At 39.4% G+C, this 52,971-nt stretch overlaps 2 protein-coding genes across 3 annotated transcripts; both read right to left on the bottom strand.

Annotated features, from left to right (window-relative positions):
• Positions 1-888: 888 nt before the first annotated feature.
• On the bottom strand, positions 889-8,635 carry LMOD2 (leiomodin 2). Its single transcript, XM_036905602.2, has 3 exons — positions 8,237-8,635; positions 1,741-3,093; positions 889-1,254 (listed from the first exon to the last, which is right to left on the bottom strand). Exons 1-3 carry the CDS (start codon positions 8,507-8,509, stop codon positions 1,228-1,230), a joined length of 1,653 nt encoding a protein of 550 aa, XP_036761497.2. The 5' UTR covers positions 8,510-8,635; the 3' UTR covers positions 889-1,227.
• Positions 8,636-20,410: 11,775 nt separating this feature from the next.
• Positions 20,411-52,583, bottom strand: ASB15 (ankyrin repeat and SOCS box containing 15). Of its 2 annotated transcripts, XM_057504733.1 has the most exons (12): positions 52,478-52,583; positions 47,525-47,597; positions 41,856-41,964; positions 40,243-40,295; positions 40,024-40,155; positions 38,794-38,952; positions 37,948-37,971; positions 33,280-33,525; positions 31,404-31,575; positions 29,251-29,821; positions 28,569-28,722; positions 20,411-22,823 (listed from the first exon to the last, which is right to left on the bottom strand). In XM_057504733.1, exons 3-12 carry the CDS (start codon positions 41,960-41,962, stop codon positions 22,651-22,653), a joined length of 1,791 nt encoding a protein of 596 aa, XP_057360716.1. In that variant the 5' UTR covers positions 41,963-41,964; positions 47,525-47,597; positions 52,478-52,583; the 3' UTR covers positions 20,411-22,650. The 2 variants fall into 2 exon arrangements, with proteins under 2 accessions (XP_057360716.1, XP_036761498.2); XM_036905603.2 differs by lacking the exon at positions 37,948-37,971.
• Between the last annotated feature and the right edge of the window lie 388 nt (positions 52,584-52,971).

Raw genomic sequence — 52,971 nt, 5'->3', positions numbered from 1 at the left:
GTGTGGAGTCAGGACACTGACTTAGCTTGTGGGCCACAGGAGCCCTCAGGAGGGTTCTTCTTGAGTAAACATTGCTAATCATCGTTAATACAAAGGACTTTAGAGGAGATGATAGCTTTCATAAACTGGAGCGGGGCAGCGGCATGGAATGAAGGTAACCTCTGATATGCCTTTCTCTTACGTGATTTCAGATCTTCCTGGAGTGAGAGGGGGTGGGGTAAAATGATAGCTGGGGATTGCAAATGCATGTGCCCTTGACCCTGGAAGTGTGTTGAGGATGTGGACATCACCATTGGTGCAGGGCACAGGAAAAGCTGAGTCCCACTGGGCGAAGGCTCATCCAAGGAGAATTCAAAAGGACACTTGAAGGGTGAATCTTTAGTATCGGCCATGAGATAGCTGTGAATTCAGGTGGCTTATCTTCCAGGCATTCTGATAAGCACTACCTCCTCTCCCCAAGAGACTTTCTTGCATTTTTGCTTTCTTCCCTAAGTAGTTGTAGTTCACTTTAATTATAATGGACTGAATTGACTTGTGGGCACCTATCAGCCTTATGGGAATGTGAGAGGGCTGGTCTCACATTGGGTCTAACATCCATGCATCTAGAATGATAATGACCACTTTCCGGGCTTTTGCATGGTTTTTATCTCACTATCAAAAAGACTTTTAAGAAAGTTTTTGATTCCAGACCTTTAGAAAGAGATTTGATCATATTTTCTTGGATGTGAGAAAATGAAGAAAGGAAAATGCTAAGACCCAAGTGTTTTTTGTGGGAGAATGTAATGTTTTTAATATTTAGTAATGTTACATACACACCTGACAGATGTGAGTATCCACTCACACACAAACACAAAAATACATTAGTTTGTTTAAAAAAAAAACACAAAAAAACCTCAATCCAAATTTATTGGGATTACAAAAATAACAGGACCTCTCATTAACTCACTACAAATCAGTTGCTAACACACCCAGAGATAGGAGAGCATCTTTAAAATAAACTACTTCTTGCCAATACAAGTCTCATAACATAGAAAAAGAAGTTTATTTTCATATTTACAGAAGAAACATGCTGATTGTTTCTTAAAATTCTCCTTGGAATTAACAGGTGAGGCTATTTGCAAAGTCAAGGAACATTTCAAATTGAAGAAAGTATTTTAGAAACGTCTCACAACGCGTCTTATTTAATATCACTGAATAATTCGGCATCCTCTTCTAAAAATCGTGTTTTTATCGCAGAGCTTCTGGAACTTCCACCTACAAAAATAGGGGAATTTCTTTCAGTAAAACAGAAGATAAAGTGAAAAATATCTTAAGTCTCTGGCAGTGTTCTCTGAGAAGAACTCACATACAGATTGATTACTGCTGTGTAATATTCAAATTTCATATCATAAATTAGGTTTTAAATCACTTGCAATTCTGTGGTAAAATTTTTGGCAAGTGAATCTGTTTTTGGAATGTAGATTATAATCCCTGATTTTCTTATTAAGGAAGTCAGGATATTTATAGGTTGGAGTGTCTTAAAAGGGGCCTGTGCCTTCCAGGTCTGTGCAGGTGGCCCAGGCACACCTCTCAGATGGAACTGCGCTCACCGGTGACCTGCCCTGATGTTCCAAACTTGGTATGCTTGCTCTTGCACACTATAATATTTAAAAAACTAAAAAGTATTTTGAGAGCTGACTTCAGTTCCATTGTGCCATGGAAACAGACCCAGTTACGAAAGTCGTCTTGTGAGTTACTTACCCGCCTTAGCTGTCTTATACTGCTTCCCCGAATCGCTTCCATGAGATTGTCATGAGCTGACCTCAGCGGAGTAGAGGGTCGAGAACCTTCTTCCGCTTTCTTCTCTTGCACTGACCGCAAGGAATTTTTAATTTCCTTTAGGATATTGTTTGGTCGTTTCTTACCCTTTTTCCCTTTTTTCTTTTTCTGTCCGTTTTGCAATGCCCGCTGGGCACTCTCCTGTTGCTTGATGACTTCTGCAATGTTGCGGGTGATGAGCTTTTTCTCTGGGAGTGGAGGAGGTGGCGGCGGAGGGGGCGGTGGCAGCTTTTGTGGGGCAGGAGGAGGAGGCGGCGGGGGCGGGGGCGGGGGTGGAGGTGGGACCACGGGAGACTGCGGCCGGCTCCCCGCTGTCTGGACTTTCTTGGGGATTTTCGGGGAGGACCAGGGGGAGTGCCTGGGAGATGCATACGGTGAAGAGCCAGGAGTCCCCCTCTGCCAGACTTTGGTCCTAAGGTTGGATCCCCCGTCATATCCCTCTTGCTGCTTCTGCTCCTGCATCCGCTTCTGCCTCTGCTTATCCATGTTTCTCGTCAAGAGGCTCGTCATGCTCATTCTTGGTCCTGGGAGCTCAAAATGGTAGCCCAGCCTCAGCAGCGTGGTGTTCTCCCGCAGCAGCTTGACGATCTCCATCTCCACCTGGCTGCCCATGATGTGCCGCTGGTTGTGGAAGCGCAGCTCGGTGAGCACGGTGTTGTGCTGCAGGGCCCGCATGATGGCCAGGATCCCCTTGCCGGTGATGAAGTTGGACTCGACGTTGATGCTGACGATGCACCGGTTGGCCCGCAGCATGTCCGCGATGGCCGTGGCCGCGCTGTCGTCGGCGCGCGTGTTGGCCAGGCTGAAGGCCCTCACCACCGTGTTGCCCCTGAGCGCCTCGGCGAAGCGGGCGAGGGTCTGCGACGTGATGTTCTCGATATTGTTCAGATTGACCTCTGTGGTGTCGGGGTCGTTGTTTCGGATCTTTTCCAGAACCTCCTCGATCACCGTAGGATTTCCGCAGGGGTGGGTGGCCGTCGGCGACTCCGTGTTCCTTGCGCCGTGGCCGTTGGTCAGCGTGATGTTTTCCATTTGACTCGTAAACGTCTTCGGCTTCGAGGTCTCAGAAGTGACGCCACCGTAATTTACAGTTCCGTTAATACCGTTCTCACTGCCTTCTTCTTCCTCTTCTTCTTTGTCGTCGTCGTCGTCCTGGTCATCGTCGTCCTCCTCGTCCCCGTCCTCCTCCTCCGTGTACACGTCCTCGGAGACCTCACTGTTACTCTCAGTGAAGATAAGCTCTTCCTCACTCCCCTCTTTGTCTTCTTCTGCAACCTAAAGAGCATGCATGGCATCATCATGAAGTTTGTCATTTTTAAGCTAATATTTTAACTATTTTTTTTAACTTAAAAAAAGTAATGCATGGTTTTGCAGTATGCACATGTATGGAATTACTTGCTTGTCCGTCTAAAACGAATACAATGTTATATGCCAATTAATATGACAATGACATGTCAATGTGATATGTCAATCGATAAAAAAAGAGCAAGTGGCACAGGGCAAGTAATACAAAAGAACCTAAGGAAAACTCACTTCCTGCTCTGGTCTCTCTAGTTCCCAAGACCACGAGTAAACAATTCACTGCATAATTTTCAACTTCTTTAAACAAATATTTCTTCTGTTTTCTGCAGGATAAATATCTAGGATTCAATTTTTCACATTAAATTTTATTATCACTTGGTCAGTTTCAACCAATAAGTCAGAACTTCAGTTTTGGGAAACCCTTGATAAAGTTTTCATTCTCTCAGCTGCTTCATTCTGAATGGCTTGCTTCGTAGTCTACTTACAATTCAGCAAATCCAACCCTCCTTTCTGGAGTCACCCCTCTGTCCCTCTGTATTTCTCTTTCCCAAACAACAAATGATGATAAAAATATGCAACCTGTTAAGGGCTTCCTGTTTTTAATGTTGAAAAATTATTCCCCCAATTTGCCTCCAGCAGCAGATGTGACAACAGCTGAGGGCTCTGTCCCAGGCTGTCTCAGTGGAGGCAGGGACACAGGTGTCGTTGCTCCTCTAAGTCTTCTCTGCCTTGGGGATGGAGCCTGGCCCCCTGCACCTGAGAGCAGCCACGCCTGTGGGGGAAGGGAAGCTGGCGGGGCAGGGCTGCAGGGCAGGGCAGCTGAAGGTCAAGGCCCAGCTCCATGCAAAAAAAGAAAATTTCAGGTCATACTTTTCATCGAATCATCTTGAAATCTCACTCCAGCACAGGTTTCAAGGAGACAGACTGAAGAAGATATGGGTGGGAAAGGTAACCACCGCCCTTGGCTCTAACTAGATTCCAACCTTAAGGTGGAACAGGGGAGAAGAGCAGAAAACCAAAGCAGGCCAGTGCCTCAGCCTGATGCTTTTAGATTATTTACTACATATCAATCATGAAGGACCTTCAGGCAAATAGTTGCATTGTACTGTCTCTCCCTGTTTTCTAGGCTTGCTGTCCCTAGAAGCCCAACTGAGCTCTTCTTTCTCCTTTTCTTGCTATCTTTCCTGATTAAAAAAAAAGAAATCTGGAAATTGATGATAGAGTCTGATTTTCCCTGATGCTGTCTCTTTAGTCCTTTCTCTTTAAAGCACCCCAGGCCCTCCTGTCTCCAAAGCCTTGATTATTCCCTCTACATTGCAACACCCACCACCACCACCACCACCAGGGAATCTGCTGCCTGAGGCATGTGGAAATACTTTAGGAAACACTGCGCTTGTCCTCAGGTTTGTTTGCCTGGTTGCTATTGCAAAATAGCCTCCAGTTACCCACCTGTTTGGAGTGGCAGGCACCAAGGGTTGGCCTGGGGAAGGGGTCAGCCACTCCAGGGATGGGTGGCTTGTCCCAGTCTTAATTTACTCACTTCTGCAGGAGCTGGAGGCAGAGGGATACTGTGTGTGTGTGTGTGAGAGAGAGAGAGAGAGAGAGAGACAGAGAGAGAGAGAGACAGAGAGAGAGAGAAACAGATGTTTGGTGGCAAATGACTACAAGTCCCAACCCAAAAACATGAGCAGAAGAGTTTGGCAGCAGGAGGAGAGAGAAGGAGCCTCAGATGCCCAGCAGTGAGGCAGATGGATTAACTGAAGGAAGGGAAGAATTTTAGGGTAGCTTCTCCTCACTCCCACCTCAGTTCAAACTGCTGTGCATAATTATTTTCTTATAATTCTAGTTCATGTCAGCAGAATGTGTGAGTGCGTATGTGTGTGTGCATGCATGCATGTGTGTAATGTGTCAGTCTTTGGAGGAAAGAGGCCTAGGCATCTCAAAATCCATATACAGCTTTTCATGCCACCATTACATTTTCTCCCTTTTCGTTTTTAAAAGACCTTTAAGGCTCTCTCCACAAGAGACATTTTCCTCAAAATGTGCCTGGAGACAGAATGTCTGAGACTGCTATCCAGCATCTAAACGTCCCTCCCTCCCCAAACCTTTCTATCATCCTTGTGGAGTGTTTCTTTGACATCATACTCTCCCTGTAAAGTGCCTATTTTAATTACTTGTTTACCATTTTCCCCAAAAACACCATTAGCTGGGTGAGGCCAGGGATGGTTGTTTGGCTCACATAGCACAGTACTAAGCACGTAGTAAAGGTCCAATAAATATTTATTTACTGTATAGATCTGAACTGACATTGGCTGACAGCTGCTGAAGAGTCAGGACGAGGCCTAGGAGAAGAGTAGTGACAGGGCTGGGTGGGGATAAGGTGACCTCTGTCCTGGTTCGCCTAGGACAGAAGGGTTTCCCAGGATGCAGGATTTTTTTTTTTTTTAATCTAGATAGTCCTGGACAATCTGAGATGGTTAGTTCCCCAGCTGGGGGGCATCTAGGCAAAGAATACCAGCAGGGAGAAATGTATCTAGAGAGAGAGGTAGGAGGGCATAAAAAACAATCTCTGCCTACTGCCTAAATTATCCTGGCATTTGGACTGACTGCTCCAGACCTCCTATTGGCCACTGCCCCAGAGTTACCCTGATCTTGTGAGAACAGGGTGGGAAGATGGGGATGGGCCCAGGAGGTGTGAGGTGATAAGGGCTGAGTAGAGGAAAGGCCAATGTTGGGACTCCTAGGAGGTAAATAAGGCAACGATAAATGGGGGGCCAACCACGTCTTCTGATCTCGCCCTTGGCACCATTACACGGCCAAGAAGGCAAGAGGCTGGTTCTCGGTTCTGGTTCTGGGTCTACCCATAAAGAGCTAGTTGACTTTAGACCAGTCCATAGACCTCTGGGGGTCTAGCAGGCCCATTCCCAGAGGGTCTCATCCAGCAGGTGTGGGGGAGCCCTGGGGCGAGTGGCTTTAGGAATGCCTCTGTGCTGCTGTCGGGCTGGGCTCCCACATTTTGAGAACCGAGGTCTTTGTGCCAGCAGACCTTAATTTGAACATCAGCACTACTTAGAAGCTGTTAACTTCAAATAAGCTTCTTAACCTCTCCTAGTCTCAATTCTCACGTGCAGAAGGTAAGAATTCAATGAAATAACTGAGTGAATGCATTGGCACCTACACCTGAGACCCACATGTAGTCAGGCTAGGGGAGCTAGGTGCTTGGGTCTCCAAGGCCCCTGGGAAATCTAAAGCATTGAGCATTATTCTCGTAAGCCTTTACAGAGCCGGGAGCCTGACAGCCAAGACCCCCACCTCCATCTCACGGCGCACTGTGCTTCTCTTCACTTATGCCACCATCCTCCCCCGACCCCCACCCATCAGCTCCTTTGAGCTTTTCCTTGCAGCGGGGAATGGATTTACACCATCCAGGGGCAAGCTTCCACTCAGCACTCCTTGGGACTCCAGAGCCAGCTGGCCCACAGGGAGAATGCAGTGGGAGAGAAGTTAACTAGCAGGGAAAGGAATCAACATTCAACACAGCAGGCCTCTAATTGAGCTGATAAGCCCTTGGCAGGATCGGTGGTGCTCATCACACCTGACACAGGCTTTGGCCTTTGTTTCCCACTGATCTCATGACCTTATGACTTTAAAATACCTTTGTTGGGTTATTGCTGCTGTGCTATTTCTCCTGGCTATTCTGAGGTGGTTGAAATCTTTTTATGAAGGAAATTCTTTAAGAACTATAATAAAATGTCATATCTCATATACATCAACAGATTTTTGACACACAGTCCCACATCAGGAAAAAAAAAAGACCTCTAGAAATCATGTTGGTGGAGGGACTGACCAGCCCAATCCTGTGTCCTTCCTTCTCACGTCCCCTTCCGCCCCTTGATGCAGGCAGCCACCGTGGCCTGGGAAGACCCTGGCCTGATCCCAGTGACCCTTCCTGCGATGATTGACATGGACAAAGCTTACACATATCTTGCTACAAACGTGGCCCACATACCCTATCATCAAGATCATCTAACAGCGCCTAGAATAGTACCGTGGGACTCTTGCCATTGGCTTCAGGCCATTTTGATTTTGGATGATTCAAGGGGAGCACAGAGGTTTTAAACTATTGCTCCTGAACTGTGTTCTTCCATAAATTCAGTCATTTGTTATATTAACATGCTCATTGTTTTTCCAGAGGACAGTCTTTTGAATTTACTTCTGTTAATGACTCATTTGACAAATTCTAAGTACTATTTACTGGAAATAGAATGGACCTGACCTCTAACATAAGCACATTTCCTGGCCTCAGAATTGCCATTTTAAAGTAGGAAGAAATCTTAAGAGATCATCTCGGCAGGCATGCTTCACCTGGGCCCTCAGATAAGTTTCAGCATGTGGGTCATTATTTTGAGATACTCTGTAAAGATCTGTGCATGTATGCACAAGCCTGTGTGCATTTTCTTAAGGAGAAGGCCTGGAACTTATACAAATCTCAAAGAGGGTCTTGATTCACAAAAAGAAACACTGTATCCTCAAGAGACAGATGGGAAAGAGAACCCTTCAGAAGTGACTATCTCTTCAAGGTCCAATGACTAAGGAACAGTGCAGGGACTAGAAATAAGGTCCTCTGACTCAGTCCCACGTACTTCCCACTGCCCCACACTTTTTGATGTTGGGAAAAAAAATCATTTTTACTGTAGCCATCATCACAGTCAAAGAAACCAGAGTACCCACTTTTGTCTTACAGAAGAAAATAAATATACTTAACTGTAATATATATATTATGTCAGAAATAGGTATGATGCCACATTAGCAACTTCTCATTCAAATTAGACTTGTGTTTGGCAAAACATCTAACCCATGCCTTGTGAATTATGTCCCTCTTGAAGATCGCATCTTTACTCAATCAGAGAGCCCCAGCTAAGAATTTTACATATTGTGTTTCACTGGGGTGGCCATGGGAGTTACATGACTATTTCATCCTGAGAAATTTTTCAGCAACAGGTACAAATAGTTTGTAAGAAAAGAAACGTGATGACGGCTGAAAAGTTAGCGAAAAAAGGTCTCTGGGTAAGGGATGGGGGTGAGAGTAGCCAAGGAAAAAATCCTGAGCGCCTACCTGTCCACACTCCCCCAGCCTCTCCTTCTCCAAGAGTTTCTGGGACTCCTTTTCCCAATAGGCCATCAGTGCCTCTCGGCTGAATGTCCCCGTGGGGGTTTTCTCAGTCAGACTCTTTTGCCTTAGCCCCACGGGAAGGTTGTGGTCAGGTTCAAGGTCTTCCAACTCCCTTTCTAGTTCTTTCAGCTCCTCAGCTGACAAGGAAGCAAGGAGCTCGTCCTCATCGATGGATTCATATTTGCTAAGTCCTCTCCTGTAGCCAAAGGTGGACATGGTCCCTGCTTTGTCAGACCCCCAAGGAGCTTGGAGAAGCAGGCATTCAGGGCCGCCAGAAGCAGGGTGGGGAGGCCAGTGGGCAGGCTGGTCAGCAACTGGTGCTGGGAGTGGCTGCGATAGCCTTTTAAGAGTGCGATACAGGCTGTGACAGTGCAGAGAGGGGTGAAAGCAGAGGCTGTTTTAAGCATCAGACGTCAGCTAGACATTTGAACACAAAGAATGTCACATCGGCGGTGGAAGGAGGTCTCAGAACCAGTGGGGATGATTAACATACTGGCCAGGGACATATTTAGCTGAGACTGATAGCTCATGAGGACAGAGAGAATTTCAGATAGGGAGCAACCACTGTCCTTACTTTGTAGTCAAACCACAGGAGAATACAACTTTATTCTGAAAATGGCTCGCTACCACCACCATGGCCATGAAAAGATTCTTTCATTATAACCTCAGAGGTTGAGAAATGACTATACATCGCTGTATAAGAAGTTATTCGGGTTCTCCTAAAAACATATTGTGGGTGGCATTGCTGCAAACAGAAGGCTGTAATAATATAGCACACTTTTATTTTTATTGTGTCTTGCAATTTACAAAGCACTTTAATCAAATATTCCTAATCATACCAAGTCCTGTGAGATGACTGACATTATCCTCCTTTGCAGATTTTGGCAACCAAAGCTCTGAGAAGTTAAGTGAAAAATTTGGTCGGACAGCTGGAAGTGCAGAAGGGGCTTTTCCATTGCACTAAATGGCTTCCTTCTCCTCAACTAAGAGTAAACTACTAGATTAGTGGATAAAACTCCAAAAAGACAAACAATAATACTGGTTATGATTTGTTAAGAACAGACACTGTGACAGCCTAGCACTAAGCATTTTATGTTTTATCTCATTTAACCCTACAATCCTGTAAGTTGTATATTACTACCCATATTTTGCTAGTACAGACTCAGAGAGGGTAAAGTAATTAGTCCAGAGCCACAGAGCTAAGTGGTGGTAGAGCAAAAATTTGAACCCAGATTTGCATCTAGGCTGGAAACTGAAGAAGTGCTAATTTGAAAAAAAATACACAAGCCCCTTTCTTATAAATGTAATTAAAAATATATATAGTTTACAAGATTACAAAAATATATCATTTTAGCATACAGATAATATAAATATTTATGAAATATATATGCACAGAAATATACATTTATCAATAAACACATAATATGTGATATTTTGTTTATACATTCAGTTATTTGGTGAATATTTTTGGCTTGTTTTCAGGTTCAGGTAATAATAAATAATACTGTTATGAACACTTACATGCAAGTTTGGCGTGGCCATACATTCTCATTTCTCTTGGATAGATATGTAGTAGTGGAATTGCTAAGTTATATGGGAAATTTACATTTGACTTTTCAAGAAACTGTCAAAACATTTTTCAAAATGGCTGCACCAGTTTACATTCCCATCAATGTTTGAAAGTTCCACTTGCTCCTCATCCTAGTTTCTTATTTCTTGTCTTTCTCAATTATAGCCATTTCAGTGGGTGTGAAATCGTATCTCTTTGTAGTTTTAATTTTCATTCCACTAGTAACTAATAATGGTGAGCATCATTTCATGTATTTATTGGCCATGTTATTATCTACTTTTATAAAATATTTATTCAACTCTTACACTCATTTTTAAATTGGGTTGTCTTCTTACTATTGGGTTGTAAGCATACTTTATATATTCTGGACTTTATCTATGTATGATTTGCAGATATTTTCTCCCATTCAGTAGATTGTCTATTAGTGTCTTTTGAAGAATGAGTGTTTTCAATTTTGATGAAGTCCTGTTTATCAATTTTTCCTTCTACTTTTGAGCTTCTGGTGCTATACCTAAGAAATCTTTCCCTAACCCAAAGTCAGTGAGAATTGCTCCTCTGTTTTCTTCTAAGAGTTTAGAGTTTTAGGTTTTTATATTTAGGTCTACTACCCATTTGACTTACTATTTACATATGTGTGAGGCAAGAGTTTAAATTAATCTTTTTCTGTATGTAGAGATCCATCCAATTGTCTAGTGTCCTTTTTTGAAAAGACTGTTTTCCTCTGTTGAATTGCTTTGGTGCCTTTGTGAAAAATTTATTTGGCACTATGTAAGGGTTTATTTATGGACACTTAATTCTGTTCTGTAGATGTCTTATGTCCATTTTCTTGTGCCAATACCACATGGTCTTAATTACTATAGCTTTGTAGTACCTATCAAAATCAGAAAAGGTAAGTCCTCCAATTTTTTTCCTTTGCAAGAATGTTTTGGCTATTATGATCTTAACTCATTATGGTATTCTGCTTCCAAAAATAACTACGACTCCTTCCAGTGATACTAATGAGAGAGATGATTATGAAATTAGAAATGATGAGTTCATTGTTTTTTCATAAACCTTTGTGTAACCTCAGTGCCAAAATGTAATTTTTTATATGAAAATCAGCTTGATTTTTTTTGAAATAACATCAAATTGTTTTAGCCAAATTTGGTGAATAAGATGAGTGAGTTATTCAGCTGTATAATGATATTTTAGGTAAAAAAGATGAATGGTGATTGCAATATGTGAAAACGTGTGTGTTTTTTGAAAAACAAAAAAGATGAGAAGAAAATACATGAAAATGATAGCACAGGTTCCTTTCTTCAGCAATTATGTGTTGAGCATATATGGTATGTTGACCACTGTGCAGATTTGGGGATCTATAATCAAGTACAAAAAATACCTAGGTTTTTGGAATTCTTTCTCTTTCTCATGTTTGTAATATTTCTGTAACACTTTAATATTGTTTCTATTTGACAACTTATTGAACATGTACCACATGCCAGATTCTAAGTAAGGAGCTGGAGTTAGTGAAGAAAACCAACATAACTCCCCCCATCATGGAGCTTATATTCTAGTTGGGAAAGACAGAAAATATATATAAATAAACAAGTAAATACAGGACATATCAGAGAAAAGCTCTACGGAAAGAAGTAGAGCAGGGTAAGAGGGAAGAAAGAAAAATTATTGGGACAATAGTTCATGTAGGAAAGATCTTTGTAAAATGGTGACATTGAACACAGACCTGGAGAAGTAAGGGCTTGATGCATGCAGATTACAGTCACATTAAATAAGGAGTCAGCTAATGTTTGCTTGGATGACTTTAGTGCATGTTGCACATTACCAAAAAGTTCATTGCCTTTTTGGAGGGCTCAAATCATTGGAAAATTCTTTTTGTTGTACTGAAACTGATATCTTGAAAAATCATCCCATAGATTTCAGTTTTCTCATTGCAACAACCCAGAATAAACATAGTCTCATGTGAATTTCTTCTCCCAAATCTTGGGTGGCCTAGGAATGACTGGAAATGACTTTGGAAGAGGACACAAAGTGTTTTTCTCTATGGCAGCATCACTGAAAAAAAAAATTATGGCTCCTCAAGAGAGACACTACCTTAAGAAAAATCGTCATTTAGATATCCTAGTATATGTCATAAATTACTCCAATTATGATAATAATCACAGCTCATAGATGATCTTAGTTCCCCCTTTATTCTTCACAAACTTCAACTCCACTGGGTGAAATTCTGCTAACCGATGAAACATCACCACCTGATCCTGGCCAGACTTAAGTATGATGAATAATTTAGATTTTTCTTGCAGCTTTGTCTGCTCTGAGGTAAAAAAATCCCATCATATGTGTTCCCAGCATCAGCATTTTCTAATTTGGGATTTTTACTTGACCACATTGTTTTTTTGAGTGGAATTGCTTTTAGAGTCAGTAATACTGCAAGCCTTGCAAAGATTAGCATCTTTTATTGAAAAAAACAAACTCCATTTTGGGGAGAATTGTTTTCATGGTTCTTGATTCATAATCAGATACCACTATTTCCCAGTATACTGTCAACTCCCTTTTTAGTGGGAACTGTTTTCTCTTTCACCCATCTTTTTTTAATTGTTTCCTCTTGGAAATACTATTATTTGTTTGTTTATTCAACACACATTCATGAAATACCTGCTGTGTGGACAGAAAAATAGAAATTGATCTAGCCCCTGCCCTCTGGAGCTCACACGCCTGGGAGAGAGGCAGGCAGCTGACAGTGACACAGGGCAGGGGCCGCGCGGCCAAGGTGCCAAAGCGAAGGGAAACGCGGAGACCAGAAGCAGCAGCAGCTCAGCCCACGTGGGAGGAGTTACAGGAGGCCCAGAAGCCCAGGAAGAGCTTTCCAGGGAGCAACAGCAACCTCTGAGCAAACACACAGGGGGAAGAAAACAAAACAAAAGCAGGCGTATTGTCATAGGGGTCGGGAGTGGGTGGAGATGGGCAAAAACTGACCCTTGTTCATGTACTATTTCAAATAGAATATGCTTTGATATCTTGCCTCTCAATCCCCCCCCCCTTTTTTTTTTGCAGCCACCAGTATCACGTCTGGTACATGGTAGATGCATGTAGATGTTGAAAATTTTTTATTAGCAGGGCCATATCTAGGAGTTTGGGACTTTATTGTCACCTAGGGTTAAGTGGAAATCCCTGGCGTTATCTCACAGCCGCTATCCACAGCCATAGTTTGCCTTCTTAAATACAGGCAACTGCTGATTCCGGCAGGTGTCCTGATAGGGAAATGCAGCAAAAGTCATTAACTCCTCTAGAACTCAGCAATACCAGTCCTGCTACTGCTTGAATATATAGTGTTTATAGGCAGTGATGAGACGTCCTAACCACACTTGTGATAACTGCTTCAGCCTAACGTTCTGTCTGGCCGGAGACCACCTCTGCCTGACGGTGCCTGACCTTCCTTGTGGCTTAAGGACTTCAGGCTCTTACTGTTTAGAAGTGTTGAGAGGCCCTTCCAAACGTTTCTTTGTTCTCTTTAATAACCCCCAAATTTCAGTAAAGATTTGGTACTTTCAGGATCTGTTCCTATTTTAAAATGTTCATATAGGCATTCCTATTTATAACCATAAGAGTTAAATGAATGTCTTAAATGAATATATTTAATAATCTCATTTCCTCTGCTCCTCTGCTTTATTCTACAATAGGCCCTTGTCAGTCACAGATTTAATATGTGTCATTTCAGTGATTTGAAAGGACCCCAAAGGACCAAGGTTTGCAGTGACATGTCATTTTACCGAGCTACAATTTATGTCCTCAAGCTCAAGAATGTTTCATGAAACTACCTAGAAAATCTCCATCTGGGCGTCTCACTGGCACTTACATCTCAACCTGCCCCAGACCAGTATGTTCATTTCCTGCTTCCCGCCTTCCCCACCACAAGCCCTGGTTCCGCACTTCTGAAGACGGGATCCCCATCCACTCAGGGGCTGGAACCTGTGTGTCACCTTTGGCTCCTTCTCTCACCAGCATCATTCTCGTCTGTTGCACGGCCTGAACTCCTGTATTTTGAACAGCTCTTGAATTCCTTTCGATTGGTCCCCTTGTCTCAGCTCGAGTCTCAGCTGCTGTCCTCATTATCTTGGATGGCTGACATTTTCCCTTGTCCACAATAGAGCCAGAGTAACTTTTGAAAAACACAAATCTCATTGGAACATTGTGTGCCCAAAACCCTTGAAGGCTCCCATTGCGGTGCAGGCTGAACCTTGAATCAGGCCCTCCGGCCCCTCCTGGATTAGGCCCTGCCCACCTTTACAGCTTCAGCTCCGATCACTTCATCCAACTCTCGCCCCTGAGTCTCACTGGGCTTCTGAACTCTCCACACTTGTTTGTTCCCGAGCCACTGCCCACTCTCTCCCTTTGCCCTGAATGCCTTTGCGTCTTCTACTTTGCTCAGGACTGAAGTAATGCTCCCGAGGACAGCTCTCCCCGTGCCTTAGCCAGCTTAGTCTTCCCAGCTCCCACCAATCTCCATTCTGCACAGCATCCCACTGGGGATTGCTTGATTGGAACTGGTCTTGGCAAGAAGGCATGTCCTCCAGGCGACGGGCCATGCCTACCCCATGCGCCATCCCCAAAGCCTAGCTTAGTTATTAGAGTTCAAGTAGTATTTGGGAAAAACAAAACCAGCCAGATGAACTGCAGTACAGGCAGGGGTAGATCCATGTCTTACAGAGCCTGAAGATTATATGGTTTGGGGGGCCCTTTTAAGAATAATAATATAAAATTATAAATGAAAATGAGTTATGAAAGTGAGACTGTATTTAAAACAGTATTTGAATCATGACAAACTACTAGATCTTAGATGATTTGAGCTTCTTTCTTCTCAGATCTCCTTACTCAGTTTCCCAGAAATGCTTATAGAAAAATGCCACCTATTTGTCCCCTGGCTTCTCCACTCTCCAGCATCCAACCCCCAGCACTCCACTACTTTGGGGAACCCCAGTACTCAGAGGGCCTAGAAGCCCTTGCTGCAGGGCCCATCTGCCTCTCGTGTGACCCCCTATCTAAGGAAGGAGCCCACTGGCCCCTCAGTGTTCATATCTCATGATGATGTTCTTGTTTATTTCATGGATGCCTTTCTTATTTAAACTGCCCTCAATTTGCTGATGAGGAAGCACAGAAATCACACTCTATTGTGTCATTTGCAAAACTGGAAAATGAAATCCTCTTGAAACAAATGATGCTTGCTTGAATGACTTGAAACAAATCCTTAAAAACAAATGACAAGGGTCTATCTACTGTTAAGTGGCTGCCCCTAACCGTCCCCTTCCCTCTACCCCTGCCTTCTTTTTTTTTTTTTTCTTAAGGCTTATCTAATCTCTCTCCCTGTACAGGTGCAGGATTGCTTCCTGATCTAGATCTAACATGTTCCCAACTTACATAGAAAGATTTGGGTTTTCAGCTTTTCCTACAGCTAGTTTGTCATGAGGCTGCTCAATAAATGTAATGACCCGTAAGGAAGTTAAGCTTCCGGCTTCACTCCATCTGTCTGCTGGGAGCTTCTCAGAGAGCTGGAGAGAGGCTCCCAGGGGGAATGTCAGGCAAAGGTCAGGCTCTACACAGAGAACAACCCAACAGGCCACAGGGATCAGATGAGACTGGCGATTCCCTTGTCAAGCCTTCATTCTCAGGCTTGGCAGTCAGACAGCCCTCTGAGCTATGCCAGCTTGTGGAGGTGAGCAAGAGCCAAATTTAAAACTACTAGAGTTATTTATAAAAATATCTTGCAGTTGTATAAGGTTTAGAGTTTACAAAATGCTTTTACATACCATGTGCCCAACAGTCTAACCTAGCAATATGATATTCACTTAATAATTGTGTATAGCTACCACTTTACTGTGTCTGAGGCAACACTTGATGAAACAGATGCTATTCCCTCTATTTCACAAAGGATGAAAATAGGTTCTGAGGTTCTGAGCAGTTAAAATATCTGTAAGTATGCCCAACTAGGGAGAGATCATTACAGCCATGTTCCGTAAGTCCAAGCTGCTTCTCATATTGAGATTTACTAGTTCATTTCAAAACCTACCAAAATGAAACACAGATGGGACGAAAGGATTTTTAATGGAGTATCTACTGCTTTGCCTTATGTATAATAGGTTCAATTAGCTTTTGTTGAACTAGTTCAAACATGTAAGAATGAGTCCACAAGCACTTGAAGAGGTAAACAGACAGTGTTAAAACTGCAAAGACAAAATGATTTCCAGAAAAAATCCAAAAGCCAGAAAAGAGAAGCTGAGCTTCATCATCAGGATTTTCATCTTACACCCCAGATCATGAATATGGACTTCCACTTGAGAAATGGGGAGCGGATTTGATATATATCAGATGAAGTTCTAGTACAGGACATGTTACTTAGGGTGTGCTGGAAGGCCTGAGGTTTTCTTTCATTTCAGCAACTAGTGCAGTTATAACCTCAGCTTTGATATTATGGCTTTGGGCAGTTGTGCTCACTGTGGTATTAGGAAGAATGGTGTGGAGAGCCAGCCCCCAAGACATGGATCTTTTCCCTGGAATAGCGATGTCCTCTGGTTCACGACAACCGTCACTGCAGAAAACTCCACGTCATTCAGGGATGTGGTACCTTAAAGGGTAGAAAAGCTGACCTCCTGCTGGGAAGAAGGGCTAGAAAGGTACATTCAGTGTCAAAACACAGGAATATGGGGACACGGTGTGCTCAGTAATGGGACAGCTGGTGCTCAAGAGCTGGTGTCTGGTTACTGAGTTTTTCCATTTGCAACTTTATTATAAAAATTGAAGGCACTGTCTTTTCACACAGACCCAGAGTTCCTCACTTGACCTTTACTTGCATGGTTCCCTGTGTCCTTGAGGTCCATGGCCTTTTAAGTGTTTGCTTTCTCTCTTTTTCCTCTGGCATTTGTTTTCCAAGGCTTTCCCCAGCTTCCCATGTTCCCCTTTCCACTGCACACTCAGGGACTCAGAGCAAGTTTTCAAGGGTGCTACAAAAGCCCCATCCCCCTGGCAGCATGATTCCTTGCCAATTCACACTCTTAAGAGAACAGGAAAACTTCCCTTGTATCTCTCCAATCTGCATGTTTTTGTGTGTCTTGTAAATAATAATAATAATAATAATAATAATAATAAAAGTGGGAAAGTTCTAGCACAACCAGCATGACAATGTCACAAGTTGGCAGAGCCAGCTGAATTTGTCTGGGTTGAAGGCCTGTGAGATTAGCAAAGGCAGCAAGCATTGTGCTGCCCTTGAAGCTGGGTCATCTGCTGTGAACAGTCTTATCAGCAGAGCAAAACAAATAAATCATGCGCTGCTAGCACAAGAACCAAGTGCTTTCCCTGGAGCAAGATGATTCCGTTGTTTAGCTGGGCCTCCTCAGTGAGCTTGTTAACAGCATCACCTGTCAGTGAGAGAGAAGCTCCTCCTACACTTTTGTTTTCAGATTAATTTACATACCATAAAATTCACCCACTAGAAGGGTAAAATTCAATGACTATTTCTAGTAAATTTACCAAGTTGTGCAACTATCACCACAGTACAATATAAGAACTCCAAAAAGATCCCTGTGCCCCACTGCAGTCAGCCTTTGTTCCTGACCCCCAGCCCAGGAAACCACTAATCTGTTTTCTTTCTATTTTATATAAATGGAATCATACAATAATGTCCTTTTGTGTCTGACTTTTTTCACTAAACTTAATGTGTTTTGAGATTCATCCTTGTCATAGCATAGGGTAGTGTTCATTGTATAGAGATGCCATATTGTGTTTATCCATTCACCATCTGATGGACGTTTGAATTGTTTCCATTTTTTTGGCTATTATGAACAATCTAAATGAAATCCTGATCTGAGTGAGAAGTGAGGAGGTGGAAAGAGGTTGAGGTTTGGAGTCAGGAGTCCCAGTCAGTGCTAGCTCTGGCATTTGCTACCTTAGTTAATAGTATGATTGGTTTCCTTATCTATAGAGTGGAGGTAATTAAGCCCTGCCTTGCTCTACTTCTAAAGTAGTTGAAAGAATCAAGTGAGATGATGTATGGGGAATGCTTTGTGGACTGTAAGACACAGGACAAATGAAAGGCATTACTATTGGCATTGTCTTTCTAGAATGTACTAAAATGCACTAGAAATGAAGTTAAATGGAATTAAAATGAACTAAACTGAATTAAAAATGAAGAGAGGGTCTTCATACAATCTAGAATCACTGTAGGAAGTTGGACTCACTAAAATTAAGATTTAGTCAGGGCATCCTCCAACCCACAGATGGTGAAGGGCAAGACCTTCACCTTCAAGTTGAGCTCAGCCTAAGAGGCTTTCAGTGAGTCAAACCCAAACAAAATACTACCCTCTGGTTCAAGGTCATTACAACTGTCACCTCATTGAAATAATATTAAACTATGGGGTAGCTAGATTTTTAGAGGTCTTCAGACATTCAGGAATATAATTGTTAACCACTGAATGCTATGTTTAATTATTTGACTTTCACAAAGCATAAAAAATAGGTTCCTTAAGCAGCCAGTGAAGATTTTGCTTCAGACAGAAAGAACTGGATACTGGTGGCTCACAACCAGTCAATCCTAAGGTGACTATCACAAAAGGGCTCTCCACACCTTCTATTTTATAAATACTATGGGCCGCTTCTAAGAAGTTTTATCTTTAATCTCACTGGGAGATCCGGGATGGAATGCTTCCAAGACAAGAGATATGCTGTTCCCGGTTTACTGGAATCTAAAGCACAGAATGTGAGTACCCGTCAAGGGCCTCTCACGGAATTGCTGGCCAGTCCAACATTAGAACTCAGGCGCTCCCAGTGCCCAGATTCAAATTACTAGACTGTCTCCTTCCAAAAACAGCAAATCCCCAGACATCTCTAGTATTCCCCAAGCTTACATAACACAGGTCACTGAGGTCAAGTAAGTCTATTCCTTCTACACATCTTCTCTCCTGAGAAGTCCTTTCTTCCCTTTTCAACAACTGAAGAACAGGGTTTTACTAAGCAAAAGCAGATGTGGGCTTTTATGTGCTTGGAACAGTTCTCTGCTGTTTTCATTCCATGAATTTTCTCAAAGTATTCATGGATGACAGTGAGATGCCTTATAGACCTCTCATGTTATTTTTCACATTTTCATATCTAAGCATGCCAATCATTGTACCATAAGGCCAAGGTTCTTCACTTCTGCCCTTCTGTGACAGTGACTGCCACTGTCACTGTATTATAATAACGAGAGCTTGAGTTTCACTTGCACTTGCTCTAAGTTAGATGTAGTGTTTGTACACTTATCTAATGTCTTGTTCAAAATTAAGCAGCTGATAATTGATGGAGCCTGGTTAGGTCTCTTTGACTGCAAAGTATGTGTTCTTACCTACTGCATTATATGGCATCACTAAAATGCCACACTATAAGGTATGTATTTATGTATGTTATATGTATGTAGTCATATATATGTATACATGGACTATATGTATGCAAGTATGGATTATGTGCATGTAGTGTTTCATTTTAAACCATAAGTAACTTGAAGCAACTTAGAGTTCTTTTGTGTCCTATACAATTTCTAATTTGGAAAGTGACTGTATACATGAGAGTAATGTGTCTTGAAACCAAAATCTGGATAGGAATGTGTGGTGAAAGGTCAATGACAAGGCTTATATGTGATCTCTGTGTCATAAAAGACTCTGTCTTTTTTGTAGTTTCCATGCTGTCCAACCCATATATACTGGTTTTTCAAAAGCCTGCATCAAAGGGAGTGTGGCCTATGACTAGTTGCTGTATGGCATTTATAGGATCATTTCCACATCTTCTGTACTGTCATCCTGTTGCCTGGAACTATGCTCTGTGACTAACTAAATGACTGAACCACACTCTTCAGGAGGCATGTAGTTTCAGTGTGAATTTCAATTATGAAATCACTTTATGTCAGAAATAAAAATACTATCTGAAGATCACCTATGGAAAAACTGAACAAAACACGCTCAGATGAGAAGTCAGATCCACTTCTTTCAACTCCCCCCCACACACTGTGTATGACACAAAGCAAAATCCATGGTGACCAAAACAGCAGTGGACACTTGGCAGCATGGGAAGATGTCATCAAAACTCTATCATGTCGCTTCCACAGCAGCTAAACAGGCACCTAAGTCTCACTGGTTAGAAGCAGCGTGGCCCTCTCCAAGACAAAGTGCCGTAGTCTAGGAGAAACAAGAGTTCTAATCAGACAAAAATCACTCCCCTTCCTGTCCAGCCCACTCAAAACACTGCTAAGAAAGTTCAAAATGTAGTTAGAAAAAGATTGAACCCATTTTGGATATAGCAATTGCCTCAATTTCATAGAATACATTTTTCTCCTGTTTCACAAATACCGAAAAACCACTTTCAAACCTACAGCGTGTGCAGTGAATTCACATCTTTACATTCAAGTATTTCTTGAGTATTTATACATTTACACACATAAATGTATGAAAACACTTATATTTATACAAAATACATGAAAGAAAGTGTCAATGCTTTAATGTATTTAATTTCTGAATATCATATAGCAGACTTACATCCTCATTATTGTCTTATTTATTTGGAGCAATATTTATAGTTGATGATGGATTCTAATCACAACTGAAAAAACAGAGGAATCATGAAATGCTATACACAAAGCATTATAGTTTGCATTAAATACATTACAATTTAACTTATATAAAAACATATCCTCTGGGGAAAACAAGAGGTTAAAACTATAAGTCTAACTGTACAGGGTTTTTTTTTGTATTTCTTTATCTTTCAAAGGTAACTAAAGTTAAATACAATCTGAAAATTTCACAAACCAGTGAGGCATTACTATTGAAAGAGTACAGCAACTCTAAAGATAAATAAACATATGAAAAACACATTATTAAAATCTAAATGATAATAGAAAAGTAAATATAAATAATTACCTTATTAAGGCTATATAACCAATTCAGAGATTTAAACTATCATTTTATAATGATGAGGTCACTGATTATTTTTGTCTGGGTCTTATATTACAGTCACTCATTCCATATGTTCAACAAATAACTGTTGAACTCTCTCTATGCTCTGGGGAATATGTTTGGACCTAAGAAAACACTGGAAAACAAAACAAACACGGACCCTGTCCTCACAGAACTAACAGCCTAGCGGGGCCAGCAGATGAGAACATAGGCCCCTATGTCACAGCCACAGATGTGCTGTGCGGGCGAATCCCACCCCAGGGGAAGCAAGAGCTAAGCTGAGACCTGAAGGATAAGGGTGGAGAAGGGGAGGAGGTGGAAGGAGGATTCCGGGCAGAGGGAGAAGAAAATGCAAAGACCCTGAGGTGCGAGAAGGCACGGCCTATCCTAATAGTGGCTCCCAAACTAAGGGCCTCAGATACTTCTTGGGCCAGAATGAAATTTTCAGCCGTCAGTGGAGAGATGAAGACAGTTTGTTCTTTCAAAGCTAAAGTCGTTCGATTTCAATAATTTGAGTTTAAGGCCGTCTTATTTTCTGGCATTAAAATGGCCCCTCTTTTATGAAATGACAATGATAGTAGATGAAGTATTTTTAAAAATATACAACCCTATTTTATAAATAAGCAAATCAAAAACTACTGGTGCATAAAATCTAAAAGTCTGGGAATCACTGTTCAAAGAATAAATTTAGTTCTGAAAGTGTTTGATAGGGTTGAAGGAGATAGGAGAGGGAGAAGTCAAGAGAGAAGGCTGAGGAGGAAGGCAGGGAATTAGGTCATGAATGGCCACAGGAGAACTTTGGGCTTTATTCTAAGAGCAGTAGAAATTATTTTCAACAGGGGAGTGAAACTCTCCTTACATTTGTAAAGGACCCCTCTGGGATGTTATGTGTAGAATGTGTGTTGTATGGGGAAAGGCAGGTGGGAGGAAGGCCAGTTATGAAACACCAGAGTATCCCAGGAAAAGGGAGTAACAGCTAGAATTAGGGCCGAATCAGTACAACTGAGTAGAAGAAGACGACTTAAAGGGACAAACTTACCAAGGATTTGGTGACTTGTCATACTGGGTAAGGAAAATGGGATGATCAAGGCTGATGTCCAGGCTTATGCCTTGGGAAACTGGGCTTTGAGTAGAGGATGCAGGAGAAGCCTTTGTGTGGAGGAAGGTGGTGAGTTCATTTTGAGACATGTTGAATTTGAGGTGCCTTTGTGTTCAAATGTCTACATAGGTCTCAAGCAGATGAGAGAAGGAGCTGAACTTTGGATATAAATTTTACAGTCAGTAGCATATAGATAAAAATTGAAATCGTAGACATGGATGGATTCCCCAGAGAACACAGTATAAGAAAACAAGAGGGCTTAAGGCACATCCTAAGGGGCTGGCAGAGGCAGAGTGGTCAGGGAGGCAGGGGGAGAGCCGAGAGGCAGGTGCGTGCAGACCAGGGGAGGCAGCAGTCCAGGTGCTGCAGGAATCAGCTGAAAGGACGAGAACGCTCACTGAGACTGGCAACAAGGAAGTTGTCAAGGATCTGGGATAATAGAGGGAGCAGGAGCCAGATTGCAGTGTGTGAATCTGCAGGCAGGAAAGAGCTTTTTTCTCTCAAAGGGCCAGCAATTGGCTGGAGATGTGAGTTTGAGAAAGTGGTTCTTCATAAAGGTCTTTAAAGATGTAAAATATGGTGTTCCCGTAAGAACACACTGTTTCAGTCATAAAATTGTTAATGGATTTAAATACATTTAAAGATGTAAAATGGTTCCAAGAAATTCTCTGAAGGAATCCTGTTTCAAAATATTTTAGAAATCACATTTTAAAACACCATTTTTAAATTATGGCAATTTTAGCTCTCGTCCATAGAGATCATACTCTTTAAATAGTATGTATCTTTGAATGGGTGGTGGTAGATGGAGCTTCTTCATTGAGGCTGGTCGGCAGAGTCGCTGGAGTCCCATAAGTCTTCGAATTTTTAACCGGCACAAATGCTTTAATGAGCAAGGATTCTCTAGAATGATGGAAAAAACACACAGGCAAAAATAAAAACATTAGTGGATTGATGTGTTAGATACAGACTGTTTGAGAATAATATTAATAGTGTTATTCTGAAACACAGGTATGCACACATTAACAAATGGTAATTTTAAGCGGAATTAAAATTGTAAATAAGCATTCCAGACCATTCTTCTAGAATGTAAGATCCCACGAAGGCAGACATTTAGTCTGTCCCTGTGTCAGGAAGAGAATCTGGCTTGTAGCAGGTGTTCGACTAGAGTATGTTAAATGAATGAATGGACTTGATTTAAGAAACCAAATGCTCACTTCTTCTATTTATGCTTTAGAATTGAATATTGTAGAGATACATTTATTTCCTTTCTCTTCTACCAATCTTTCTGATGAATAATTACCTAAGAAACATCTGATACAAATGATCCCATATGTGATGATCCAGTCTTAGGCTTGTTTCAGTGTCTAACACCTAAACATTTTATATTAAAACAAAAAACATCTACTAATGTTACTCAAATACTTGATGCTAGTCTTTATTTTCAACTCTTACCTTATCTACACTACAATTATAGTACTGATATATTATACTAGCAATATGAGCTAATGAAAGGGCAGCAGAGCATAGGAACTTAGCTGTGGCTCTGGACTGTTGGCGTGGATTAAAATCCTGGCTCTGTCACTTAGTATTTATGTGACCTTGGGCAAGTTGCTTAACCTTTGTGATCTCAGTATACTGACCTGTGAAATGTGGATAACAATGGGAACCACCTCATAGGGTTGTTTGAACATCAAACAAGTTAATTCATGTAAAGTATGAGAAATGTGTGGGGCATTGTCACCACTCAATAACGTCAACTATCATTCAGTTCAATAGTGAAAGACATCATATTTCTGTTACATTTGATTATAAGCAACCAAATGATCTTTTAAAAAAAAAATTAAAACAATGTTTTTCAGAAATGGAGGCAAAATTACTATTACCAAAATAGGCAAAATAAACCCATCTTAAAAAAAATTTACCATTTTTCTTTCCCTAACAAATACACTGCCTTACGTATACCTGGAGGAACCCTGACATCCAGTGGTTAACCATGATCACAGCAATGAACTGACAACAGTCTAGTTGCAATAATGTATAACTGAAACATGAAAAAAAACACCCTGGTCTTATTCTTACCTGGATTTTCTTTCAAAGTCATAGAAATTGGTCATTCTTTTGCAATAAAAATACATGGATAATTAATTGCCAACTAGAAGCAAAATCCGTTCTGCCTATGACAGGAAGCGCAGTGGTACTGGAGAAAGTGATCTGAAGTGAGTTCAACAAGGGTTCAAATACTTGCTTTATTATTCTCTATGTCTATTCCTTGGGGAAATTACATTTTCTGAGACTTCAGGTTGTTTCCCCTTACAACCTCCAAAACATTTTAACCTTTTTATTGTAGGTTAAATACAGACAGGACTACACATGTGTAGTTTCATAACTCAAAGTTGGTGATTATTTGGTGAGCATCTTTAATCACCTCCCAGTTCAGGAATTGCACAATTTCCTCGGCCACCCCTGAATTTCCTCCACCATTCATCCCAATCTTTGTCCTTTCCTCCCCTGAAAGTAACCACTATTCTGCTTTGGTAGTAATCACTTCCTTTAGAGCTTCATCATTTAACTGTGCTATTCCTACATTATAGCACTGACGATGTTGTTTTAAAATTTGACTATGTCCTTTAAGTCTCATTTAATCTGCAGACTCTTCTCTCCACCCCCTTCTTTTTCTTTCAGTTAATCTTTGAAGGACCAAAATGCCCTGTAGTTTCCCAGAGCCTGAACTCTGCTGACTGTATTTTCATGGCGCAGTTCCATGTCCACTGCCGCCTCTATTTGCTGCAAATTAATAGCTGGGTCCAGAGTCTTGACCAGACTCAGGTTTGATTTCTTTCGCAAAACTGCAGCTGGTGCTGTGTTCTTTCATCGATGGCCACATAATGTGTCATTAGCAACAGCTGATGCTCAGTGACTACATGCATTAGCTTGCTGGGGGGCTGCAAAACAGTGATACCGAATTATGTCATTTCTTTTTCATTTATTATTTGGAATATTTTTATAAACAGATGCTTTTACTCATCTACTCTTTGGTTACTAGTGGTGCAAATCATACAGGAAGGTGGAAAAATGCTTGGATATTTTCTTTTAGCAATTTTTAAGATAATGAATTGATTTTCTTATCCTCTGGAGTTGAGCAATTTAAAAAAATATCATATTTATACATTGGTTTCAATTAACTGAAATAATTATCCTTTCGAAGAATAAAACATCCCATCTTTGGAGAGTGGGAGCCTCTTCGAGCTTGGCCCCTGAATTCTTTTGATGTGATTCTGGCAGTCTGGAGAGTTTCTTTGCAGTCTGGTATGACCAGGTATTCCAGGCTTATCTTGCACATTTCCTTTCCCAGACCTGAAATCATCCATTTCTTTTTCTAGGAAATGGTATTTCAAGGCTACAGTCTGAGTGCTACTGGTGCTCATTGCTCCTGGGTTCGTCATTATTTCTAAATCCTGTCAGTAGACACACACATACACACACACACACACACACACACACACACACACACACACACCCTTTCAAGGTAAAATAGCTTATGAGTTCAAATTGACATTTCCAAGTCAAATTCAGGACAACAGGATTTTTCTTTAACCTCTTCTGTATTACATATGTATCTCCTTTCCTCCAGACAATCTCAGTTCTTAAGGATACAAAGAATAATAGAGCTAGAACACCCCATAATTACTCACTGAATGCATCTTTCATTCTCAGAATAACAGTATTAATATTATTCCACCACCAAAATAATTTCTGGTATCTTTTAAAATGTTTTTGTGTGTGCTCTCCCCATTTTTGCCCCATTTAAAAATAGATGTCTTTATCTACATTATCTGACCACTCAACCTTTACATAGTCTATCTTCTCCCTTTTACCTCTCACTTAGTTTTGGTATTTTGTTAATGTTCATGACTAGTCCTTATGTCACTATCTCTCCAGCCATTTTGGTTTGTCTGAAGCTCACAAATTAGTGGAGACTTCAGAAGGCAGTCAGAGGAATGGTGTTGCCTGAGATAATCTGACATTTTTTCCCCCATAAATCACTTGTTCTTTTTGCCCAGTTGTCCAAAGGATATAGTAATCTGTAATTTTGTAGTATCAAGTCTTTCTTTTTTGTTATAGAGAGTTTTTCTTGAAACATAGGTTTTTGTATTTATTCATTGTGTTCCCTCAGTTTGGTTTTCCTTTTCAAAGAATCCTATTATTCATATCTTGACTCTTCATTGCCTGTCTTCCATATCTGTCACTGTCTTTCAAATCCTTTTATCTATCCATTCATTTCTATTTTATTTAAAATTTTTATTTCATCTTCTATTTCTTTTAAGGTATTATCTATTGCTTTATTAGTTCTTGTTCTCATGTCACTCTTTATATTTGGAATTTTTTTTTCTTTTTATTTCTAATTCTTTCCTCAGCTCTGTTACCTCATTTCTGAATTTTTCTAATTCTGACTTGTGTTATTCTTTCATTTCTTGTATCATTTTCCTTATGCCTTTTACCTTGTTTTAAAATAGAAGGTTTCAGTTTTAATCTATTCTGAGTCTGGTGTGCTTGCACTGGCTGTGGGTAAATTATTGTTCCTCTTTCTATTTTTTCTTATATTTGTTTGAGATTGACTGTGATACTTTCCTGTTGCTCATTTTTATGTGGCTTCAGTTTTCCTGAACTTTTAAAAGGATGTTGGGTTCAAGAGAGCTCTTCTAACTTTGCAGAGCTCCTTAATGCTGTTGTCTTCTTGCAATGATCCAAAACATGGAGGCTTCGGGTTCTGCTTCCCACGCCCACTTTTATGTGAATTCACTCATGTGTCTGTCCTGCTTGATTCTCATTTTACTCCCAGTGTAGATTTCAGTTAATAAATGGAGGCCTGACAGGGCAGTTTCAAGGATTCATATAGTTCAAATAGCTTTGCAATTGCCTTTAGCCATGTTTTTTATTTGTAAAAATAAGCATGATAGCTTCTAACTCTGCAAGCTGTGAGGATTTCATGATATGCTTTATGTATATACATTTCAGATACTGCACATAAACTTACCATGTAACAAAAATAATATGAAATACTAATAATTTAGTTTTATATAGCTAAATTTATTGTTTTTAACATTGTAGACATTATAATAAGTGTCTTATCTTACATGTTCATCTCTCTATGTCCCTGCAACAACCTTATGAGGTAAATACTATCCTAGTCCCATTTCACAGTGGGAAAACCTTGGCATAAAAAGGATAAGTAGTTACACAGTTAATATGACGATCCTGGTCTTTTTAAAGGAAATAAAATATTCCCCTACCCCTAATAAAACAAAAAGGATATAATAAATTGTTGCTTGCTTCCATGAAAATATCAGCTCTGAATGACATACGTACTGTACAGCCTAGCAATCCTACATCTAGGCAAGGTCAGAAGTCCATCCCATTCTAGGTCTGTCTGACCCCAGAGGTCAAGTACTAGGCTCATAATACTACATTATTTACAAGATTCTCTAAGATTCTTGTTTTAGTTTCCATAAAGCCTCTTCTATTATAGAACTCATTGAAGGGGAAGAGCCATTTGAGGAAAATCCAAGATTACCTCCAAATATACACTGAGTTAAGCTATCACTCTTTCTAGCCAAAGTCTCCATCCTTTCTACCAACCTACATTTCTTACTACCGTGGTCAGAATTGTCCAAATTCAGATTAATTCATTTAATGTATGAGACTCTGCTTAGATACAAACCTTTTTATTACTCATATATATATATATATTTATCAGAACCTTACACCTAACAAATATGATACATAAAGCAATGCAACATTTTAGTTTGATCTTCTTGGCTGTCAAACATATTTACTGAATTTGCATAATGATCCTAAAGAACAGGCTGTTGTGGTTTTGTTATTCCACTGAAGGCTGATTTGGGTGTATTAAGAGTATCAGAATGTTTAAATGTAATGTATAAAGTTTGATGATGCTTCTCTCAGGCTCCACAAAATTGATGTCCAGGTAGGTTTTGGAAGTTCAGTTTTCCAAACTCATATTTAGAAAGTGAAAAACCTCTGCAATTTATGTTTTTTCTAGCTTCTATTTATTTGTATTTAAAGTAACTTTAGATGTATTTTTATTGAAACTTCTGTAATATAGTTCATTTTTATGATTGTAACTAAGCTTTAGAATATGAAATGGACTGCCTATAACACAAACTATTGATGGTAGGAGTTTGTCTATAATGACCTCAGAGAGTGCATATCAAAAAGGATAATTCTAATTAATTCCATTCATTCATTTACTGAGTGTTTATTGAGTCTTCATGATTACAAGGTATTATGCTAAACCTTGAGAATAAAAAAATAAAGTAGATCCCTGCCCATGTGGCGATTACCATCTACATACTTTATGATATTACAGAAGTTAACTTTTAAAACATGAATTCTAGTCAAAATATTAGTAGAGCCATAGTATTACTCATTATGCAATTAAAGAGTTGGAAAGTACAGAGAAAGGCAAAACATCAGTATCTTACATCAGAGGCATTAAACATGATCTAAAAAAACAGATAATTCTGAATATAAAGTAGCACTAAAATAGTATAAAAGATGATATTAAGAAACTTTCCCTATTTACATTCTTTATAAAAAATTTTGTAGGTAAAACTTTTTTTTTACCTAGTATCTGACGGATTTCTGGCCATTGTCTCTGTACTTCTAGTGCAGACTTCAGTTTAGCACACAGAGGGATATAATCCATATAATCTATTAATATACGAATAACGCTGCCCACCAAATGTTTCATCCAAGGAACTGTAATAAACTCACAGAACTGAAAGAATTGATAAAATTTAATTTAGTAGTACTTTTAATATACCATATACATAAACACTCAGTTTTGTTATGAAAAAGTACTCTTTGTCTTTTTACAGGAAATAAAGTACTCTCCTTATAATGAACAAGAAAAAATTAATTATTTGCTTATGTCTGTGAAACTATAAGCCCTGAAACTGTACACGTGGCTCTGAAATGACTGTTATCAACGTCATTTCAGAAGCATGGGAAGAATCATGCTTCTTTCCATGATTCTTCTTTCTGTTTTTCTAGCCCCATATTCCACCACATAAGCATAAATTGTTAATTTCATATGTTTTCACAGTCTTCACTCAGTTTCCAATTCAAGAAAAATAAACAATCTTTTTCACCTTGTTTTATGCTTAAATCTCATGTCACCACAAACAAAACTTCAAGAACAAGAAACATATAACAGTTGGAGCTGATTTTTCTTTTCCTGTAACATCCTTAAAGAAGCAAAAGTTAGGATGATTCCCAATAGGACGAAGAAAAGGATGTAACTCACCGGGTTATCTTTTATTACACAGGATGTCCATCCTGGCAGTACCTCTTCCTCTATCTCTGACCACACAAAGGAATTTCCAAAGATGTCCCCATGCGTGCAGTCAAAGCACATCTCCACTTGATAGCCATTATTCAGCAGCAGCCTCAGCATTACCTCGTCATTCAGGGCATACTGAATGGCACTGGGGAAACGAGTGTCATTCACGTGCATAAAATAACAATTGACATTAGCTCCATGGGAGAGAAGCAGCCGGACAATTTCATGGTTATTGGCTCTCACCGCCACAAGTAGGCAGTTGAGGGGATCTAAGTTTGGGTTTGCACCTGCATCCAGAAGGACTTCTGTGCAATGGATATCATTATTACATACGGCAAAATAGAGTGCTGTCTTCCGCTCATCGTCATAGCTCTCAGAAATGTGGTCAGCAAGCAGGGTATTGACATCAAAGCCATTTTCAATAAGCAGTTCTAGGCACTGTACATTCTGCCCATCTGCTGCTGAGTGAATTGGTGTTAGGCCACTTTTCTGGATTGCATATTTGGATGTTACAGGGATGAGATATTTCAGTACACTAAAAAGAAAGTCAAATATTCACATGGCATGAAGAAAATAAAAAGTTAAACAAACCAGCTTCCTCACTAGACATGCAAACACAGTTTGTTTAGTTTCACTTATTTCCTCCAGATAACCAAACACTCGTCCTTTGTCCATTTGGTTTAGCGTTAATTTAGCTTCCTACTCAAAATATACCTGGGGAACAGACTGCATCTTATATGTTTGGTTCTAGAACTGTAAGGAACCCTTCCCATCTGCCAGTTCTTTTCTGAACAACATATTTATAAACAACCAATGCTATTTAATGAAAAAATAAATAAAGGAAAAGCAAGCCCATCTGATGCCATAGAAGAATGCGTCATAGTCTTGACCATGACATGAAACTAATGAGCCACAGTAAATTAGAGCTGGAAGTGACCTTGGACATCACTTGTCCAACCCTTCTATTTAACAGAAGAGCAGTATGAAGTCTGGAGAGGTGAAATGACTTGTCCAAGGTCACACAGTTAAATGTGGAGCAAGGACTAGAATTTAGGCCTTTTGAATTCTCATTCATTGCTCCTCTTACTGCCTCTAAGCAATCTATGCTTTCATATTGGCCATGTAATTCCCATCTGCTTCTGTATAACTTGAAATTGAAATATTAGTCACAAGGAGAATTTTTATTATTCTATCAACCTTACATCAGTCCTACTGAGATAACTAACCATAGCTTATCTTTCTAAGCACCTGTGGCAAATAGTTGTGAATTTCACACTTGATTGAACTAGACATGTGTGAGAGCCACAGGCAAGGATAATTTGATCTCTTGCACCTAATTCAGAGCAACCATGTGTGAATTCATGAACACTGGGAGTAAATCCAGGTAAACTTTACAAATGTGTCACTTAGCATCAATTATGTCGCCATTTGACAGCCAATGTGGCCACTGGAAGCTATAAAGCCTAACAAAGTTTTTGAACTTACAATAAAAAATATTTAATTGCCTGGAATTATCCTCTCATAGTGGGTGATTTAATATAGTGATTATAGACTTCTATTGATGTGTTGATTATGGCTCATTTTGTGATTTTAAAAAAATCTGTCCATTTAAAAAAAATAATCTAAGCTTACAATGAAACTGTTCTATTCAAGGATTAATTTGACATTATACTGTAAAATTTGTCAGTGTTGGTAAAAGTTGGAGTAATACTGATATTATTATCATAAATTTTAATCCTTTACCAAGGGCAAAATTTATAGAAACCCTGTAGTATTTTGTTTAAACACATTAAAAAACAAAAACAAAAACAGGAGGTCACACTTGGGTGGCTTGTGCAGAGTTCTCACTTATAATTTACTTCCTTCTAAAAGCAAATTCCTTTCATTAAAAAAGCAGTGGAAGTTGAATGTAGAAATTTTATGAAGTACAAGAATATAAAAAGGAGGGGGAAAAAATCAAACAAATATTTAGATAAACATTTGGCCTAATATTTAGAAAACCTTGTGAACGTTTTGCCTTCGTCTTTTTGGATTTGGGGAGGTATAGTTAAGGAGACCTGGAATTTTACGGTATATACAATTTTGTATTTTTGATCATCCTATGATTTGTTACTCACAGGTAATGTCCCTCATAGGCAGCTCGGTGTATAGGAAGGTGCCCTGTTCTGTTAGGTACGTTTCCACTTCCTCCATAGTCCAGCAGGAGGGAAATACAGTCAGGATTGCCCCCTCCTGCCGCCTCAAATAGCACCGATGCCCCATCGTCTGCCAAGGCAAACACATCACCACCTGGCGGGGAAAGCACGGGGTGCAGTGGTAAATGGACAGATCATCAAGGTAGTCAGCTCAAAAATAATGTGTCGTTTTTCTTTCTTGGGAGGACTTTTAAAAGTATTGAATTAAGAACATCTGTGTTCTCAGTATTTTCAGTAAGCAGTTAGGCAGCAGGTTTTATTTTATTAGAAAGTCTTTGCATCACAAGAACACCTGAAAAATCAGCAATTCCATGATAGACAAATGCTCCCAGGAAAAGGGACAGTTTCACTTCTCAAGCTTCTCAAGTGAAAGACCACAGTTAACACTCTATTTCATTTCAACAAATATTTATCAGTTGCCCCTTATGTGCAAACGCTATTTGTGACCCAGCAGAAGATCCTAAAGTGAATAAGCCTGACTCTGACTGCCTCATGGAGCTCAGAGGGGAAGTGAAACAAACGTCATCAAAGAAGACAACCTGTATAACACAAATGGCATCAGGACTAGGCGGCATGGTGTAGGGGAGAGAGGTTTGTGTTTGGTTTCTGGCTCTGCTGCTGACTGCTCAGGGCAAGCTAGTTTTGTCTATGAAAACCTCCATCTCCTCCTGTATACTAGAGTAACCCCCCTTGTTTCATATGGCTTATTGACAATAAAATGAGGTTGTATTTTGGGACCTCAAAAATGCTAGTCTTTTCCTTATAAAGGATCTTTGGGGGTCATGTGGTCCCAGACTTTATTTACAGATGAGGAAACTGAGGACAAGATGTTGAAGTAATTAGATTAGGGTCAAAGAGGTGGTAGAAACCAGTGTAAGAATTTGGTCTCAATTCTTGTTCTGTTGTTGCATAAGGCACTTGTGGGGCTCAAAGGAGGGTGCATCAGAATCCGTTGGGAGGATTAGGAAAGGCTTCAGGGAGGAGGTGTGCCAGAGATTGAATTATATGGGAGTACATTCTGGATGAGGGCAAGGACTGATCCAAACCCAGATAGAGGGAACACAGAGTATATTAGGAGATACTGCTATGTCTAATTTGGCTGTAGTACAGAATAAACGTTGGTAGTAGTGAGGGATAAACCTAGAACAGTTCAGGATGATGCGGTTGGGACCTGTGCATGCAGTTCAGTGGGCAGTAGGGAGGCACTGAGAATTTTTTGCATAGTTTTCACAGTCGTGGCTGTCCTTGAGGGAGAACAGCCAAGCTGCAGTATATAATGTGGAGCCTCTGATGGGGAGACCAGAAGCCTGGAGAACAGGTAGGAAATGACTGCACTGGCTCAGGGCAGATGCACTGGGCCTGCCCTGGATGCAAACCAGAGGGACTGCCAGGGTGAGAACAGGTGACTGGACTTGGGGAAAAAAGGCAATGGAGGAAATAGAGGTAAATCTAAGCATTCAGTCTTTGTTGAGAGTAACCATTATATCCAAAGTGTGAAAGAAGAGGAATTCTGTTTAGGAGAAGACGCGTGTGAGACTCTGGTGAGCCGTCTCTGTGAAAATTGGGCTGGTGGACTCTAGAGAGAGCAGTCAGGGCTGGGCTTGCACATCTTTAGTCACGGTGTATGGGGTTTAACTGAGTCGTGGAATAGGGGGATATTGACGGGGCTGTCACGGGGCCAAGTACCAAAGCTTGATGCCATTACATTCCGGGGAGAAGAGGAGCCAGTGGGGAATGGCGGAAGGGGAATCCAAGAGGCAGGAGAAACACCAGGTACAGGCAATTGGTTTTCATGTACCTTTGTGGATTAGGTGCTCCAACACATCACAGTGACCATGCTCAGCCGCAACACCTAACGGCGTGACTCCAAATCCATCTCTCAGGTGGACATTGCCTCCGTGTTTTAGTAGCAGAGCTATGATATCTTGGCGGCCTTGTTTGGCTGCTTCATGCATTGCTGACCATCGCTTGACACAGGGCTGATCAAGGCTGGCATTGTGTTTAAGCAGAGCCGACACCATGTCATAGGAGCCCTTTTTTACAGCTTGAAGATGATTTTTAAAAAGGACAGTTAATAGTAGGCCTATGAACATGAATACTTTAGATGCCATTAAACTGATTACCAAATTTGATATTAAAATAGATATTAACTATTCCCTTTTTTTCCACATGAGAATATTGTATTTTTCATACCCCTTCTACGTCTCAGACCCAAATTTGTGCTGTGGAGTGAAGCATGCAAGATGATACTGCCTTTTCTTTAAGATGCTGACCTGAGATGGAAAAAGTTTCATGGAAAACAGTGCACATCACTAAATAGGATATCATGTGTACTCTTTCTGAACTTTAATTTCTTCATCATCAAAATGAAAGTAACACCCACTGCTGGGTTGTATGTATTAAATAATATATGGAAAATGTCTAGTATATACTAGGAGCCCTAGTATTATGTTTTTTTATATATATAAATATATATATTTATTTATATATATATATTATTATATATATAATATAATATAATAATATTATATTATATATATAAATATATATATGTTTATATATATATAAATATAAATTATTATAATTTCATCATTTCTAGAATCCTGGAGCCACATGTATAAATAATGTTTATCAAGGCCCCTCCCAAAGGATTTTTTTTTTTCTCTGAACAAGGATAGCAGTAAGTAGTAAATGAAATTCTCTTTCCCATGCTCTTAATGGAAGGTTAGCAATAGGAATGTTTAGAATCTGGGTAGGCCAGTTTTTCTAAACAGGTAAAGTGTGTGATAGCTAATGTGCTACAGTTTAAGAGGTTCACTCAATCAGATGTTTCTTTCCCCCTCTGCTTGCTTATAATAGCTGAAATTACACTGTTAAAAGCCCCCCACCACACACACACACACACACACACACACACACACACACACACATACACTTTGGCTTAAGAGATTGTCCCAGTTTAGATATAAATAATTCTGGAAGATGTAATACATTTTTCTGTTATCAGTAAGTAAAATCCTAATAAGAAACAGAGCAGGATGAGTGCTACTTCCAGCGAGTGGGCATAAATACACTTACTTTCACTCATTCATTTGGTTATTCATTCATTCAGTTGAATGACATGCTGGCTTTATCAAAGGAACAGGGTTAGGCACATGGACAACAGAAAAAAAGACAGATCTGGCTCTCACTCATGGCATTTATAGTCTAGGAAAGAAGCCTGTATTTTCTTCTATTTAAAAAGAGACTCAGAGTCTGAGCCTTTGCTGGGAAAAGCAAGATGGGGGCCATAGAACATCCTGGGCAGCTAGGGGGCAGAAGGCAGAAAGGGCCTAAGGCCAGGGAAGCGGGTGGGTTCCCAAAGGCAAAAAAGGAGGATGAAGGGAAACGACTACTTCATTTGGAGGCAGGCAAGCTGTCTCTGCAGTGAGATTTCAGTTTTCTCCTGCTAGCTGTCTCCTGTCTGTTGACAAACGCCTTTCTCTGAATCGCCCACCTGCCACTGGCAGCTCTAATTACAGCAAATTACCTCATCCTAGCTGGTGTTGTTGCAGCGCAAACATCAATAAGTTAAATGAACTGAGAGATATGCGTCCTCATTTATCTTCTTGCTCCTACCGCATTTTTTTCTATGTAGAAAAAATATACTAAAATAATGAACCTGTGCCATTGGAATCTGTTTTCCTTTTGTCTGACTTAGAGAATGTGTTGATTAGAGATTAGTCTTCATGGAAATAACAATATATATAGGCCATATTCAATGTAACATAATTTTTAAAATAAAAGTTTACTTCATTTTGGAATTAAAAATATGTTCCCTTTCCCATAGAAATAATAATGCAAATCATGGGGAACCCCACCCAAGCTAACCCATGAAGACATTCTTAACCAGTAAGTGGCTGAAATAATGAAAACTAATAAGGCACATGATTAAGTAAAATACAGACTAAACAATTTAGGAAGCAAAAAACTATATATATATATAAAATGCTTAAAAAAAACCCAAGCATCAGTTCCCTCTGCTTGCTCTGCATCCTGGGCCCCACTGGCCAGGATAATCTGTGGCTATCTGGCTGGAGAACGGTGACACCAGCTTCAGAGTGGTGGGCAGAGAGGGAGTCCGAGTGCAAAAAGCACTTAAGAAGTGTTAGATTATCACCAATCAGATATCTTCTACTCAGCAAGTAACTGTGTCATGTGACTGTAATACAGCGAAGTGTTACAGATGGCTGATCAGGAAGGGCCTGAGGGACCAGAAGTGGTATTTTTTTTAGGCGATCTAAGGATATTCCATAAATAAAGACAAAGATGTTGGCATTGGGCTAACAAAAGTGAAAATGGCATTGCATAGAAAAATAAAAATAAATTCTCTCTCTCTTTTATAAGTTAATGGAGTATGAGTAGCAAATATCAAATTAGCCCACTGACTCAGGAAGAAAACTGAGAATGTGCTGTGGATGATACCTTTTCCTACAGAACCTAAAAGGGCTGGATGTGGGTCCCACAATGAAGGTCCTAGAGAAGGTAACCAACCCAAGAAAGTCTCTATTCACCAGATACATGGAGGATGGGGACATAAGTGAACATCTCCAGAATATTTCCTTCATGAGACTTTTGTCTTGTCTTTGGTATTACCATTTGGCTTATAAGAAAATATCACTTCCAAATGCTAATTCTATTTTGATTCTGAAAACTCTGTAATCAAGTTCCTTTCCCACACTTCAGGTATTGCTAGAGTAGAAAAACCAACCTATGAAACTTGAAAATGCATAAAATGCTTAATGCTCTGTTGTGGGCATTAAGCATTAAAGAAAAGTCAGCAAATGAAGCAAAAAATAAAGAAATGAGTGATAATCATGTTTTGGTTGTCCCTTAAATATGCAGATTAAGAAGAGCAAGTGGAGAATAATTCTACATTTACAAAGTGAGATTGTACACACCCTGGAAAAGTGTTTTTTTTTTTTCAGAAACCAAAGACTGTAGAAACAACAGCAAATGCATAGGTATCATTACAAATACTCCATGGTGTATGCCTTTAAAAATAAAACAGATCCCATTAATAGTGGTGATGCAACCTACAGGTGCTTAATTCCATTTAGTGTGTGTATAGCCTGCTCATGAAGAAAGATCTGGTTTACTTATAAAAAACACCATGTTATTGTGACATAAGATTGGTTAGTATGTATGCAGAGACAACTGTCTGTTCCTCAGTATTTCTCTTTTAACAACAGAAACCTCCAAGTTTTAGCTGGCCATCTACTCAGGTAGAGTCTGAAGTAATGGAATATAGATGGAAGTGCTGGATGCAGTATGTAGGACATCTCCTTAAAGATTAAGATGCTTTCCCAGCATCTGGAGAAGATTCTGCCTCTTTCCTCCTTCCTGCTGGCTGGGAAATGGTGATATCTGACTTGTCTAACAGTGTGGCAAAGCCATGCGGCCAATCTCAGGCCACTCACCTCTGACATGCTGTATGAGGGCAATGAGCTTTCTTTTTAAGTTATTGCTTGCTTTGCGTGTCTGGTTTTTGCTTTTGTTTGTTGGTTGGTTTTTGTTTTTTGTTACAGAAGCTTTGCCTGCACCCTAACTGTAATAATTAGGCTGTTTGTCCAACCTCATCTGAATTAGGGAAGGTTGAAAGCTATGATGTAGGTAAGAGTAAACAAGAAGGAATCAGATCAGAATGACTCCCCATAGTGGTGACCCTACTCACAAGCTGTGTCCAGGGGCAGAATACTTGCCTAGAAGATTTTCCCTCCCCTGTCTGCTGATGATCCCCTCCACACTGCAATTCAAGAGCAATGACCTCTTTGAAAGCTTCACAGATTCACTGAGTTTTTATTTCCCCAATATGCTTTGAATATACACCTTCATTAGAGCATTTATCATACTAATTTTCTATTTTAAGTATATCTAGTGCCCCTATACTAGACTTCCTGACAGGAGGAAGATGATTCCATTCATCTTCATATCCATGCTGCGCAGCACAGCATCTGTTTTAATGAGACTCCTCAATACATGTTGGTTGTATTGATTTTTTTGAATTAATGTTGTCAAATGTAAATATTTCACTGATGGTCATGACTTGCTTAAGTTTTCTTTTAACAATATTGAGGTTGTTTTTAAAATTCAAGTGACTTCTCTGTGAACAGGAGCCATGGCAGTGACAGCTAGCTATGACCACTGCTTGGGATGTTTTATTCTTTTCCTCTGTGATTGCTGGTAAATAATCTTAGGGCACCTGCCCCTCTCCACACACAATTTCATAATGGCTCTCCTCTCCTGAGTCTCTATCATGTGGCAGGGGTTTTATATACTTATATTTTCTCTAATTTTCATAACAGTTCTGCATGGTAGGTGTTGCACTTCCATCTTATGCATGAAGAAATGAAGCCCACGGTAGCAATCTCACAGCTAGGATTAAATCCACATAACAATACTGTGTTGTATATTCGAAAGTTCTTACAAGAGTAGTTCTTGAAAGTTCTCACTGTGAGAAAAGAAATTTTAATCATGTGAGATGATGTAGATTAAACTTATTGTGGTAATCATTTTTCAGTATACACATGTAGCAAATCATACGTTGTACACCTTGCAGTAATACAGTCAGTTGTATCTCAGCAAATCTAATAAAATGGAAATAAATCCACAGATCTCAAGTGCCAAAGCCCAAATTCTTACTCCACCACCCTAGGTCCCTAAGAGAAAGGCAATGTTCTCTCTTGTCATCTGTAGTTAATCTCATCTCCTTCTGCAAACTGACTTCCCAGTTCTTATTGGTCAACAAACAGTGGGCTGCACACATTGAGAAGAAGCTAATAAATGACACCTTCAGTTTTGCCCACATTCCTTCATTGTGTCATAATTAGGAACCACTTTTTAGGTGCCCAGTGCTGCATCCATGTGCTCAGAATTTGCTGGCTTCCTTCCTTCACGTTTAGCTTCATTGTTCTGCTGAGGAGCTGGTATCTCCCTTTCAAACCCCCTTTCTGCTTTTTCCTGCTGGCTACATAATGCATGTGCAATCCTCCATACAGCTGGACCCTGTCTAGAGAATGTTCCTTTAGAACTGTCACCTCTGGCCTCATAAGCCTCCTAGTTTGGATCTCTCCTGATTAGTGGGTGCTGAAAAATCTTTCACATTTGACCTCTTTATCGGATAGAAAAACAAAATCACAGGGTTGGTGAAATGATTAGGTCAGGAACTCAGGAAATGGGAGGAGATGTTTTGGACAAGACACAGTGGTTTCCAATAAATACTTATTAAATATTTATCTCAAGCTATAAAAGTTCTAGATAAAAGGTCATTTACCGATCAGAAGGGGTGTCTCTCCTTTGTCATTTTTGGTGTTTGGCCACACTCCCTTTTCTAATAAGGTTTTTACATTTTCCACCAGACTAGCTTTCACTGCCAAAGTCAAGGGTGTTTCTCCATCAGAGGTTTTGAACTCCCAGAGTATGTTATAGGATGCTGAAATGTGAAAGCATGTGTAAAGTTAAAAACCTTAGAGGATATCACAGAGATCAGAATAGTTCCACACTGTATGCATTACATTGAAGAAAGTCAGTTAAAAAGAAAAGGGAAATCTAAAAAGAGATATGATTACATTTTATCAAATGATGGTGAGTATAAGTAGATGAGCATTGACTTGAAAGCTAGAAAACTAACATCTATGTCTTAAGATGCTATTTTTTATTTTTAATGAGTTGCAAATTCTCATTTCTTGATAAATTGTAAACCCTCCCTAATCCTTTGTATTGCCATTAAATTGCCCCTGAAACTGGATTTGCTCAAGTGAAGTCTGAATATGGAAATGAAGAATGTATCTGATTGAACATACTTGTCAGATGTGTTACAAAATAAATAACCATGTTTGACATCATCTTTTATATCTGTCTGTCTAACTAGCTGTCTGTCTAGCTATTTTTTTTTTTTTAGTTGGCTGGCTGGCTGGCTTATTAATCAAGAAGCTATCATTATCTCCTGGAGCATAGGACTAGGGAGAAAAATTGAAGGATGAAAGATAGGGCACTTCAAAGTATTTTATAAGATGCTGAGATGTGAAAAATATGGTGTTAGAACATCAAAATTATTATTAATATTTAAGATTTACCATGATATTTATTGTTTATGTTATAAAAAAATATAAGGACAAGTATTATAAGTACAAGTATACTATATAATAATCTTTTGGAAACTGTTAAGATAGTTCAAGATGAAAATTAAAACTGACTTCCAAAAGCAAAAAACTTTATATTCAAATAAGCTAATTCATGATATATACAAACTTATACCACTTTTAGGTGGTAACCACATCTTCCTGCCAACCTGTGTCACATCACTAGCAAAGGGTGGACCCTAAACCTCAGAAAATGTGCTGACGTTTGTCTCTCTCTGAGTATAAAACATGGGTATTCCATTTTCCAAATTCTAAATCATCTGTTATTCTCCTTTTCCTTTGCTGAGATATGCTTACTGGGAACACTCAAAATCTCTACATTTTGGCTTCAGTTTGGTCAAAGGGATTTTATGTTCTCTTACCATCCAGGACAATTTCAAGTATTTGTTGAATGGGCTGAACAACAGCTTCATGCAATGCAAACCATCCTTTCTCATCAGCTTCATCCAATGCATATTTATATTTCACATATTCCTGGAGTTCGAGAATGTGACCTGAATTAAACACATGGGCTAAAACAAATCTGTCTTGGCAAGGGGGAATCTCCTATCCATCCCACTGTAGGCAATACACCCATATACCTTGTTTTATGGCCTCCACAATTTTTCTGTTTTCAACACTTAGTGGTACAAATCTACCAGAGAAAGAAAAATAAGCCATATTTATCATAGCAGTATATAACAGGGAACCAAAAAATTAAATTTATGTTGAGATTTTGTACATAATTTTAATAATCAAGGTTTACAGGCAATGCGTCCAACTGATCTTACCTCCTTTAAAAAATGTAAATGTTTAAGAGTCAGATACAGAGCATATTTATGATACACTAGACCTAGGAACACTAGTGAAGATGACAAAATACAAGATTATAATGCTGTCCCTGAACTTAATTCTAAGCAATGAAAGAGAAGTAAACAAATGGGGTCATTGTCAGAAGAGCTGGGTTCAGTTTTTGTGATTTTGTGTTCCTGGAGAGGCCAATTAGCATCTCTGGGTGTTGTTTCTTTTTCATCTGCAAAATGATGGATTAAGTGGAAAAATCTATAAGGATTCTTCCAACTTTAAAAACTATGCTCACTAAATGTTGGTTGCTTTGAACTTCATAATTGTTGATTAATAGTTGCTTACTTGGGAGCTTATGATCCACACTGCATGTAGGAGTCATTAATCAATTGATTCACAAATGAAAACATGCTGAGCATTTACGGAACAAACTTCCAATCACTGGCCCAACAGGTCACGATTTCAACCTTTCTGGCAATTCTCTGATGTGTATGCTTATTCAAAGGAAATAAGGTATTTCATAACAAATTGATTTAATTCTATTACACAGAAATACCTGCTGGCATTTAAGGCTGAATACATGCTCAGGAGCTCTAAAGTTCTAAAATTTGTTGGAGATAAGGGAAAAGGCCAATAATTTTATAGCACTGAATCTGTTCAACAGCACTACTCAATTTCAGAATACAGGGTTCTAATTACTATAATGGAATGTAAAGGTAAATTTTTTTTTTCGGAAGTTCAATGTGTGTTGTGCAAGACAGAAATCAACTTTCGCAGTTTTAGGCTCAGTAACTCCCGCTAACATAACAGATCAATTTATGTATAATTGTTAACTTCCGTCATTTGGCTAGTAGATGATTAAATAGGCTATGGTTTACACATTACTTTGTCATTTTTAATAAAAGCCCTAAACTCTTTTCCCATTCATTGAATTTATGGGCTAGGTGGGTTAGCATTATTCTTCATATTTTTAAAGATGCAAAAATGGAATACATTACTTAGGAAGGTTGCTTGAGTCAGTAGCAGAATGGACTCTAGAACATACAGAACAGACCTCTGTTTCCTGACTATACATTAGTTGTATAACTGTACCTGAAAAATTTGTTCAAATCACTTATTCTTCTTTTTCAATTCCATACCAGTTTAGAAAAAAGGCAATCCTATACAACTGAATTCAACTAAGAATTTCCCATTTAGATTATTTTCATCTTCTACATGAGATGGAGATTTGTGGAAGATTACACCACTGAAACCTATGCACAGTGCCCTTGTAAGGCCATTGGTTTCCCTGCCAGAAAAGAAGGGGAAGCATTTTCCTAGAGGAAGAGTCAGAAAACATCATTCATTTCATGTGACAACAAAATGAATGCCATAAAGATATTTTGTTGATGATAGCTGATTTGAGTATTACCTTTCAGAATATAATGTAGTCTTGCTGGCATCAATGGATTCTTCAATACTGAGCTGGATATCATAGCTTGTAAGGTGGTCTTCATCGGGGTCATCATTAGTATCCATCACTGGTTGTAATTTTTGAAAGAGGCAATTTCTTATTATCAGCAAGTGACACAGAACAGCATGGATACTTATATTAAAGAGGCAAAATGAAAAACTAAAATGTGTTTTCCTTCCCCGTTTATAAACCCAAATGCAGTTACATTTTAATCCATATCATATAGAAAGCCCCTTCTAACTTTTGAAACCTTTAATTACCTGCCTTTTGGGCATCTGCATTTTCTAAATTTTGGCTTTCTTTTCAGCGATGACAGTGGCTGGGCTTCTAAGAATTCACTTTCCCATACTTAAAACCTACACTAATTTTGGCCCATTAGTTTTCCCAAGACACTGCTCTATACAACACATTAGAAGTTTAAAACTCAAACCAAGAAAAAGTAAGACCATGGCAGGAATAGAGAACAGTAAAACTTTTACACTTTTTACTTTCTATTCTCTCTGCTATGTTTGCTTATTTGCTAAGATTCCTTTCCTCACAAACAATGGTTTGAGTTGCAGTTATTTCTGTATTTGTGTTCAACTTTTAATTGATTCTATGCTCTTTGAGGTGAAGGGCTCTATCTCACTCATCTCTGTGCCCCCTACAACTCTAGAAGGTGCTTGGCACAGGGAAGCTTCTCAGTGAACATTTGTTGAATTGAAGTAGAGAGCATGGAATGTCACAGATGTAGGAGCCTAGCCTTGCCCTCAGGAAATTTGATGAGCAGAGAAGACGCAGGAAACTTTCAATAGAAGGAACTGAAAACTTCAAGCGCTGTTCTTTCTGAGAAATTACTGTGTAACCTTACATATGAAGTGAACAAGTTTCAAAATGCCAAAACTTTAAAATAAAATAGGAGGGGGTTAATCTGACAAACACAACTTTAGGCCCTTGGAGAGCTTCCTCACTGATGTGCTCAGTGATGTGATGGGTGTGATAGACCACAGGGCTCTCTGGGGGCTCCAGGAAATCCACCTCTAGGGACTCGTGCTACCTGCACTCCTGGCCATGGAATGATCCTTTCAGACCTTGGCAAATGGGCATTCTTAATGCAGTTAGGGATGCTGGAACTGCTACTATAGGGACAGGCGTGGTACAGATGAGCTTTCTTAAGTGAGGCTTAACTGCAGAGACAGCCAGTGGGTAAATTAACCTGGCAAAAATAAGCAGAGTGAAAATAAACTGCTTTTTGAAAAACAGCTTAAAAACAGAGAGGCTTCTAGGCTGACTTACACAATTTATCGATGGCTATTTCAGTTCTCCTTAATATGCTCACTTATTTCAACCAAATCAGAGCCACCATGAATGGCTGTGAAGGATGTGTACTGTAGGTGTGCCTAGCTGAGAAAAGCCAGCCAAATCCCCCCACTCATGCCATGCACCCCAGCAGGGTGCCACGCATGCCCCCAAGGAAGCAGCATCTTTTCCTCATTTGCATCAAAGTGTTTCTGACCTATAGGATTCCTGCACATTTTTAACAATGGGAAATTAAACAGAAACAAACCTAATTATCTAAAGTTTGGGATGATAAATGAGGATAGATAGATTTGATGCCTTATCTAGTCTTTTAATATTTTTCCAAAGTGGAAGGAACTTGAGATTTGGTTACAGTCCTTTGGGAAGGATGGGGATACCATGGCAGTGATGTTTATGATGCTTCTCGACTTGAGCCTTTCCACGGCTGGCTACTATTTGGTCCCACTTTTTGTGTTCTGGCTTGTGTTAGAGGGAATGTTTTAAGGTCTGACTGGTTTCAGAGCACCATTTGAACAGTTGAGAGAATGACTATCTTATCTCCATCCCGAGACCAGAGATCAGCCCACCCACAGGTTCTCATTCCTCTGCCTGCACAGCTCAGTCCATTACAAGCCCCTGCGATCGACTGGCCCATCTCAACTGAAAATAAGCACAAAAATGTAGATTACATGTCATTGGCTTGTTTCTTCCAAATATCAAATTAGAGGAGTGTCTCTCATTACTATTGGATCAATTGCTTTATCTAATTTAGAGAGAAAATTTAGTAAGTGTAGAAATCAAAATAGTTCTATAGCTAGGTTGAATTTGATTAGTGGTCCTTTTCAAGCCAAAATGTATTATCTAAGTGAAATTTTATACTGTAGTGTTTCTTTTGAAGGGGGAAAAAATCCCCACAAACAGTATTCTCTGGGCCATTTCCTAAAACCGTTGACACTTACTTTACTGCTTCTCATTATTCAAGGTTAGATAAGTTCAAACTTTAAGGACAGTTCTATACATGCTGATAGCCATGGTCCCTGACCTGTGAACAGACTGCACATGACCTCAATGGCATCATTTTTATTTTATTGTTCATTGTTCTGCACCAGTGACCTTACTATCACCTTGGAACATAAAAGAGAGGATTGTGATAATGTATGGAGACTGCCCGTGAGATAGGAACAGCACACCAGTAAACACACTGTCTCACACTATGATGTGTCAGTCTACTCAAAAGGTCAACATGTGTCCTAGCAATCTGATTCATTCAATAGATTCACATGGTATTTTTTTATTTGTTGTTTCAGTTCATTATCTATCTCTTCCCCCTAGAATGCAACTCAGTAAGAGCAGAGAATTGGTCTATATCTCCAGTGCCCAGAGAAGTACCATCTCAAGATTCATGACATCTAAATGTGTGTTGAATGAAAGAATGAATGACTGAGTTAATAAATGAATAGTAACATAATCTAGGCTCTGCCTTATTCTTAAAAATGTCTATTTTCCTTTGGTATGGGGTCTTTCTCCCAACAAAACAAATTTAATTGCCTACTCTGTGCTTGCTTAGCTTCATTTTTCTCACTTCGTGCTTTTATATCTTACTCCTGTTCATTCATAAGGCCCTCCCAGATGGCCCACGCTAAGGCCCACACAGCCTCAAGCCTGGCTCAAGACATTCCTCCAATGAAAGCCCTTGGTGAAATTCTCCATTTCCTCTCTGACCTTCTTTACCTGTGAATATCTCCTCTTGTACGATATTTTCCCAACATCTGGATTTACACTCATTTCGCATTTATTTTGTGAGTTCTTCATGTATTTGTGTTGTCTTGTCACTTGAACTATTAGTTTCCTGAGGCATTCTGTCTTTTCTACTTCCAGTCCTAGTCAACAAACTCAGCAAATGGCTGTTCTCAGTGGGCCCTGGAGAAAAGTTGTTAAGTCATTACTAGGGGACAGGCATTGACTTCATCAGCGCAATCCGGCAATAAACTGAAGCCTGTAGCATTACCTACTGTGTTTCTCACTAACATTACTGTGGTGACATGGGATGGCATGGCCCTGGGATTAGTAATGGGATACAGAGCCTTTCACCTATTTAAATCACCGGCTTAACTCTAACCTTGTTTGAAATTTGGGCTTCCAGTACGTGAGATACCACAGACTTTTTAGACAACTGAGTTGATCTGTGGAAACTTTTAACTACTATCCAGAAGGAAATAGTATCTAAGACTCTTAACTGTTTTGTATCTCTAACTACAGCAGGGTACAAATGGTGAGAAACTCTTAATACATGGAACAATGTCACCTAACACAAGCTGTCTCCAAACTTTTACTGAGAGCTTGGGATGAGGTAAAGATATGTGTGAAGATGCACGAAAATATCAGACAGACAATCGAAGTAGCATCAGTGGAATGGACCTAGAAACATCACGATGCAATGAGAAAGGCAAGAGAATTATTTACCTGTACTTTACATTTAAAATGACCAGGATCAAGCCCAATTTAAAATTATTTAAATAACACAGCAACCAGGAATCTGGTGAAGAGACAAATAATATTTTGATATTCTTTAAGACCTATTCACAGGTGCCCCACTTCTCAGTGGAGAGAAATTGATTGACCCTTCCTAAATAATAGTTTACTGATCTTGTTCCAGAGAAGCCCACTAGTGAGGTTTATTTATTCTCCATACATAGCTGAACAAGCATATTGGACAGTTAGGCATTTCATTTAAAGCACTGGTGAACATTTCATAGGGCCAGGAACATACTGGCTGAAAGCAGTGGATTCTCTCTCCAGAGGGATGCATGCTCATTCAAAATTTTGCATACAATAATTCATGAATCCTCTGAAGCCCATTTGCATACCCCAGATAAAAAAGTCACTAAATTAAGAACTTCCAAATGTTAAATATATTATTCAGATATCAATAATTATTAGTTTACTCTATAGATAGACTGAGTAAAACCCTAGATTTAGACAGCAGGAAAAGGAAAGTTTGGTGATCATGCAAGTTTTAGAATATCTTTGGCAATAATAAAAGAGGTGGTTATAATAACAGTCATAAATTATGGAATTTTTGCTTTATTTTAAGCATGGTGCAAAGCCCTTTGCATGTACTGCCTTAATTTAAATCCTCCCATTTTTCTTTGTAGGTATTATAGATTCATTGTTCATAAGTGGAAACTTAAGCTTCAAGAGGTTAAAAGACCTAACCAATGTCACAGAGCTAATAAGTGGAGTCTGGACAGAGCACAGGTAACAGGTACCTTCATTTTTACTGTCTTTACCAAGCTGCAGGAAAACAACCCACAATCTATTGCCCTTGAAAGAAAACACTATGATCTTGCTCTTAGCAGCCAGCTCTCAATGACAATAACTTCCAAAAATAAAAAATAGCTTCCATGGACACATGAATCTTTATCTTTGGCTGTGCAATAAGGCTTTTTGTTGCTTCAGGTGCTCTGAGGTGTCATAAATTTGCCTTCATTTTGTACTTTTTGTCTTGGAATCTATAACTACTCTCTGAAAAAAGGATCAACATAGATAGCAGTTGGTGCCTGACTGAAGTGGTCAGGAGGTTGGGATGATGATGCAAGATATGATGCAGGAGTGAACATGAGCACGTGAAACCTCTCTGTGTTGGAGTCTCTAAGCTACCACCAATCACTGCTCCGTGCTGACACCATACCGCTGGATAGATCTGGGAGGCCCTCAGAGCTTCTCCTGAGGTATGGAAGCTCCCACAGCACGGCACCTCCCTTTCCCTGGGCCAGGGCGAAGATAATTTTGTTCCCTCTGAGCTGTTTGGTTGGCTTACTTCCAATCATATCTGAATCTGCTTATCCCATTCACCCTCACATTCTGTGTTGGACATTACAAAATTGAAGCCATCCATGGGTCCTAAACAGGGCTGGTTTTAAGAGTTCCCAGAGTGTACAGTTGCTTCCAAGGTGCAAGGAAGGGCTTTGTGTCCATAAACAACATACTGCTCCTAGGGCCTGTCATATCAGGGCAATTCTGTTAACATCAGTGAGAGACTCTGTCCTTTAGGGCTCATTTTTCCATTTTCCAGAGTCCCTTTTAAAAGCCCAACCATACTGGCTGCTGGTATAGAACCAGGATCTCTTGAAATAGTTACTGTGAGTACGGTAGTTGGGGGGGAGATGGCAGAGGGTCTAATGCTGAGTCTAGTGGGAGGTCAGAGGAGGGGATAAGAAAAGGGCAATACAGTAAAACTTGTTTTTATTCCCAGTTTCATATAAGGCCGACTCCAATCCAAACCCTGCGGGTTCTGCTGTGTGCGGCAGGAGACCCTGAGACCCTGAGGGGTAAAAATGTTCTTTTACCTTGAAATGGCTGCAGAATTTGAAGGATGAGTTCATCTACTGGACGTCCCAGAGAGAATGATCAGGATTCATCCTATTAGAAGAAGAGCAAGAGTTAAAAGGCATTTTCACTTTTTAAAAAGAAAATACAGTTGTTATATACAAAACAACGCTTGTTCTCATTTCTTTGAATTTTGACCACACATGTGTGTAATTTTAAAGATATTCTGAATTCAATTCAAATGAAATTTTATTGTAAGTTTGTTTTTTATTTGGTGGCTACACACTTTTGGTTTTTTTCAGAATCCTGTAGCATGAAATGGTAGATAAATGGCTTCATTAAGCTGATTTCAAGAAAAGTCAACTATTCCTAAGAGATTTCAGAGAGAGGTAAAGCTGTCAGAATTGGGTTCCATCCCAGGCACGGGTAACTTTTATTAGAAGTAATAAGTTATAGCAATTCCTTCTTCATGGTATTTTTCTTGTCTATTAGAGTGAAGTCCTGTAGATGACAGGGAGAACCAGTCAAAAGACTTCTTCCCTAAAGCACAACATGTTCTACTGATAAATTTAAAACACAAACACACACACATTCTGAGTTCAGAAAATGAATGCTACTTATATGTTGCCTTAAAGAGACATAACCTAACATTTCAGAAAATATATAAAAAGGCAAAGTGGACCTATTAATCTCTAGACACTATGTTATTGGGTACGTGATAAGAATTCACTAACTATTGGCTGAGTGAATGAATGAATTGAATGATCAAACTTAAGAAACTCTAAAATAAGCAAGAGAATAGATGAACCTGGTGTTTTCTCTCTGTGACATGCGTATGTTTTGCCAAGTTTGCTTCCAATTTGGGGGCTACACTATCTGAGGCTTGACTTCTAGGTAAATACACTGGTGATAAAACTGTCACACTAGTTTTTCTTATCTCTAGTTTCATATTACAAAATTAGACCTTTTTACTCTCTGCTATAGGTTTTCAAGTCAAATTTGGTTACAAAAGAGATGTAGGAAGATGCATGTTACTTCTGAAAATGACACACAGAATAGGGAGGAGGTTTGGGTTCACAAGTATGTGGATTTCTAAAGGAATGTAAATAGAACAGAAAAGAACAGAGTTAAGAATGGCCCATGAAAAGGCAACTTATTAATAGTTATGCCCTTATCACAAGCTAGTGTAATAATACTATTTTTAAAAAGTCCAACCCATTGTCTGTAATTCTAAAATTTAGGAATCTATCTTACAGAAATAATGAGAGATGTAGGAAAAGATTTGTGTGTGAAAACATTCACCTCAGCCATATTTAAACTGCCAAAACATTACAAACAAGAGGAAATTTGTATTAGATATTACTGTATGCCTAAGCAATGGAAATGCTATTGAATTCTAGAGTTATTAAAAACTACAGTTAATAAAATTCACATCCTCGAAAAATATTCAGTGCCATGGATAAAATGTCACATACGAGAATGACCTTCATTTAATCAGTTATGACCAGCTACTCTGAAGGAACTGAAATTGACTTTGTGGAGCCAAAGCTTACAGAGCCTTTAAGAAAACTGGCTTGACATCTGGCTCACAGGCTGAGCCTTACAGGTGGTCAGAGAGGTCACTTCCTGGCAGGCCAAGGACCTTGGTGACTTGCAGAAAAGAGGAAATTGCCCAGGTGTTTGGTAAAGCAGATGAAACCTGGTGGAGAGAGTTTCTTGGCTTGGGGAGGAGCAGACATCTTAAATAAAGACTGATCCACTTAACCAGAGTCTTTCCAGTGAAGGCTTCATCACCTAAGTTATTGTATCTGTCTACATGAGACAAAAAGTTTTTATTTAACACTAACTGGTGAGTGGTACTTCTTGAAGAAGGTGAGGCCAATTACAGATGATAGCTACATTTGGCTTACACAAAACACAAAACTGAGTTGTAGTGTGAGAAAAAAATATTTTGACTACATTAATTAGCTACAATAACAATAAAAATGAAATATTTCTAGACCATAATAAAATATATTGTTCATATGCTATAGATATGTGTGTATATATGTATATATACACACACACAGGTATGTATATGTACACACGCTCTCTCTCTTTCTAAAAATATTTGTTCCTGGGCATGATAGATCTCATTTGACATGGCTGAAGTTCCTGTCTGGTGCTCAGGTCAAATCCTTTTCCATCTGAAACTCACTCAAACAATAATGAGCCATTGCATTTTATCATATCTTATTTTGAAATCATATGCAGGCCATTGATTTTATTTCTGCTGGAGACGGTTGAGAGTAGTAGTTGAACCATCATTCAAATCCTGCCTTTCTGGGTTAGCTGCCTCATTAGCTGCTTCTGATGTGTTACAAGCCAATACACGTTACCTGTTATTACCCTGTGACTGAACTCCTCAGGAATGGGGAAGTGGAATTCCAGGGATTGTCTGGCAGTTTCTAGCTCTGGTCCTCACCCTTGAACAGGCACTGACTCACTCATTATTTCCTTCTCCTTCCTTTTCTCTAGAATCACCAGACTTCAGAGTTAAAGACCATCAGGTAGCCTGACCTGTCAACTCCATTTACAACATGCCCAACAGGTAGCTGTCCAGCCTCAGCCTGAACACCAAAGTGACAGGAAGCTTACATATACCCACATAGCCCTTCATTTTTGGCCAGCTTTAACAATTAGAAAAACATTTAATTTGAATCCATCTCCTGAAATCATTATTCTCTGATCCTAGTGCTATTCCTCAAAGCCGTTCTGAAAAACTGTTGTTCCCCAGCCACACCAGAGCCCTTTAAACTCCTCACAGTGTGGCTGTCAGGTACCCACTGAGCCTTCTCCTCCTAACACTAGACAACTATTCTTTCTATGATGTCCATTTATACATTTGTCCTAAAAGTGGCTCTGGAGCCTGGGCTCTGAAGGTGGCACAATGGCTGAAGTCAGACCACCACAACATTAAGCAGGTGAGAGCACCTTCTTCTTCCTATATACTAGAGATCTGCTAATTTAGCCCAGTTTAGGCTATCATGTTACACAATGGAGTGGAGTTGGACCCCTATTGCCCCAATTTCTACAAGTCATATTGTTTTCCCACATTGCTGCTGTGCAATTTTGTGCGGGACTCTAAAATCTGATTACATTTGTTTTTATTTTTTTAGATTTGATCTTTATTCCTGTCTGCTAAGATCTAATGCATTTTCTAGCTACCCTCCAAGTATTGTTCTATGTATCAATCTCTTTATTTGCATGTCTTCTATATGTCCATCTGCTCCATTAACAATGATAAACGTTGAACAGATATTGACCCAGGACAGAGGCCTTTAGGTTGACATTAATCTATTATTTAACAACCTTCAAGAAAAGCTGTTTATCCAGTTACAAATCCTTCCAAAGACACCACCATCTAGTATTAAAGTCTCCTTTCTGCTAACAAGATCATAATCAAGAGATACTGTCAAATACCTTGTTGAAATACAGATGCATAATATCTACTACATTTCCCTTCTCTACTAAATGAAAAAAACACTGAAACACATCAGCTTTCAGTGATTAGTTTTTTCCTGAGGATTTTCAGATCATCTTATTCATTCATCCAAAAATATGTATTTAATGCCTGCTATGGTCCAGGCATAGTGCTAGACACAAAACAACAGGATCCATGCCTTCAGGAAGTTTACTACCTTTAAGTAACGCATTCTTGACTTTTCTCCAGAAACAACAGCAATCTCTCCCTTTCCTTTCAAGATTTAGCAGAGAGCCAAAACACACAGCAGGTCTTTAATAAATATTTATTTTGTTGAATTTAGTAATTATTATAAGTAACATCTATATTAAGTGCTCACCTGGGACATGCATTATGCTAAGTGCATTAAGTGGATGCCACTTAATTTCTACAACATGCTTTCCCCCCATTTTACAGATGAGGAAACTGAGGCACAGAATGATTAGGTAACTTGCCCAAGCCAGCACATCTAGTGAGTGGTGGAGATGTGATATAAACCCAACTGTTTGACAATAGAAGCCATACAGGCTTAACCACACTCTGGTGTAATTTATGACCCAACTACTCTGATGGAATTAATGAAAGGGGGCCTCATTTTATAATCCAAATATTTATAAGCCTCAGAGAAAGTTTTCTAAAAGAGCTTAAGCAAATAACTAATAAACCTACTAAACTACTCTAGTGGAAATATAAATATTTTGAGTAAATTTTCATTTGAAAAGATGGTATTCTCATATAAACAAAAGAAATACAAAATTGTGATAGCTTATAATAATAATATAGTCTCAGCACAAAGCAGTGTTAGAACTTCATTGTCCATATCACTGCTATTTCATAAAAATCATTTCATTTTGGATATAGAAGGTTCTCTAGAAGGTACCTGTTCATTTAAAAACCAGATGGGTGATGGTCTCAATAAATTCCAAGTACTTTCCAACCTCAAGATTCTATTATTTAATTTGCAGAAACAAATTTCCAATTCTATTGAGCTCCTTTTTCCATTTGATTTAAAAGACTTTAAAGGAATCTTTCAATCTGAATATAAAGCATGAAATCTGAATACAAGCATGAAAAAGCCTTGACAGAAATTTGTTTTAATTATTCACAAAAATCATTTAATTTTTTCCTCAGAAACCAGGGCCAGCCAAGACCCTCCTGGGGTCCCAACGTGTGCACATTGACACATCCTAGGAACATATTCATTCTTGATCTGTTTTTCTTATGATACTATTTTTTATTATGCTTAATAACTATGAAACTGAGTTAATATCCTATAAACAAACAAAACAACCCTGGCTTTATTCTGTAATTAAAAAAGGCCCTAGACAGGCAAACCCATGGGTGATCAACCAGGAAGAAAGTAATGAGAAGCTATCACAATATGTATTTCCATCTGTTTAAAGTATCCCCAATACTAACCTACTTAATAAGCTAGGTGGTGAGGTACAGATCAAATATTTCATAATCTCACCTTTTGGAATGATCGTATTGTCATTCTTATCCAGGCCCTCGCCTTCCTAAAACAGAGGAAGTATCCTGGAGCCAATGTGTTCCTCTGTGTACCTAAAATTAAGTACCCAGTTGGTGGTTAAATTAAGATCCGACCTTGTACAACTGTAACATAAGCGGTTCCTGGCATGCAGTAGAGTATTACCCATGACTTCTCCAGACTCTCTTCAAAAGAAACATAAGCCCAGAGAGGTATAATAAGATTATCTCTGTTCTGATTGGTTCAAAGAGCTCTCAGGAAAACAAATAATCTGCCAACCCCTCTGCAGTGAGGATTCCTGCTGGAGGAACAAAGCAAAATCACTTAAATAGAATTTTAAGATGCTTTAGAATTAGTGTTTCAAGAGACAAATCTGTGAGTCTGTGTGTCTGTAGATCCAAATTCACTTTTAACCAATTTTAACACACATCTGTTTCTCATTCTTCATTTTTTGGACTCATGTCAAATCTCATCAT

The sequence above is a fragment of the Manis pentadactyla genome, chromosome 7 (genome assembly GCF_030020395.1).
Source record: "Manis pentadactyla isolate mManPen7 chromosome 7, mManPen7.hap1, whole genome shotgun sequence".
NCBI lineage: Eukaryota > Metazoa > Chordata > Mammalia > Pholidota > Manidae > Manis > Manis pentadactyla.
The sequence above is the reverse complement of the archived record's forward strand: the minus strand, read 5'-3'. Positions and strand labels throughout refer to the sequence as shown.

Coding starts and splice junctions, on each gene's coding strand:
- LMOD2 (XM_036905602.2), bottom strand. CDS start 8,509: ATGTCCACCTTTGGCTACAGGAGAGGACTTAGCAAATATGAATCCATC. Junction 3,094..8,236: donor GGCTGGGGGAGTGTGGACAG/GTAGGCGCTCAG, acceptor CATGCTCTTTAG/GTTGCAGAAGAAGACAAAGA. Junction 1,255..1,740: donor GTATAAGACAGCTAAGGCGG/GTAAGTAACTCA, acceptor CTATTTTTGTAG/GTGGAAGTTCCAGAAGCTCT.
- ASB15 (XM_057504733.1), bottom strand. CDS start 41,962: ATGGATACTAATGATGACCCCGATGAAGACCACCTTACAAGCTATGAT. Junction 33,526..37,947: donor AACTTTCAAGAACTACTCTT/GTAAGAACTTTC, acceptor ATCATCTTCAAG/CTGTAAAAAAGGGCTCCTAT. Junction 28,723..29,250: donor GTGTAATAAAAGATAACCCG/GTGAGTTACATC, acceptor CAATTCTTTCAG/TTCTGTGAGTTTATTACAGT.